This window comes from Salmo trutta, chromosome 30 (genome assembly GCF_901001165.1).
Source record: "Salmo trutta chromosome 30, fSalTru1.1, whole genome shotgun sequence".
NCBI classification, from domain to species: domain Eukaryota; kingdom Metazoa; phylum Chordata; class Actinopteri; order Salmoniformes; family Salmonidae; genus Salmo; species Salmo trutta.
Window position 1 is genome coordinate 12,109,989 of NC_042986.1, and position 60,948 is coordinate 12,170,936.

At 41.9% G+C, this 60,948-nt stretch overlaps 1 protein-coding gene and 2 pseudogenes across 2 annotated transcripts; 2 read left to right on the top strand and 1 right to left on the bottom strand.

The window, feature by feature from the left end:
* Positions 1 to 17,277: 17,277 nt before the first annotated feature.
* LOC115167969 (trypsin-3-like) lies at positions 17,278 to 24,401 on the bottom strand. 2 transcript variants are annotated; one of them, XM_029722768.1, is made up of 4 exons: positions 24,329 to 24,401; positions 23,556 to 23,697; positions 18,270 to 18,536; positions 17,278 to 17,985 (listed from the first exon to the last, which is right to left on the bottom strand). In XM_029722768.1, the coding sequence occupies exons 2-4, from the start codon at positions 23,682 to 23,684 to the stop codon at positions 17,815 to 17,817; spliced, it is 567 nt and encodes a 188-aa protein (XP_029578628.1). In that variant the 5' UTR covers positions 23,685 to 23,697; positions 24,329 to 24,401; the 3' UTR covers positions 17,278 to 17,814. The 2 variants fall into 2 exon arrangements, with proteins under 2 accessions (XP_029578628.1, XP_029578627.1); XM_029722767.1 differs by having other exon boundaries at positions 24,325 to 24,368.
* Positions 24,402 to 40,468: 16,067 nt separating this feature from the next.
* Positions 40,469 to 44,989, top strand: LOC115168861 (trypsin-2-like; annotated as a pseudogene).
* A 2,556-nt stretch (positions 44,990 to 47,545) lies between these two features.
* Positions 47,546 to 60,720, top strand: LOC115167970 (serine/threonine-protein kinase PINK1, mitochondrial-like; annotated as a pseudogene).
* The last annotated feature ends 228 nt before the right edge of the window (positions 60,721 to 60,948 follow it).

Genomic DNA, 60,948 nt, shown 5'->3' on the forward strand with positions numbered 1-60,948 from the left:
AAATCAACCGATCATTGGTCACGCTGGATGATTCAATGGTCTGCTGGTTACTTGTTGGTTCTCAGAATAGCCATATTTTCTAATTGTGAGAGACTGTAATACCTAACACTGCCTCTTTAAGGGCAGGTCCATGAGTATATGAGAGATTTCACTTTCTTGAACTGGTGTTTCACACAACATTGATTATCAGCAAAAATTAATGACGATCCAGGATCAACACAGCTAAATGACGATCCAGGATCAACACAGCTAATTAACGATCCAGGATCAACACAGCTAAATGACGATCCAGGATCAACACAGCTAAATGACAATCCAGGATCAACACAGCTAATTAACGATCCAGGATCAACACAGCTAATTAAGAATCCAGGATCAACACAGCTAAATGACAATCCAGGATCAACACAGCTAAATGACAATCCAGGATCAACACAGCTAAATGACAATTCAGGATCAACACAGCTAAATGACAATCCAGGATCAACACAGCTAAATGACAATCCAGGATCAACACAGCTAAATTACAATCTAGGATCAACACAGCTAAATGACAATTCAGGATCAACACAGCTAAATGACGATCCAGGATCAATAACTTCATCATGATCCCAGCTAGTGTGTCAACAGTCCTCTGTATCACATTCTGTATTGTGTGAGTGGAGAGACTGAGATTTAAGAGAAGGGTTATTCTGTCTTCCTAAAAGGACTCATTATTCCTAACTAGTGGCTGACAATAATGGTATCATTAGCCTGCAGTTTGAGAGGAGGCAGTTCTGGCCATGCTGCTACTGTAGTGCACTTGTTGTCAAACTTATCAGGTCCCTTTAAATTACAAGAATTGTCTATGATTGATAACATTTCAATATCAAACTATTATATATATTATTTTTAATTACTGTGTATGAGCGTTGATTGTCAACAGTTTTGACCCCTCCTGTATTGATTGACTGAATTGCACTACTGTATTGCCTTGAGAACTAACGCGCAGAAAACACATCGATGTTGTTATAGAGATGAAATTCCATCCATTGTCAGTCAAAGTTGTTTTCCAGAATGGTCTAATGGTCTCTTGTTTGAACGAGCTAAGTGAATCTGCATAGCAACATTTTGTTTGGTTGTGTGCCAGGACATAGGCTGGTAGGAACTAGAGGCAGTTGGTGACAGTTGGTCTGAGGGTTGAGTTATGTAATAATCTATGAAGCCCCAAACCACTAATGAATAAAACTGGGTATTGCTTACATGGCGATGGATAGGTCCATACCCCATGTTGTTAGACGATGAAAGGGATAAAAGTCATTCAAGAGGATATTGGCCAACCAGGCTTTAATAGGATGTGCTACTAAGCATAACATGTTAACTAACATACAACAAAAGGGGCACCAAGAAATACTTCCAAAAGGACTGGTTCTGCCTCAAATTAGTCATTTTGTTTGTTTTTCTTGATAAGCCCATTTGTTGGATTTTCATCATTCCTATTTGTGTTTGTTGCTGTAGCGCAGAGGCCTTCATGAACTCCCATATTAACTAATAGATTTTATTTGTGAATTGTATCATGACTATGTTCCTATCTTGTTGAACCATCTGGTACTAGAACAAAGACTAAATGTTCTAATGGTCATTTTGCCAGTGCAAGCCATAGGTTGGATAACTCCAAAGTAGCAGTAGACGGCTACAGTGGTAAGTGACTTGCCATCAGTGTTGACATATAAAATAAACAGTCTATATTTCAGATTCTTCCCCAGGGCCCCTTTGACAGTAGACATCCCCTGTCTAAGTGCTCGGGTCCCACAAGGTGCACATCGACACGTCTACATAGCCTCGCAATGAGATCACTCTCTTCCTGTTCCCTCTCTAACATAACATAAACTCCATTAAACAGCAGCTCTACACCACCCCAGGGCCCCCCAGGCTCGTAGCTCCCCTCCCGTCCTGCCCCACCTCCGGGCTCGTAGCTCCCCTCCCACCCCCAGCCCCTACCTCTGTGTTGAATTGGATGGGAGGTGGTTTGGATCACGATGGCTGGTGTACTCCAATATCCCATCCGGTATTCTCTTTCCTATTGATCGTCGTGATAAGTGACAGACAGAGAGCAGCATCCTGCACCGAGGTTGGCCTTGTGAATACTGATGAGATGTGATCTATCTGTCACACATCTTTAGCTGGAAGTGCTCTCTCTCTGTCTGCTGAAGGGCACTGAGGAGGAAATATCTCTGTTCTATTCGATCACTACATACAGTACCAGACCTGGGTTTTAAATACTTGAAAAATATATTCAAATACATCTGTGTGCAAGTATTTGAACCCAGTTCTGCAACCTACCTGTTCTAGAAATGTTAGTGGAACAGTTGTTGATGTCACGACTTCTGCTGAAGTCGATGCCCCTCCTTGCTCGAGTGGTGCTCGGCGGTCGACGTCACTGGTCTTCTAGCCATCATTGATCAGTTTTTCAGTTTCCATTGGTTTTGTCTTGTCTTTTTACACACCTGTTTCCAATCCCATTAGTTACATGTTGTGTATTTAACCCTCTGTTTCCCCTCATGTCCTTGTCGGTGATTGTTTGTGATGTTATGTACGTGTGTGTTTTGTATCGGTGTGCAACGGGTTATTTTTACCCATGTTATTTTTGTACTTTGGTTTTGGAGTTTGTTTTTTGTTATTAAATACTCCAATTTAACCAATTTGGTTTCTCCTGCGCCTGACTTCCCTGCCACCTACATACACGATTATGACAGTTGAGCTGTAAATCTTACTGGATTTACAAGGATTATGTCCCTTTTACATGCATCGTCTTAGTTTTAAAGTCATGGATTTTGGAGCTTACTGTGTTTGCACTGTTGCCTGACAAAGTCCCAGAAGCTTTGCAGTTTTTTTCATGTCTGGATCAAAGAACAATGTCATCATAATTCCTAACAATTCAAATGTTCCTCTAACATCCTTTGTTTTGTTGCAACAAGTTAGAATGCAAAGGTCATACTCTGAGTGTGATCCAAGCCAGGGCAAGAGGAACACACATTTGTATTATCTCACCAGGCTTTTATCCATTGGGACTTAAAGAGCGTTTAAAGTTGATTTCCTTTGGGTGCTGCCTGCATTGAACATTCAGGCTGTTTGCCCTGTCTATTTAAGATTCTGTCTGAGTTACTCAACTTCAAACAGGAAGTTCAGAGCCAATTCACCGCACACTCACCAGCCGGTGTCAAAACCTCTCACACTCCCCTATTCGTGACTGCTTTAGAGTTATTCAGTTCTTTTCTTTTTTCTTTATTCCTCCCTGGAAGTGTGATTACGGTCTATTTTGAGTGACGACATTAATGTTAAGCAGAGAAGGGAGAAAGACTAACTGAAAAAACAATTATCATGCAAGTGTCTTTCTGTCCTCACTCAATTTCAGCTCCATCAGTAACATCACATGGGTGATGTAGGAACATTTTAGGTCAGTTTGTTTACCACAACATTTTCACTGCTGAAAATCATTCATTTCAAATCATTTGCCATTTTCAAAGCCAGAATTGGTGCCCTAGAACTTGCTTGCTGCTGTTATAACAGAAGACCCATGATCTCCTCAGTACTTCAGGCAATGCCGTGACATCTACGCTGAAGTCATCATATCAAAAGCTTAATTAATAGTCTTTACACAAATTAACAGTATTTTTAGGGTCATGATGTTGCCTCAGTCCACCGTCATCATGCATCACACATAACTGGATCGCACACATTCCCCAAATCTCAATTTACGTAGACAGGAGACTGTTGAGGCGTGTTAATTGAGGTATTGAAACAACAGCTACTCACATTCAAACATGACAAGCCTGTCATCACTAGTTAACACCATCATGTGGGCTTGTTTTTAGTGTTAATCACTCTCGCTTTTCCTCTCTCTCTCTCTCTCTCACTCGCTCGCTCTCTCTCGCTCTCTTTCTCACTGTCTCTCATTGAAGATGCTGTTTTTTTCTAATCTATTTTTTAAGAGTTCTCTCTCTCCTCACTCTCTCGCCCTATCTCCCATCATCCATCTGACTGTCGCCCATCACACTGTGAGATTCAAGTGACACGCATTCATATTCATAATCAAGTTAGAAATTAGCATCAACACTCCTAATTAGTCACTGCTCTCTATTCCAGACGAGATGAAACCAACACATGACACAAAAATCAAACTTTACGCATTATAGCAGGTATGAACAAATGCAGATACGCCTGCAACATCAGATGTGTATTGGAGCATTAAAAGCCGTAGGTGGAAACAAAGTTGCTGTAAAACATTTGTGACATGAGTTTTCAGCAGGGCGTGTTGCTGTTGGTTGTGGGGGTGGGGAGTGTGTCAGTGTGTGTTAGTTTGGCTCCAATCAGATGTGCATCAAGAAGGGCTGTTATGAGCAATTTCTCAGCCGGAGAACAAAGCCGCCCATCACTTTGATGGCAGCAGCTCTAAGTTAAGTTACTATAGGAACCATGATTAAAGTGCTCCAGTTTCTCCCTAATCCACTAAAAAGGACAAGACAAGAGGCGAAAAATGAAAGGAATGGCCAATGTGCCTGAAAGCGTATTGTCCCATTGTTGCTTATAGTCTCTATAAAATAAAGATATGGGTAAAATGGGTAACATGTTCTTATACCTGTGTAGTACAATGGTGTTACAATACTAGCAGCATTGGGCACAGGTACGTGAGCAGCTTAATGTAAAGAAGTGTTATGATGCAGTCTGAAAATATGGAACTGGAGGATGAGTGATTTCCGTAGACTGATTCATCAGCTCATCTGAATCACCTCAATCATTTCCTGATCTTCACCCTGTCAGAGAGAGAGCGAGAAAGGGAGAGAGAGAGAGAGAGAGAGAGAGAGGCATAGAGAAGAGATGATACACCACGTTGTGTCTACTGTCTGTGCCTCATCTGCATGAACTATGGTAATTTTGGATACTGAAACACTGCACTCTGGCTGCTTCAGGAAAACAGACATTGTGGAGTAGGGCCTAATTACCCTTTCATCTTTCTCCCCCTCACTGTATTCATGCTCATCATTTCCCTCAACAGGGACAACTGAACATTTTACTTTACATCCAGTCTGAACCCATCTACAATCGTATAGAATTCATTTCCTTTAAGCCTCCCTTAGTTATTACTGTTGCAACCTCGGACAACATTTTCCTGAGAAGCCCAATTTGCCCTTCTAACCACTGGCGAAATCCCCTCGCAATGATCTTAACCTTTCCTCGAGCATCCCATTGGTTCTTACATTAACACCCACCCTTGAGCAACCCATTGGTTCCTGCATGAACGTCTCCCTTCGAGCAACCCCCGGGCGAACTTAAAAATGTACAAATTGAAGTATAAAGAGTGGTTCCTGCAGATGCAGCAATGCCCACATGCAAGAACGCCCCGAATTGCAGGCCGCAATTGCACCCTTCCCTGTTAATCAGGAGAGTCTCGGGTATGTTGTGGTGGACTGACTACAACGAGATGGCGCCGTACTGTACGTTTTCGAGCTCCGACACAACTTTTCTATTTTGTGATTCTTTTGGTGTTCATTTTTACTTTATTTTCACGAAATGTATCTTGTTTTTATGTCTTGTGTGTTTTTGTTCTATCTTATATTATTTTTAGTACTACATTGATATTGATTACGTCATTGTTAGGTTTAGAGCTTGCAATTAAGGCATTTCACTGTACTTGTGCACGTGACATTAAAAACTTGAAACCGTCATTACAATTGATTCACAGGAACCTGTTAAAAATGAAGGTTGTATTATGGCTAGCCACTAGATGGCTCTGAATACACTGTCAGCAGGCAGCCAAAGTCACTAACCACTTTTGGGGCAAACTAGTGCAGTTAAATCGTATCCTGATGTCGACAGCATTGAAGAGTTGTATTCATAACATGGCTAACTTAGCTAGCTAACATACATTTCGAAAAAACAAGTTAGCGTTAGCAACATTGGGTGGTCAATAAGACTGAGAGCTAGCTAACCAGATGAGCTAGCAAACAATGTAACAAAACTACCATTTCAGATTTGAAAAATACTCCATCAACAGGCTTGGCATTTCAGGAATCACAGTAGCAAGTACCCCTGGTGCACTGTAGAATTATTTAGCCATTTAAACAATTTGGTTTTGGATTAAAACTCTCAGTTTTTGTAATGCCCTCAATGGATTTCATGTGTTTCAAATGTGAGCTTGTCCGAGGTGTTGGATTTGACAACAGTTGCTATCCATTGGAGCACTACGATTGGTTGCCTACAATTCTGAGGCTTAGCAAGGGGTCAATTAGCTGTACTGTAGCTAAGCAGATGTCCTGGTTTTCCAGAAGAGGAGATTGCATAATAAATTAAGAGATTATAATTTACAACAAACATCCATACAGGTATGAAATACACCTACACTCACAGCATACAACCGGTGGAGCTCCTGAGGGGAGGCCGGCTCATAGTAATGGCTGCAAGGGAACAAATAAAATGGAATGAAATACATTTAGTTTCCACGTGTTTCATTCTATTCCATCTACTCCATTCCAGCCATTAATATGAGCCGTTCTCCCATCACCAGCCTCCACTGCGGTATACATGCATTTACAATATGCTGTTGCCATCTTAATGATGATTCGGTATCAACACAGCTAAACAACAATCCAGTATCAACATAGGACAGTTATGTTCCTTCACTCAAATTCCAAATCAATGTACAATATAAAGCAATGACAATATGAAGTTCCCTCCCTTCACAGTACTAGTCCATCTCAGATGGGAAGGTGAGGATGTGGCACATTTATTATGACTAGGCTAAATTACAGAGAGTAGGGAATGTATTTCATCATCTGACAAATGCGTGTCCCTCCCTGCCCCTGGAAAGGACACATCATTTCCCCTCTCCTTGTCTTCTAGCAGTGTTTTACAGGCCTTATAAATGTCACCGGGTTTTAATGTACATCTGTGCTCTCCAGGGTGCACACTGCCAAAACTGACAGTACTCCGCGTTTGAGCTATTCGTCTCAATTTAGCCACATTTCTGCGACTGTAGCTTTTCTCCAGTTGTCTATTATCTATCCTCTTGCCTAGTCACTTTATCCCTACCTATATGTACATACAGTTGAAGTCAGAAGTTTACAAACACTTAGGTTGGAGTCATTAAAACTTGATTTTCAACCACTCCACAAATTTCTTGTGAACAAACTATAGTTTTGGCAAGTCAGTTAGGACATCTACTTTGTGCATGACACAAGTAATTTTTCCAACAATTGTTTACAGACAGATTATTTCACTTATAATTCACTGTATCACAATTCCAGTGGGTCAGAAGTTTACTACACTAAGTTGACTGTGCCTTTAAACAGCTTGGAAAATTCCAGAAAATTATTTCATGGCTTTAGAAGCTTCTGTTAGGCTAATTGACAGCATTTGAGTCAATTGGAGATGTACCTGTGGATGTATTCCAAGGCCTACCTTCAAACTCAGTGCCTCTTTGCTTGACATCATGGGAAAATCAAAAGAAATCAGCCAGGACCTCAACAAAAAAATTGTAGACCTTCACAAGTCTGGTTCATCCTTAGGAGCAATTTCCAAATGCCTGAAGGTACCACGTTCATCTGTACAAACAATAGTACGAATGTATAAACACCATGGGACCATGCAGCCGTCATACCGCTCAGGAAGGAGACGCGTTCTGTCTCCTAGAGATGAATGTACTTTGGTGCGAAAAGTGCAAATCAATCCCAGAACAACAGCAAAGACCTTGTGAAGATGCTGGAGGAAACAAATACAAAAGTATCTATATCCACAGTAAAACCAGTCCTATATCGACATAACCTGAAAGGCCACTCAGTAAGGAAGAAGCCACTTCTCCAAAACCGCCATAAAAAAGCCAGACTACGGTTTGCAAATGCACATGAGGACATAGATCATACTTTTTGGAGAAATGTCCTCTGGTCTGATGAAAAAAAATAGAACTGTTTGTCCATAATGACCATCGTTATGTTTGGAGGAAAAAGGGGGAGGCTTGCAAGCCGAAGAACACCATCCCAACCGTGAAGCACGGGGGTGGCAGCATCCTGTTGTGGGGGTGCTTTGCTGCAGGAGGGACTGGTGCACTTCACAAAATAGATGGCATCATGAGGGAGGAAAATTATGTGGCTATATTGAAGCAACATCTCAAGACATCAGTCAGGAAGTTAAAGCTTGGTTGCAAATGGGTCTTCCAAATGGACAATGACCCCAAGCATACTTCCAAAGTTGTGGCAAAATGGCTTAATGGACAACAAAGTCAAGGTATTGGAGTGGCCATCACAAAGCTCTGAACTTAATCCTATAGAAAATATTTGGGCAGAACTGAAAAAGCATGTGCGAGCAAGGAGGCCTACAAACCTGACTCAGTTACACCAGCTCTGTCAGGAGGAATGGGACAAAATTCACCCAACTTATTGTGGGAAGCGTTTGGAAGGCTACCCAAAACGTTTGACCCAACTTAAACAATTTAAAGGCAATGCTACCAAATACTAATTGAGTGTATGTAAACTTCTGACCCACTGGGAATGTGATGAAATGTGAAACCTGAAATAAATCATTCTCTCTACTATTATTCTGACATTTCACATTCTTAAAATAAAGTGATCCTAACTGACCTAAAACAGGGAATTTTTACTTGGATTAAATGTCAGGAATTGTGAAAAACTGAGTAAATGTATTTGTGTATGTAAACCTCCAACTTCAACTGAACCTCAGTTTATTTATTTTTACCTTTATTGAACTAGGCAAGTCAGTTAAGAACAACTTCAGGGGCAGAATGACAGGTTTGTACTTTGTCGGCTCGGGGATTCGATCTTGCAATCTTTCAGTTATTAGTCCAACGCTCTAACCACTAGGCTATGCTACCTCGTACCCCTGCATATCAACTCGGTACTGGTACCCCCTGTATAGCTAAGTCATCGCTAGGCTACCCAGTGTGTATTTATTCCTCTGCTATTATTTTTCTATTGTTGATATGTTTTTTCTCTCTGCATTGTTGGGAAGGGCCCGTAAGTAAGCATTTCACTGTAAGTCTACACCTGTTGTTTACCAAGCATGTGATTTGATTTTGAGTCGATTCGATTTCTCTCTCAATCAGGGGGAAGAATACATGGGCCCCATTTGAGTGGTAATTGGTTTCAGTGCTGACTGGCTGTAAACGCTTGAGACTGTCAGACCAATTATGAGATAGGACAACTATTAACTGGAGGAATCTGTTCTGTTCTTCTCAACCATACAGGAGCTATGACTTATGTTTCTACATTAGCTAATGGATCGCTTTGTCTCTGTTTGTATCTTGGCAGGAGAATTGACTCTGAGTGGTATGTTTCTGTATTAATGACAGTCTGAACTGTAGAGGATAATTTAATCAGTTAAAACGTTTGTTATCCATTAATGGTAACGTCATAACTGATTCAATTATCCTTCGAATTTAACCTCTCTGGACACCTGTGAGTAGCAGATAAAAGTGTCCTCTGTTGTGGTTCTCAGTGGCATCTATTGCGGTCATCAATTAGGCTATGCTGCTTTAAATCAAACAACAATTTATTTATTGCATGCTTCATAGACAGCGGGTGTAGACGAACAGTAGGAATGCTTACTTATTCAAAGCAACAATGCAGAGTTAAAGATAAGATAAAACAATTGAATAACATACTGCTTTCTAAAAATGTAAGACCATGGATATGAGGAGATTATATATATATATATATATATATATATATATATATATATATATATATAAATTTTTATATATAGCGTACCAGTCAAATGTTTAGACACGTCTACTACAAGGGTTTTTCTTTATTTTGACTATTTTACACATTGTAGAATAATAGTGAAGAGATCAAAACTATGAAATAACACATATGGAATCATGTAGTAACCAAAAAAGTGTTAAACAAATCAAAATATATTTTAGATTTTAGATTCTTCAAAGTAGCCACCCTTTGCCTTGATGACAGCTTTGCACAATCTTGGCATTCTCTCAACCAGCTTCAGGAGGTAGTCATCTGGAATGCATTTCAATTAACAGGTGTGCCTTGTTAACTTCTTTGGGCTAGGGGGCAGTATTTTCACATCCTGCCCAGTAACTAGAATATGCATATAATTATTGGCTTTGGATAGAAAACACCCTAAAGTTTCTAAAACTGTTTGAATGGTGTCTGTGAGTATAACAGAACTCCTATGGCAGGCAAAAACCTGAGAAGATTTCATGCAGGAAGTGGCCTGTCTGACAAGGTGTTGTTGTTCTTGCTTCTGTTTATTGAAGAGTCAGGATCTTAGCTGTAACGTGACATTTCCTACGGCTCCAATAGGCTCACAGAGCCCGGGAAAAACCTGAACGATGACGAGGCAGCCTCAGGCTGAAACACATTATCGCCTTTTCCAAGTGGCCCATCAGAGGACAAAGGAATTAGGCGCATGCCCGATTCGACCCCGTGCAGTATTTTTCTTCGGCTGTTTACCTAATTGCAGATTCCCGGTCGGAATATTATCGCTATTTTACGAGAATAATGGCATAAAAATTGATTTTAAACAGCGGTTGACATGCTTCGAAGTACGGTAATGAAATATTTAGAAATCTTTTGTCACGTTATGCGCCATGCGCACGGCCGTTATTTACCATTGGGCTAGTGTCTAGAACGCACGAACAAAATGTCACTGATGGAACATAACTATGGATTATTTGGGACCAAACCTACATTTGTTATTGAAGTAGAATCCTGGGAGTGCATTCTGACGAAGAACAGGAAAGGTAAGACCATTTTTGTTATAGTAAATGTGATTTTGGTGAGTGCTAAACTTGGTGGGTGTCTAAATAGCTAGCCCTGTGATGCCGGGCTATCTACTCAGAATATTGCAAAATGTGCTTCATCCGAAAAGCTATTTTAAAATCGGACATATCGAGTGCATAGAGGAGTAATGTATCTATAATTCTTAAAATAATTGTTATACTTTTTGTGAACGTTTATCGTGAGTAATTTAGTAAATTGTTAGTAAATTCCCCGGAAGTTTGCGGGGGGTATGCTTTTTCTGAACGTCACATGCTAATGTAAAAAGCTGGTTTTTGATATAAATATGAACTTGATTGAACAGACATGCATGTATTGTAAAACATAATGTCCCAGGTGTGTCATCTGATGAAGATCATCAAAGGTTAGTGCTGCATTTAGCTGTCTTCTGGGAATTTGTGACATTATATGCTAGCTTGAAAAATGGGTGTCTGATTATTTCTGGCTGTGTACTCTGCTGACATAATCTAATGTTTTGCTTTCGTTGTAAAGCCTTTTTGAAATCGGACAGTGTGGTTATATTAACGAGAGTCTTGTCTTTAAATAGCTGTAAAATAGTCATATGTTTGAGAAATTGAAGTAATAGCATTACAAAGGTTTTGAAAATCGCGCCACAGGATTCAACTGGCTGTTACGTAGGTGGGACGAATTCGTCCCGCCGGTCCCATAGAGGTTAAAAGTGAATTTGCAGATTTTCTTAATGCATTTGTTGTGGTGTGACAAGGTTGGTGTCGTATACAGAAGATACCGCTATTTGGTAAAAGACCAAGTCCATATTATGGCAAGAACAGCTCAAATAAGTAAAGAGAAATGACAGTCCATCATTACTTTAAGACATGAAGGTCAGTCAATAAGGAAAATTTCAAGAACTTTGAAAGTTTCGTTAAGTGCAGTTGCAAAAACCATCAACTGCAATGATGAAACTGGCACTCATGAGGACCGCCACAGGAAAGGAATACTCAGAGTAACCTCTGCTGCAGAGTATAAGTTCATTAGAGTTACCAGCCTCAGAAATCAGCAATTAACTGCACCTCAGATTGCACCTCACAGAGTTAAAGTAACAGACACATTTCAGCATCAAATGTTCAGAGGAGACTGCGTGAATCAGGCCTTCATGGTGAATTGCTGCAAAGAAACCACTACTAAAGGACACAAATAAGAAGAATAGACTTGCTTGGGCCAAGAAACATGAGCAATGGACATTAAACCGGTGGAAATCTGTCCTTTGTACTGTATACAATAATATATATACACATTACCAAAATTATGTGGACATCTGCTCGTCTAACATCTCATTCCAAAATCATGGGCATGAATATGGAGTTTGTCTTCCCTTTGCTGCTATAACAACCTCCACTCTTCTGGGAAGGCCCTCCGATAGATTTTGGAACATTGCTGCAGAGACTTGCTTCCATTCAGCCACAAGAGTATTAGTTTGGTCAGGCAGGGATGTTTGGCGATTAGGCCTGGCTCGGGGCTTTCCAAATCATCCCAAAGATGTTCAACGGGTTGAGGTCAGGGCTCTGTGTAAATTGTTCCACACCAATCTCGCAAGATTTTTCTGAAAATAAGGAGCATGAACCATGAATAACAGCCCCAGACCATTATTCCTCCACTATACTTTTTTGTTGATGTTGTTTGTACTTTTACCCCTTTTTCTCCCCAATTGGTAGTTACAGTCTTGTCCCATCAATGCAACCCCTGTACAGACTCAGGAGAGTCAAAGGTCAATAGCCATGCGTCCTCTGAAACACGACCCTGCCAAGCCGCACTTCTTGTTGAACCCAGAAGTCAGCCACACCAATGTGTTGGAGGAAACACAGAACAGCTGCCAACTGGAATCAGCTTGCAGTCACCCAGCCTACCACAAGGAGTCACTAGAGCGCAATGGGACAAGGACATCCCAGCCGGCCAAACCCTCCCCTAACCAGGATGACAATGGGCCATTTGTGCACCGCCTCATGGGTCTCCCGGTCACAGCCAGAAGTGACAAAGCCTGGGATCGAAGCCGGGGCTGTAGTGAAGCCTCAAGCATCGCAATGCAGTGCCTTAGGCCGCTGCGCCACTCGGGAGGCTCTCCACCACACTTTACAGTTGGCACTATGCTTTCTTCTGGCATCTGTCAAACCCAGATTTGTCCGTCTGACTACCAGATGGTGAAGCGGGGTTCATCACTCAAGAGAACACGCTTCCACTGCTGAGCTTTACACCACTCTTGGCATTGCGCAAAGTGATCTTAGTATTGTGTGCGGCTGCTGGGCCATGGAAACCCATTTCATGAAGCTCCGACGAACAGTTTTTGTGCTGACGTTGCTTCCAGAGGCAGTTTGGAACTCGATAGTTAGTGTTGCAACAGATGACAGACAATTTTACGTGCTACGCACTTCAGCATTCAGTTGTCCCGTTCTGTGTCCCGTTCTGCCTACCACTTCTCGGGTTGAGCCGTTGTTGTTCCTAGACGTTTCCACTTCACAATAACAGCACTTCCAGTTGACCGGGTAAGCTCTAGCATGGCAGAAATTTGACGAACTGACTTGTTGGAAAGGTGGCAACCCATAACAATGCCACATTGAAAGTCACTGAGCTCTTCAGTAAGGCCTTTCTACTGCCAATGTTTGTCTATGGAGATTGCATGGCTGTGGGTGTGGCGTGTGGCTGAAATAGCCGAATCCACTCATTTGAAGGGGTGTCCACATTCTTTGTATATATGTGTATGTCACAAATCTCTGTCACAAAGCTCTCACATAGGATGTAATGAAAAAAAAAATATCCAACACATCAGTTATGGAAATATGGATATTACTGCCTGGCCTAGTTTATGGAAGTCCATTTTCATTCCCCAAACTATATAACAAGCTTTGTCTTCGCAGTCACAAAGCCCTTTCCCCTGGGATTCCTTGTTTGTCTGTGCCAGAATCGATAGCCTACTATACTCTTTATTCAACGAACAAACACAACAAAAACATTTCCACATTTCTTTGAGGTTAATGTTTATATGGCAAACTAAAATGGTCAAATGTCAGATGATACGTTAGATATACCCTGTAGACCCATTCTAAAGATGGCAGTGGCACAATGGTAACCACTCTTTTGTAACCACTTGCAAAGTTTTAAAAAGGCCAAGAAACATGTCAATCATATTATATGACGCCTGGCCAACAGCAGTGAAACCAGAGAGGCCCATTAAGCAGGCTATCAACTATTCATTCTGTTGTGATACGCCTAACGCTATCAGGAGTCGCTCGATTCTGTAGATATTCTCCAAGGTGTTAAGGCAGTCTCTAGGAGAGGCAGGCGGGTCCTTCCTGGAATCACAGCTGTTTTGTTGAGTGTTTACACTTCCGCCAGGCAGGGTGAGGGAATCTATTAAAGTCTTAGTCATTACATTAGAAGAAATTGCAGTGCAGAGCCAAGCCTGACTCTATGCATATTTCATTAGGGTTCCACCCCAGTCTTGAGGTAATTCATCAAGCAAAGAGCACCATCTACAACCATATTATTAAAGATGGTGACCTTAAGCAAACAGAGTGGCCGTGATATCCGGATGAAGTATAGATGAGGGTTACTGTACAAATGTTTGAGACAGAAATTAGTGCAGTCGTGCTGTTGAGCAACTGCCGACTTAATTTTGAATCACATGGTTAGCTACATAAGGACGCTGTTGTATCTCAGAAAACGAGTAATGAAGATTGATGCACATCCCTAACGAGCTGGGTAGCCATGTTTCACAGAATTTTATTTCTGTAATTAACCCACTCCCAGTGTATTACTGAATATACCACCCTGCATACCACTGCTGGCTTGCTGCTGAAGCTAAGCAGGGTTGGGCCTGGTCAGTCCCTGGGTGGGAGACCAGATACCGCTGGAATAGGAGGGCCAGTAGGAGGCATTCTTTCCTCTGGTCTAAAAAAAATATCACAATGCCCCAGGGCAGTGATTTGGGACATTGCCCTATGTAAGGTGCTGTCTTTCAGATGGGATGTTAAACGGGTGTCCTGACTCTCTGTGTTCCTTAAAGATCCCATGTCAATTATCATAAGAGTAGGGGTGTTTTCTTTTTTTGTAACAGTATTTCTATTGGAATATCACAATTTTCTCCCATATTAAGAGATATAGTAACAAAGATAAAACAAGAATAACAAAGAAAAAAGGTATATATTAAATGAACATACAGACAGAAAGTAAACACAAAAGCTCATTTTAAATAAAGGAATCAGGTCCAACACATGGAACGTAGGGTGTAATCCAGCGAAAAGTAAACAACCACCCTTCTAAGAAAATCGATGCAGCATAATAGCTGATAAATTAAGTTCTAGGTCATGTAAATAAGGTTCCCACACTTTGTAGAACTGATCTGTTTTAGAATTGAATGTACATGTCAGATATTTCAGTGGCACCCATTCAAATAGTATCTTATGCCAATCCTTAATAGAAGGGACCTTGTCATGAATCTACTGTAAAAGGATGTTTTGCGATTTGGGGTTATATGCAATCTGTGTATTATACTTAATTGGATTGCTCTAGTACGACTACAGATAGATATTGCTTTTGCATACATGTATCTCCAAATGTCCTCCCACATCTCCTCGTTGGTAGTAACAGACAATTCTTTCTCCCACACTCACTTGACCCTCTGTGTGTCAACAGTAGAAAAGGACCTCAAAGCATCATAAAATAAACTTACAGACATTTCCCTTTGTGAGAAAAAAAGCATTATTTCAATGATAGACGCATCAGGGTTGCCAATTAAGGTGGTGATCTTCAAGTTATAATGTCTTGCTTGTAGAAAGTGGAAAAAGTCCTGCTTTGGAAGCCAATATTTCTCAACCATCTGCTCAAATGAAATTAAAATCTTATCAGCGAATAAGAAATGTAGTCTGCCTATGCCCTTATTAAGCGAAATGTTAAAGTCAGCATCCAGCAATCCTGGTAGAAAATCTGGGTTGTTAAGAATTGGGATAAGAGCAGAGGTTAGTTTGGACTTTCCCAAAAAACATTGAACTGACCTTCATGCTTTGAGTGTGTTCAGTGTAATGGGATTATTGCAGTGATCTTTTACAGGCTTTAACCTTCTGAAAAATAAAATATCCTGCAAGGGGTATTTTGAAAAAGAAGTCTCAATATCTAACCAAATAGAGGAGTCATCATTTGTGATCCAGTCAGAAATAAAACATCAGTGGGCACACCACTGATAAAAACCTAATATTGGGAAGATCCAAGCCGCCCATAGAACCTGGCAGCTGCAATATTGTCAAGTCTTGGCTTGTGTTTACTCCATATGAAGGAACTTAACCAGCCACTTAAATTGTTTATTACGTCATTGGAAAGTAAGACTAGGATCATTTGGATTGGGTAAAGTAGTCCAGGTCAAATGTTTATTTTCAAGAGGGATATTCTAACCAACCATGAAATCGGAAGACAGTTCCAGCGCTCCAGATCCTGTCTTATTGTATCAAACAGGGGAACAAAATTGGCTTTGTACATTTGCTGGAATTTAGGAGTTACAAATATACCCAGATATGTAAAACCTGAGGGAGACCATTTAAAAGGAAAGGGGGGAGAGGTAATAGGTACAGAGGGAAGACTACCAAGTGGCATAGCCTCTGATTTAGTTAAATTAATCTTGTAGCCTGAGAATTCGCTGAGTAATTCAATAGTATTAACAAGAAGCCTCAGGGCTAGAGATGAATATCAAAACATCAGCATTCAAGCTGATTTGATGATGATCACCACCAATGAGCAGACAAGAGTAGGTGTGTTAACCCTGGTGTCTAGGCTACATTTCCAATCTGGCTGTCACAGCTGTCAAAAGGAGAGGACCAAGGTGCAGCGTGTGTGTAGTTCCACATTTTACTTACTCTGTGAAACTATGCAATCCATCAAATAACTGCATAGACAAAACAACAAACCAGGACGCAGAGGGGAATCAAACACTACTCAAAAAAAATCCCCCACAAAAGCCAGGAAGAAAAACCCCTACTTAAGTATGATCTCCAATTAGAGACAACGAGGACCAGCTGCCTCTAATTCGAGATCGTCCCAAACAAACCAACATAGAAATACAAAAACTAGAACCTAAGAACATAGAAACAGAACACATAGAATAAACCCCCCTGTCACGCCCTGACCTACTCTACCATAGAAAATAACAGCTTACCATGGTCAGGATGTGACACTGGCCCTCATATCATCATGGCCACCTAATCATCCCCAGCTTCTAATTGGCTCATTCCTCTCCCCTGTAACTATTACCCAGTTTGTTGCTAAATGAGAATGTGTTCTCTGTCAACTTACCTGGTAAAATAAGGGTTAAATAAATAAATACAATTATGGGTACAGCTGGGATATTTGTTCGGCAACTTTGGAAGTTGATAACAGTTCTACTCCACAATGTTTTTTGTAAATATGACTGTCCAGAATTTGATTCCTCAATTAAATCTGGATGACACCCTTGTAATACAAATTGTGAAAATAAAACCAGTCCACCTTGAATTGGTAGTTATGTATTATATAAAACAAGGAAAACATACAGTTCACTTCAGTTTTTTATAACACACTTACAATTTCACAGTTATTGAACTATTCTATGTAGTCTAAATATACATGCACTCACCTCTCAGACTTGAAGTTGCTTAATTCAAGTTTATGCTTATCTGGTTGATAACACTGGTCTTCATTTAAACTTAACCATGTTAACTTGGCATTACATCTCTGGTTAAATAAATGTTTTATTGTTGAAATTATTTATATTTTATCAGTTGTTCTTCATGTTGCTTTGTGGAATAGCATTGCTAGGGGACTAAAAGTAGCAACATACTGTACTGCAAGAACATGTTGGGAATTGTCCATTATCTGTTTCTATCAATTTTTTATCAATCTAATCAATATACACAAATAAAAGTAATGAAAAGCTACATGAAACTGGGAGACTTTTTATCCCCAAATTTGACATGTTTCACATCAAGCTCTCTGAAATGTTTCAAGTTCAAGATAAGGGTAGTGTTTGAGACAGAATCACTTGATTCTAATACTTGCTGCAGCGTCCGTTGTAGCTGAATATGGTCCGGTCTATCCACCTGCGATACTTTGACACAGCAGTGTAGACTCCTGGGTACTTGGCATCGGCACAGCCCACCCCCCAGGAAACCACACCATAGATCCGACCTTCACACACCAGTGGGCCCCCAGAATCTCCCTGAAACAACAGACAGACAAAAGCCTGGAGTTTAGAGACACAAAATCCTCGATACCGTGTGCAATGGCAATCAATATTTGGATGCCAAATTCGATTTTTCGAGATATCCTAAAGATTTAAGGCATGTTTGACGGACCAAGCTTAAACCTACTCCCTCGACTAACAGCCATGCTCAATGGAAAATATGTATTAAACATGCTTTTTAGTCTAGTATTAGGTATAATCCGACCCATCGCATTAGAAATCGTAAAACCCTATCCTAGTGACTATAACGTGGGTCCTACCTTACACGCGTCCATTCTGCCAGCGCTGTAGCCTGCACAGATCATGGTGGATGTGATGTTCCCATTGAAAGACTCACTGCTGTTGCATTTGGCTGTGGAGACGATGGGAAGTTTGACTGTGCGCAGGGAGGAGGGTATCTGTCCCCCACTAGAGCTGGTGAACCCCCAGCCTGACACCCTGCACAACTGCCCCTCTGCCACCGAGGCACTCTGGCGGGGCAGTGGAGCGATGGACACATAGCTATTCAGGTACACTGGAGCTTTCAGCTGAAAAGAGATGGAGACAGACACAGGAAATGTGGGTCAGGTTAGGTTTGAAGAAAAAACTTTATGTCCTTTACCAAGGCCTTCAAAGAGTAATAAAACACCTAATGATGACATTTAACTAAGCCTTGAGTGAAAAAGTACAGTACCAGTCAAATGTTTGGACACACCTACTCATTCAAGGGTTTTTCTTTGTTTTTACTATTTTCTACATTGTAGAATAATAGTGAAGACATCAAAACTAGGAAATAACACATGGAATCATATAGTAACCAAAAAAGTGTTAAACAAATCAAAATATATTTTTGATTTTAGATTCTTCAAAATAGCCACCCTTTGCCTTGATGGAAGCTTGGCACACTCTCAACCAGTTTCATGAGGTAGTAACCTGGAATACATTTCAATTAACAAAGTGTGCCCTGTTCAAAGTTCATTTGTGGAATTTCTTTCCTTCTTAATGCATTTGAGCAAATCAGTTGTGTTGTGACAAGGTAGGGGGGGTATACAGAAGATAGCCCTATTTGGTAAAAGACCAACTCTATAATATGCGACGCCATTTTTCCTAACCCAGCCAACTAGTAACACTGTAGAAACTAAAATACATTACAAAGGAACGTCTTGATTAGTGTTATGTTAGCTAGCTACAAAGTTGCTTTTGTATCATGACAAGGTGTAGTACTGAAACTATCGAGGTCACCTAGCCAGCTACACCTAGCCAGCTACACGGTCAAACAAAGTCAACAACGCAGCCACTGCTAGCTAGCCTACTCCACCAGCCAGCAGTACTGTATCATTTTCGTCATTTTAGTCAATAGATTTTCTGCAACGTAAGCTTAACTTTCTGAACATTCGAGACGTGTAGTCCACTTGTCATTCCAATCTCCTTTGCATTAGCGTAGCCTCTTCTGTAGCTTGTCAACTATGTGTCTGTCGATCCCGGTTCTCTCCACTCTGCACAGGCCATACAAACGCTTCACACCGCGTGGCCGCTGCCACTCTAACCTGGTGGTCCCAGCGCGCACGACCCACGTGGAGTTCCAGGTCTCCGGCAGCCTCTGGAACTGCCGGTCTGCGGCCAACAAGGCTGAGTTCATCTCAGCCTATGCTACCCTCCAGTCCCTAGACTTCCTGGCGCTGACGGAAACATGGATCACCACAGATAACACTGCTACTCCTACTGCTCTCTCCTCGTCTGGCCACGTGTTCTCGCATACCCCTAGAGCATCGAGCCAGCGGGGTGGTGGCACTGGAATCCTCATCTCTCCCAAGTGGACATTCTCTCTTTCTCCCCTGACCCATCTGTCTATCTCCTCATTTGAATTCCATGCTGTCACAGTTACCAGCCCTTTCAAGCTTAACATCCTCATCATTTATCGCCCTCCAGGTTCCCTTGGAGAGTTCATCAATGAGCTTGACGCCTTGATAAGTTCCTTCCCTGAGGATGGCTCACCTCTCACAGTTCTGGGTGACTTTAACCTCCCCACGTCTACCTTCGACTCATTCCTCTCTGCCTCCTTCTTTCCACTCCTCTCCTCTTTTGACCTCACCCTCTCACCTTCCCCCCCTACTCACAAGGCAGGCAATACGCTTGACCTCATCTTTACTAGATGCTGTTCTTCCACTAATCTCATTGCAACTCCTCTCCAAGTCTCCGACCACTACCTTGTATCCTTTTCCCTCTCGCTCTCATCAAAAACTTCTCACTCTGCCCCTACTCGGATGGTATTGCGCCGTCCCAACCTTCGCTCTCTCTCTCCTGCTACTCTCTCCTCTTCCATCCTATCATCTCTTCCCTCTGCTCAAACCTTCTCCAACCTATCTCCTGATTTTGCCTCCTCAACCCTCCTCTCCTCCCTCTCTGCATCCTTTGATTTTCTCTGTCCCCTATCCTCCAGGCCGGCTCGGTCCTCCCCTCCTGCTCCGTGGCTCGACGACTCACTGCGAGCTCACAGAACAGGGCTCCGGGCAGCCGAGCGGAAATGGAGGAAAACTCGCCTCCCTGCGGACCTCGCATCCTTTCACTCCCTCCTCTCTACATTTTCCTCTTCTGTCTCTGCTGCTAAAGCCACTTTCTACCACTCTAAATTCCAAGCATCTGCCTCTAACCCTAGGAAGCTTTTTGCTACCTTCTCCTCCCTCCTGAATCCTCCTCCCCCTCCCCCCCCCTCCTCCCTCACTGCGGATGACTTCGTCAACCATTTTGAAAAGAAGGTTGACGACATCCGATCCTCGTTTGCTAAGTCAAGCGACACCGCTGGTCCTGCTCACACTGCCCTACCCTGTGCTTTGACCTCTTTCTCCCCTCTCTCTCCAGATGAAATCTCGCGTCTTGTGACGGCCGGCCGCCCAACAACCTGCCCACTTGACCCTATCCCCTCCTCTCTTCTCCAGACCATTTCCGGAGACCTTCTCCCCTACCTCACCTCGCTCATCAACTCATCCTTGACCGCTGGCTACGTCCCTTCCGTCTTCAAGAGAGCGAGAGTTGCACCCCTTCTGAAAAAACCTACACTCGATCCCTCCGATGTCAACAACTACAGACCAGTATCCCTTCTTTCTTTTCTCTCCAAAACTCTTGAACGTGCCGTCCTTGGCCAGCTCTCCTGCTATCTCTCTCAGAACGACCTTCTTGATCCTAATCAGTCAGGTTTCAAGACTGGGCATTCAACTGAGACTGCTCTTCTCTGTGTCACGGAGGCTCTCCGCACTGCTAAAGCTAACTCTCTCTCCTCTGCTCTCATCCTTCTAGACCTATCTGCTGCCTTTGATACTGTGAACCATCAGATCCTCCTCTCCACCCTCTCCGAGCTGGGCATCTCCGGCGCGGCCCACGCTTGGATTGTGTCCTACCTGACAGGTCGCTCCTACCAGGTGGCATGGCGAGAAGCTGTCTCCGCACCACGTGCTCTCACCACTGGTGTCCCCCAGGGCTCTGTTCTAGGCCCTCTCCTATTCTCGCTATACACCAAGTCACTTGGCTCTGTCATATCCTCACACGGTCTCTCCTATCATTGCTATGCAGACGACACACAATTAATCTTCTCCTTTCCCCCTTCTGACAACCAGGTGGCGAATCGCATCTCTGCATGTCTGGCAGACATATCAGTGTGGATGACGGATCACCACCTCAAGCTGAACCTCGGCAAGACGGAGCTGCTCTTCCTCCCGGGGAAGGACTGCCCGTTCCATGATCTCGCCATCACGGTTGACAACTCCCTTGTGTCCTCCTCCCAGAGTGCTAAGAACCTTGGCGTGATCCTGGACAACACCCTGTCGTTCTCCACTAACATCAAGGCGGTGACCCGATCCTGTAGGTTCATGCTCTACAACATTCGCAGAGTACGACCCTGCCTCACACAGGAAGCGGCGCAGGTCCTAATCCAGGCACTTGTCATCTCCCGTCTGGATTACTGCAACTCGCTGTTGGCTGGGCTCCCTGCCTGTGCCATCAAACCCCTACAACTCATCCAGAACGCCGCAGCCCGTCTGGTGTTCAACCTTCCCAAGTTCTCTCACGTCACCCCGCTCCTCCGCTCTCTCCACTGGCTTCCAGTTGAAGCTCGCATCCGCTACAAGACCATGGTGCTTGCCTACGGAGCTGTGAGGGGAACGGCACCTCCGTACCTTCAGGCTCTGATCAGGCCCTACACCCAAACAAGGGCACTGCGTTCATCCACCTCTGGCCTGCTCGCCTCCCTACCTCTGAGGAAGCACAGTTCCCGCTCAGCCCAGTCAAAACTGTTCGCCGCTCTGGCACCCCAATGGTGGAACAATCTCCCTCACGATGCCAGGACAGCGGAGTCAATCACCACCTTCCGGAGACACCTGAAACCCCACCTCTTTAAGGAATACCTGGGATAGGATAAAGTAATCCTTCTAACCCCCCCCCCCTTTAAAGGATTTAGATGCACTATTGTAAAGTGTTTGTTCTACTGGATATTATAGGTGAATGCACCAATTTGTAAGTCGCTCTGGATAAGAGCGTCTGCTAAATGACTTAAATGTAAATGTAAATGCCAAGAACAGCTCAAATAAGCAAAGAGAAATGACAGTCCATCATTACCTTAATTAAAAGACATGAAGGTCAGTCAATCCAGAACGTTTATAGAACTTTGAAAGTTTCTTCAAGTGCAGTCGCAAAAACCATCAAGCTCTATGATGAAACTGGCTCTCAGGAGGACCGCCACAGGAAAGGAAGACCCAGAGTTACCTCTGCATGAGGATAAGTTCATTAGAGTTACCAGTCCAAATAAATGCTTCACAGAGTTCAATAACAGACACATCTCAACATCAACTGTTCAGAGGATACTGCGTAAATTAGGCCTTCATGGTCGAATTGCTGCAAAGAAACCACTACTAAAGGATACAAATAAGAAGAAGATACTTTTTTGGGCCAAGAAACATGAGCAATGGACATTAAACCGGTGGAAATCTGTCCTTTGGTCTGATGAGTCCACATTTTGAGAGACGCGGAGTAGGTGAACAGATGATCTCCGCATGTGTGGTTCCCACCGTGAAGCATGGAGGAGGAGGTGTGATGGTGTGGGGGTGCTTTGCTGGTGACACTGTCAGTGATTTATTTAGAATTCAAGTCACACTTAACCAGCAAGGCTACCACAGCATTCTGCAGCGATACGCCATCTCATCTGGTTTGTGCTTCGTGGAACTATCATTTGTTTTTCAACAGGACAATGACCCAACACACCTCCAGGCTGTGTTAAGGCAATTTGCCCAAGAAGGAGAGTGATGGAGTGCTGCATCAGATGACCTGGCCTCTACAATCAGTCGACCAATTGAGATGGTTTGGGATGAGTTGGACCGCAGAGTGAAGGAAAAGCAGCCAACAAGTGCTCAGCATAAGTGGGAACTCCTTCAAGACTGTTGGAAAAGCATTCCATTCCTGGTTGAGAGAATGCCAAGTGTGTGCAAAGCTGTCATCAAGGCAAAGGGTGGTACAATTGGTATAGTATACTACCTACCTAGATTCTACAGATATTACTAGTATTTCTTCCTCTCTTTTACCTTGATAAGCATAATGTCTGCGTTGTTTGTAATCTTGTTGTACTGGGGGTGGGGTATTAAGAGCTGGGGTATGAAGAACTGTTCTGTCCCTTCATACATGCTTACTGAATAGTCTCCTGCTACTATCATAATTTGTTCCACCCTGTAAAGGAAAGAGACATATTTGTATTTACTTCCAAGTTAATGCAGAGCCAACCATGGATATACACAGTAGGCCTTATCATATGTATTGACAAACTGGAGGAAATTACTGTTCAGCAGTCTAATTATTTTTCATTCCACTCAGTGTCATCACCGGAGCATAACTGTAGCTCAACCAACATAGTTTAACTAATTAGGGTAACACTTTGCCAATGACTATATATATATGAATGGACAAAGCCATAAATCACGTGACACCATTTTATCCCATGTGAAGACTCAATAGCGCATTGAAGCCAAATGGATTGTGTCTCAGGGAGATGTAATATGCACAGTTTGAGCTACTCCAGGAAGTAACGTTGCAGTCTAGCTCAGTGCTGTCCCCTCTCATTTGGTAACTCAAATTTAAGGCCAACCTGGGAACTTCAGGCTACCATTAGCAACTAAATTATCCTTAGAAATTCTTCTGGGTGCAATTTAAGAGTCACAGTATGAGATGTTTAAAACCGGTTATAATGGGTGTTAAAAATGACTGTTCATGTCCATTCAGGCTGCAAAGGCATTGATTTCCTCCTTAACTCAATTTAATGGCAAGAAGGCGGAAAGAAAATGAAGAAAATATGCATACTTTCCTTTTGAAACACCATTTTCCATCACCATGCTGGAGTAGCTAATGTTGCGCTCCGCATTCAGCCAGGGGTAAACAACAGACTGCTGCAGCGTGATTGGCTGAATGTGATACGCAACATTTAGCATTCCTAGGCATTAGCCATTCTAGCATGGTGGCTAACTCATTAAATTCAAATAAGGAGGAACCCTTCTTTTGACCCTTCTTCCGATTTCATCGATATGATTATCTGACAGAAGGGCTCTTAATAACTGTTCATTGGATCTGCTTTGTGTCAGCGAATCACATAGCTGAAATTTCATGGACAGTTTGGAGATCCAATGAAATGTTATTGAGAGCTCTCGTGCCAGCGAATCATATTGCTGAAATCAGAAGAAAGGTGGGAAATAAGATAGGAGAAGAGATATTGGCTCATGTGGCACTAGCTACAGAAAATAACATGGATAACAATAATGTTACTTTGCTTGAGTTAAATAATGTGTATTAACATGAAAAGGTAATTGTGTTTAAAAATGTTAATGTGTAATGTGCTACAGAGTTTTTTAACTCCACCTGTAGCTAGTAAAGTTAGCTAGCTAGCGCTAGCAGATTGCTAGATAGCTAGCCGTCGGTGGGTCAGCGAAATGCTGCAATAAAGCTCACCAGCTTGTAGTCCTAAAAAAACTAAATGAGTTAGCATTTTCTACCTCTGGTTCATTAGCCATTCCTGTGGGGGAAATTAATGGAGAAAATAATGGGGTTTTGGGATATACGTCAAAAATAATTTGATTTAGTTTTAGCTAGTTGTAGTTCCATTTCTCTTACAGTTAGTTTACCACAGACCTTATGTCCAGCATTTATCCAAAAAAACTATTAATTTCCCCATAATCATTTCCCAACGAGCCATAGCGGAGTTAGCCTCCATTAGTGCCTACAAAAAGACACCCTTATTATTTATCTCTATTGCAACATAAACTAACTACTCAATTACCTGATTAACAAGCCATTTTTTCATAATATAGCAGTCATTGTTACTGTAGCTTGCACATATTCCTTTTTCACAGCTGTCACAAATCCTGTTGTGTCCCATGCAACGTTGGTTTTGTTATCCATTTAGTTTCAACATTTTTATGTTTTTTTGGCAAGCTGGTTAGTGTTTATTGGCTTATTTGACTGTAGAGCCTCTAGCCCTGCTCATTACACCTTATCCAACCTCTCAGTTCCTCTACCCACACATGCTATGACATCTTCTGGTTTCAATGATGTTTCTAGAGACAATATCTCTCTCATAATCACTAAATGCCTAGGTTTACCTCCTCTGTACTCACATCCCACCATACCTTTGTCTGTACATTATACCTTGAAGCTATTTTATCGCCCCCAGAAACCTGCTCCTTTTTCTCTCTATTCTGGACGTCACAGACGACCAATTCTTATAGCTTTCAGCCGTACCCTCATACTTATTCTTCTCTGCTCCTCTGGGGATGTAGAGGTGAATCCAGGCCCTGCAGTGCCTGGCTCCACTCCTACTCCCCAGGCGCTCTCTTTTGATGACTTCTGTAACCGTAATAACCTTGGTTTCATGCATGTTAACATTAGAAGCCTCCTCCCTAAGTTTGTTTTATTCACTGCTTTAGCACACTCTGCCAACCCGGATGTCCTAGCTGTGTCTGAATCTTGGCTTAGGAAGTCCACCAAAAACTGTGAAATCTTCATCCCTAACTACAACGTTTTCAGACAAGATAGAACGACCAAAGGGGGCGGTGTTGCAATCTACTGCAGAGATAGCCTGCAGAGTTCTGTCCTGCTATCCAGGTCTGTACCCAAACAATTTGAACTTCTACTTTTAAAAATCCACCTCTCCAAAAACAAGTCTCTCACCGTTGCCGCCTGCTATAGACCCCCCTCGGCCCCTAGCTGTGCTCTGGACACCATATGTGAACTGATTGCCCCCCATCTATCTTCAGAGCTCGTGCTACTAGGTGACCTAAACTGGGACATGCTTAACACCCCAGCCATTCTACAATCCAAGCTTGATGCCCTCAATCTCACACAAATTATTAATGAACCCACCAGGTACAACCCCAAAGCCGCAAACACTGGCACCCTCATAGATATCATCCTAACCAACGTGCCCTCTAAATACACCTCTGCTGTTTTCAACCAAGATCTCAGCGATCACTGCCTCATTGCCTGCACCCGTAATGGGTCAGTGGTCAAACGACCTCCACTCATCACTGTCAAACGCTCCCTGAAACATTTCAACGAGCAAGCCTTTCTAATCGACCTGGCCCTGGTATCCTGGAAGGATATTGACCTCATCCCGTCAGTAGAGGATGCCTGGTTATTTTTTTTAAATGCCTTCCTCTCCATCTTAAATAAGCATGCCCCTTTCAAGAAATTTAGAACCAGGAACAGATATAGCCCTTGGTTCTCCCCAGACCTGACTGCCCTTAACCAACACAAAAATATCCTGTGGCGTTCTGCATTAGCATCGAACTGCCCCCGCGATATGCAACTTTTTAGGGAAGTTAGAAACCAATACACACAGGCAGTTAGAAACGCCAAGGCTAGCTTTTTCAAACAGAAATTTGCTTCGTGCAACTCCAACTCTAAAAAGTTCTGGGACATTGTAAAGTCCATGGAGAATAAGAACACCTCCTCCCAACTGCCCACTGCACTGAGGATAGGAAACTCTGTCACCACCGATAAGCCCACTATAATTGAGAATTTCAATAAGCATTTTTCTACGGCTGGCCATGCTTTCCACCTAACTACCCCTACTGCATTCAACAGCACTGCACCCCCCACAGCTACTCGCCCAAGCCTCCCCCATTTCTCCTTCTCCCAAATCCATTCAGCTGATGTTCTGAAAGAGCTGCAAAATCTGGACCCCTACAAATCAGCTGGGCTTGACAATCTGGACCCTTTCTTTCTAAAATTATCTGCCGAAATTATTGCAACCCCTATTACTAGCCTGTTCAACCTCTCTTTCGTGTCGTCTGAGATTCCCATAGATTGGAAAGCAGCTGCTGTCATCCCCCTCTTCAAAGGAGGTGACACTCTTGACCCAAATTGTTACAGACCTATATCCATCCTACCCTGCCTTTCTAAGGTCTTCGAAAGCCAAGTCAACAAACAGATTACCGACTATTTTGAATCCCACCGCACCCTCTCCGCTATGCAATCTGGTTTCAGAGCTGGTCATGGGTGCACCTCAGCCACGCTCAAGGTCCTAAACGACATCGTAACCGCCATCGATAAGAAATAATACTGTGCTGCCGTATTCATTGACCTGGCCAAAGCTTTTGACTCTGTTAATCACCACATCCTCATCGGCAGACTCAGTAGCCTTGGTTTCTCAAACAATTGCGTCGCCTGGTTCACCAACTACTTCTCTGACAGAGTTCAGTGTGTCAAATCGGAGGGCCTACTGTCTGGACCTCTGGCAGTCTCTATGGGGGTACCACAGGGTTCAATTCTTGGGCCAACTCTTTTCTCTGTATACATAAATGATGTCGCTCTTGCTGCTGGTGAATCTCTGATCCACCTCTACGCAGACGACACCATTCTGTATACTTCTGGCCCTTCTTTGGACACTGTGTTAACAACCCTCCAGACGAGCTTCAATGCCATTCAACTCTCCTTCCGTGGTCTCCAACTGCTCCTAAACACAAGTAAAACTAAATGCATGTTCTTCAACCGATCGCTGCCTGCACCTGCCCGCCCGTCCAGCATAACTTCTCTGGACGGTTCTAACTTAGAATTTGTGGACAACTACAAATACCTAGGTGTCTGGTTAGACTGTACACTCTCCTTCCAGACTCACATCAATCATCTCCAATCCAAAGTGAAATCTAGAATTGGCTTCCTATTTCGCAAAAAAAAGCATCCTTCACTCATGCTGCCAAACATACCCTCGTAAAACTGACCATCCTACCAATCCTCGACTTCGGCGATGTCATTTACAAAATAGCCTCCAATACCCTACTCAACAAGCTGGATGCAGTCTATCACAGTGCCATCCGTTTTGTCACCAAAGCCCCATATACTACCCACCACTGCGACCTGTACGCTCTCGTTGGCTGGCCTTCGCTTCATAATCGTCGCCAAACACATTGGCTCCAGGTCATCTACAAGACCCTGCTAGGTAAAGTCCCCCCTTATCTCCGCTCACTGGTCACCATAGCAGCACCCACCTGTAGCACGCGCTCCAGCAGGTATATCTCTCTGGTCACCCCTAAAGCCAACTCCTCCTTTGGTCGTCTCTCCTTCCAGTTCTCTGCTGCCAATGACTGGAACGAACTACAAAAATCTCTGAAACTGGAAACACTTATCTCCCTCACTAGCTTTAAGCACCAGCTGTCAGAGCAGCTCACAGATCACTGCACCTGTACATAGCCCATCTATAATTTAGCCCAAACTACTACCTCTTCCCCTGCTGTATTTATTTATTTTATTTATTTTGCTCCTTTGCACCATATTATTTATATTTGAACTTTGAACTTTCTTCAAACTACAAATCTACCATTCCAGTGTTTTTCTTGCTATACTTTATTTACTTTGCCACCATGGCATTTTTTGCCTTTACCTCCCTTATCTCACATCATTTGCTCACATTGTATATAGTCTTATTTTTTTCTACTGCATCTTTGATTGTATGTTGTTTTACTCCATGTGTAACTCTGTGTTGTTGTATGTTGTCGAACTGCTTTGCTTTATCTTGGCCAGGTCGCAATTGTAAATGAGAACTTGTTCTCAACTTGCCTACCTGGTTAAATAAAGGTGAAATAAAAAATAAATAAAATAAAAAATAAAAATTAAGTACATCTGTGCTCCCATTTGCACGTTTCTCTTGGAGATCCTTTGAATCGTCAAGATTTGTGATATTCTCAACTCATCCTGTGTGTATTAGCACACTCATAACTGTTTTATAACATCTAAAAGTTAATGAAAATGTACTTGTTCGTGCAAACCATATGACATGGTTATGACGCCCATCATTACGTTCAATGTAATACTGGTTGGTAAATTACATAACACCCTGTTACAAAATCTGGTATCTTGACTCTTATGTAGCATGAGTTGTCATGCAGACGATGTAATAGCAGTTTTTATTAGCAGTTGACAGAGCATATGACAACAGGACGAACGGTCATTTTTAACACCCATTATAACCGGTTTTATAACATCTCATACTGTGACTCATAACTATTTAAAAGTACTTATGACAGCTTATGACAAATATTAAATTGTGTTATATAGTTGTTATAAAGGCTTAATGAATGCATGCATAACGACACCCACAGTAACGTGTTACCCCAAAAAAGTGTCACAAAGGTCGCTCAGCCGTAATAGCTTGCATCACAATATCTGTCCTAGATTCTATTCTTAAAAAAATGTAATATGCATAAAAATGTACAGACATAAATCTTGCCTTTTGGGTTAATGTGTAAATTCACTTTCCCGAACAAAAGCTTCTGTGTTTTGGTGTCAGTACAATACAGTATGTAAGTACGTCGATTAGCCTCTGGGCCCTGGGATGCTTGAGTCAGATTGCTGTGCCACAGAATCACGGCACAAAACCCCTCATTGTGAGCTTGGTGCCTGTATCGCTTTCAGGCACTTGCTCTCAGCCTTGATACGTTTCAGCTGGGACAATCTGATACCTCTCCATGGACCTGCTAATGGACTTGACTTACACACACCCACACACTATTATGGATGTCAAGTCGAGCTGCCCTGTGTCAATGAGTCTATTATATTGTTTCCCAGTTCCTGTATACTGTACTTTTGAGGCCACCGTAGCTACATAATTTCCCATCAATACTAAGTTACAGAATGAGTAATGCTGTATACTATATCTATATCATATCTGACCTGGTTAATTTTGTCCGGTTAGATCAGGTTTGCACTTGTGACATACATACTGTACGCATATGTAAAGCTTACTATTACAGAAAGTGTGTGTGTGTGTGGGGGGGTCAAATAATGACAAAACAAGGATATGAAAATGAACTTACCCTAGAGTACAATGTGCTGCTGTGAGCACCCAGTATTTATTTATCAAGGATCCTCCACAAAAGTGTTGTCCTCTAACTGACTGTATTGATACAAGGTATTTGATGGAATGGGGTGCAGGGGTATATCCTCCCACTATACGCCCTTGTATCAGCTCCTGGCCTGTGATATAAAAAAATATAAAACATAAGCATATAGTACACAACACAATCACATACGGTTGTAACAGTTACTGTGGCAGCACACACCTCATAAAGACAACATCATAGGGTTTTATGGCACAGATTCTGTACAGATCAATAAAATGCAATCTCAGGCGTGCACAGAATCAGAGTCAATATCAATCACGTTTCACTGTGGCCTTTTATTGAGTGTCGACTCTCATGTTGGTAACATGTTTTTGGGGGAGAATATTGAATTTGACCTGGATTGGATCTTATTTTCCATGACATGCTTTGTTTTGCTTGTGCTGTTTCTGTGAATATCTATACATATAAAGCATCTTGCGAAGACCGTTTCAGAGTAACATCCCTCATATTACTGTTGTCTGTTTACTCATCATGTATAGGAGAGGATAAGATAGAATAGGATACAATAAACTTTATTTTTCCAGAGGGAACTAAGGTCCATGTACTACATTAACTAAAGTTTATCTGCATCATACTTGCCACCTTTTTGTCTTTTTGTATTGTCCTAGAAGGGGAAATTGTCTAGGACACAGTCTAGGTACAGTATGTATTTAATAAAGTTAACACACAGAAAACCCAGGTTTGAGCACCACCCACTGGGCAAAAAACTGGTTGAAACAACATTGTTTCCACGTCATTTCAACTAAAGAAATCAATGTGATGACGTTGAATCAACGTCGAAAACTGATTGGATTTGCAAAACTCTTCAACGTAATGGAGTTTCAACCTAAATCCAATGACATGGTGACATTTTTTGTTGATTTCACATTGAATTCACATTAGTTGACAACTCAACCAAATGTAAATCAAAACTAGACGTTGAAATGACGTCTGTGCCCAGTGGGTAGAGACCAGACAGGAACTGAGATCTCTCTATGGGATGAAAGCCAATGCTCCATTAGGTTCCTGGATATTGATCCTGTCCCGTGCTATAATTAGACAGTTCCATGTAAGAAGCAGCAGGAAAGGTAACCCTATACAATATGACCCAGCACAGAATAGACTGCACTGGTTAACATTCATTGTCATGAGTCTTGCCCTGGAGGCAGAACTGAGTGGTTTCCGCCACATGGTATGTGGTTGTCCCATCTAGCTATCTTAAGATGAATGCTCTGGGGAAGAGCGTCTAATAAATTATTAAAACGTCAAATATAAGTGTAATGGGGGAGCTGCAAAGTCAGAATTAGCTATATTGTCAAAATTCATGGAAACAAAAATGTGCTTTTTGGTCATCATTTAAGGTTAGGGTTAGGCATTAGGGATAGCAGTGTGGTTAAGGTTAGTGTTAAGGTTAGGTTTAAAATCCGATTTTATGACTTTGTGACTGCCAGCTAGTGAACACTCCGCAGAGCTGCCTCCAGTACAGGAGTCATCTCAGTAAATGCCAAGCTGCATAGACTGCACCATTATTCAGGTATAGTAGGTGCTTGAAATGGATGATTACTGATGAACATAGTATGAGAACTAGTGATATATGTAAGTCTATGGAACTAAGACCTAGGGAACCAACACATAATGAACAAGAACTATAAGGCACAGAGAGCATGTGTTTGAAGACACTAATCTGAAACTACCTTGAAGTTCCATGGTTTAATAAACATGCGTTGCTTCCATAGTTTTTCAATCCAAAGGTATAACTGAAATGCACTTTTGAACTTGTGCCTCTTTCCTGTAATTGATATGTGAAAAAAATTGCTAGAGTAAAAATACATTATTGAGCATCTGTTAAAGAAGCTAAAAATAGTATTAGAAGAAAATCACCTCGGGAGTGTTTGGGTGAAAACGTAGCTTGTCAATAATTGTTTGGTCAGACAAATAAGTCCGACATCCTAACTTGCCTTTTCAGATGAGAGTGAGCCTGACATTTGCGATAAATGACTCTTCCCACTTTGGACCTCAGCCATAACTGTCAAAGTGATTTCATTTCTAAATTAGGATTCCTAATTTCAAACAAATCAACTGTAGCAATAATCATCTCTAGATAAAAATGACAGTGACAAATAATTGGCAAAAAGATAGTCCCAAGGGGTATATGACATCAGAAAAAATAAATACAGAACATAGAAAAACTGTTCAAGCTTATGATATTAAGACTAACAATGAGCAAATTATACTATAATCCTTTCTACTTTTTTTTACCTTCGTCTTTTCACATTCAATCATAAAATCAGCATTCAACAGACTAGTCATCCAAGCGCAGCCACGTACTACAACAGTAAATTAACCAGAAAATAGAAAATGAAACATTTGCTTACAGCGCACAGCAAGGACTTCCAGAAGTATAGATAATAAAACTGAAGGCAGGTCCATGTTGAAACAAAGGAGAGGCCGGACAGAGACGTTCACCTTGACCTGTGCTACACTAATCCAATCTTAAGGTGAATGGATCTAGGAACTCAACAGTATTCTCAGGTTTCTTAGTTCCGATGTCCGTTTCCATGGCCACCCTGTCGTCCTGAAACAATATATACAGTGCATTCGGAAAGTATTCAGACCCTTTGACTTTTTCCACATTTTGTTTACATTACAGCCTTATTCTAAAATGAATTAAATTGTTGTTGTTGTTGTTTTTTTATCAAGCTACACACAATATCCCATAATGAAAGCAAAAACAGGTTTATAGAAATGTTTGCACATTTATTAAAAAAAATTACATAAGTACTCAGACCCTTTACTCAGTACTTTGTTGAAGTACCTTTGACAGCCTCAAGACTTCTTGGGTATGACGGTACAAGCTTGGCACACCTGTATTTGGGGAGATTCTTCTCTGCAGATCCTCTCAAGCTCTGTAAGGTTGGATGTGGAGCGTCACTACACAGTTATTTTCAGGTCTCTCCAGAGATGTTCGATCAGGTTCAAGACTGGACTCTAGCTGGGCGACTTAAGGACCTTCAGAGACTGAAGCCACTCCTGTGTTGTCTTGGCTGTGTGCTTAGGGTCGATGTCCTGTTGGAAGGTGAACCTTCGCTCCAGTCTGAGGTCCTGAGCACTCTGGAGCAGGTTTTCATCAAGGATCTTTTTGTACTTTGCTCTGTTCATCTTTCCCTCGATCCTGACTAGTCTCCCAGTCCCTGCCGCTGAAAAACATCCCCACAGCATGATGCTGCCACCACCATGCTTCACCATAGGGATGGTGCCTGGTTTCCTCCAGACGTGACACTTGGCATTCAGGCCAAAGAGTACAAACTTGGTTTTATCAGGCCAGAGAATCTTACTTTTGGCAAACTCCAAGCGGGCTGTCATGTGCCTTTTACTGAGGAGTGTCTTCAATCTGGCCACTCTACCATAAAAGCCTGATTGGTGGAGTGCTGAAGACATGGTTGTCCTTCTGGAAGGTTCTCCCATCTCCACAGAGGAGCTCTGGAGCTCTGTCAGAGTGACCATCAGATTCTTGGTCACCTCCCTAACCAAGGCCCTTCTCCCCCGATTGCTCAGTTTGGACAGGTGACCAGCTCTAGGAATGATGGATGCCACTGTGTTCTTAGGGACCTTCAATGCTGCCATAATGTTTTGGTACCCTTTCCTAGATCTGTTCCTCCACACAATCCTGTCTCGGAGCGCTACGGATAATTCCTTCAACCTCATGGCTTGGTTTTTTTTCTGACATGCACTGTCAACTGTGGGACCTTATATAGACAGGTATGTGCCTTTCCAAATCATGTCCAATCAATTGAATTTACCACAGGTGGACTCCAATCAAGTTGGAGAAACATCTCAAGGATGATCAATGGAAATTGGGGCACAATTTTGAGTCTCATACAAAGGGTCTGAATACTTATATGGTATTTCTGTTTTTTATTTGTAATACATTTGCAAACGTTTAAAAAAAATCTGTTTTCACTTTGTCATTATGGGGTATTGTGTGTAGATTGATGAGGAACACATTGAATTGAATCAATTTTAGAATAAGGCTGTAATGTAACAAAATGTAGAAAAAGTCAAGGGGTCTGAATACTTTCCGAATGCACTGTAACTGAAGCAGCAGCAGCAATGTAAAGCCTACACCCCCTGGCATAACCTGTACTGTGACCTTTTCAGTCTTTTCTAATGATTAGAAAGGAAGAAATGTTAGGCTGCTGATTGCTGCTGGGCTGGGGAGATGTTTTTCTCTAGTTTCCCAGGGACAAAGGGGCAATTTCCACGGAAACAGAGTGACGCTGAGACTCAGATTTTTCACTTTAAAATATATGCCAAACATAAAATCAATGATTGCAAAGTTAAACAAATCATACAATTCTATGCACAAAGACTAATTTGAACAATTTCCACTGAACATTTTACAAAAATCAATTTACTTGAAGAACAGCGCAGCTGCAAAGTTGTGTAACAAAATGACGGTTTGTGCTGTCTGTGCCGTCATTCTGATATCAAACTTTGCATCTGCATTGTTCTTCAAGTAAATGTGTTTTTGTAAAATGTTCAACACACTGGTGTAGGTGTAAACATTCTGAATGAGTGCAGCAACCTGCTATGCGTTTTGTCTAAGGCCTAAATGCAATACACTGTCTTACCATAAGATCGCCCCTGGTGAGCATTTTACAGCCAAAGCACTACCAATGTGTATGAGAAATGGGCTGTACCACCAATGTGTATGAGAAATGGGCTGTACCACCAATGTGTATGAGAAATGGGTCGACTTCATGTCTTAATGAAAAAGAGAGTGAAGAGTGAGGTTTCTCAGCTCTTCATCATTATTGTGCCTTTTCTTATTGATCTCTACTGTCTGGAGTGATTGACTACCGTTTGACTGAGCCGCAGCAGTGTACTGCCTCAGGCTTGGCCCAGTACATCTTCCCAACAGGCCTGGCTAGGGTATCATTAAAAATGGAGCACAGAGCATTGACAGGGCTCATCAGTGCCATTTTACGCACCCTCTCTCTCTGTATTTCTCTCTCTCTCTTTGTCTCCCTCTCTCTTTCTCTCTCACCAGTGCCACCTTCTCCTGGTGGACCTCCTGACCTCAGCCAGCTAATGGCCCTCAGCCAGCTAATTTGCATCTGACACTGTCTGACACAGCAAGCAACCTCCCTCCCTCCTTCTCTCTGCTGCTCATCCTCTGGGTGCTGACCAAAGCTGTTTTTCCACGGTGCAAGGGCATTACCCCATCTTCATATCCCTGGGGTCATGGATAATTGGGGTCAATACCATATTAATTCTGTCAATTCAAGAAGTAAAAGTGAAATTCCAATTTTCCTTTTTGTAAAGAAAATGAACTGGAATTTCAGTGGAATTTACCCTAATCCTGCCTGTCTGTATGACGGTGACCTCACTGTTTTGACCCCTGACCTGTAACAATATTTGATATCGAGATGAATTTACCTTACAGTCCAGCTCAGGTGTCTGTTATTTAAGTTTATGTACCAGATAGATATCAGTGGACCATGTGCTCACTAAATTCCAGTTCCGGAATCTAAAAAGGTCAAACATAAATACTCTGTTAATTCCTTCTTACATATACTGTAATCCAGAAATGTTTTGTGTTTATCTTGATCTACATTAGGACAAATTATATGAAATCTTAGAAAGTTGATTACACCCTAACATGTGCATACAGTATCCTATATATCCTTTATACTGTAACATATCCTTCTGGAAAAATACAATAATTTTATATACACAGTCATGACTGTATATAATTTCACACAATGTATCTATATAATAACGTGATCTCACTAACACATTGGCAACCAGGAAAGAACATGCTTTTGCATAATGTACTGCATAATGCTTTCTTCAAAATGTCTATTATTTCATTTCTGAATATGTGGAAAATATTGCAAACGTATACTGTTGAATTGCAAATAGTGGGATATACACAGTAATGTGACACGCTCTACTTTCCCTTTCAGGAAAAGATGAACATGACCTTAATAAACCCAATTTACCGTAAGAGCATAATTGGAACAGGGTGCTACAAAGGCCCGTATATAAAGCAGAGTCATGAGCCACTGTCTGCCCTTGGACCACCTCAACAGCCATTAGTAAATCACAGTCCTTGGTAGTGGTGTAAAGTACTTAAGTAAAAATACTTTAAAGTACTAAGTCGTTTTTTGGGGTATGTACTTTACCTTACTATTTACATTTTGACAACTTTTACTTTTACTCCACTATATTCCTTAAGCAAATATCCATATCCATATATTTTCCCTGACACCAAAAGTAATCGTTACATTTCGAATGCTCAGGCAAGACAGAATTATGATCCAATTCACGCACCTATCAATTTAACGCGTTGTCATCATCACTACTGAATCCGATCTGATGAACTCCCTAAACACAAATACCATGTTAAATGATGTCCGAGTGTGCCCCTGTGTCACGATTGTCGTCGGTGAAAGAGGACCAAAACGCAGCAGGTACGTGTATGCTCATTTTGACTTTTATTAAACTATCAAAAGAACCCTCCAAAACAACAAAACACGAAAACGAACGAACAACCAAAACAGTCTGGCAAAGCCTAGGGCTGAACACAGAACAATCACCCACCAATCACAAACACAAACACACCCTTATATATGGGACTCTCAATCAAAGGCAGATAGACAACACCTGCCTTCAACTGAGAGTCCCAACCCCAATTAACCAACATAGAAACACACTCACCAGACTAGACATAGAAATACATAAACATAGACTATAAACCAAAACCCCGGAAATACTAAATCAAACACCCTTAAATCAAACACACCACCCTGAACCACATAAAACAAATACCCTCTGTCACGCCCTGACCAAACTACAAAACAATTAACCTTATATACTGGCCAGGACGTGACACCCTGGCTGTCCGAAAATTTTTAATAATTGTGCCGTCTTGTGTGCTTAATATAAGGAATTGGATGTATAGCATTTACTTTTACTTTTTACTTTTACTCAAGTATGACAATTGAGTACTTTTTCCACCACCATACTTAAAAACAAGATAATTGTAGACTTTTACTCAAGTAGTACTTTACTGGGCGACTTTTACTTTTACTTGAGACATTTTCTATTAAGATATATTTACTTTTACTCAAGTATGACAATTTAAATACTTTTTCCACCACTGGTCCTTGGTCACAACCATCAAGCAGAACAGTGACTGATAGCAAGTAGCGAGTGGCTTAATAACATACTGTATAGGGATGGAGAGGTTAATCTGCGTTACTGCGTTACTGTCACAGCAGTGATGAGCGCTATAGGGAACTGTCAGATGTTGTTTTGTCAATTTGTGTCAATAGGCTTGTTCATTCAGGAACTCAGGCCTGGTTTGCAACAAGTATATTCATAGTACAACTCCTCAGTCCTCCGTGTATTTGTGAGTAACAAAAGAGTTGGCTTAGAATTGACCTACAAAACTGTTTCTGTCTCTTGGTAATTTTCCTATCAAGGTGTGGAATATAGAATCAGAGACGGGATCAGACAACAATGTAAACGGTTATCACAATGACACTCTAACTATAGTGGAGAAATATATAAATTCAATAATTCCCCATTTCTTCAAAAATCAGTTGACATTGAAATAATATTTTGGTCTCCCATACCATTTTATAGGATTTTCAACATTGCACAAACAATTTTCCTTTTTGAAACTTAGGTTTACAATTCTTTGAATGTTTTATTTGGTTCCAAATGAAACGTTCAAAGAAAAGAACACCCTTGGATCAAACATGTGGGAGGTTCAATGATGCTGTGGGGTTGCTGCCTCTGGTACTGGGGCCCTTAAACGTGTGCAAGACATCATGAAATCAAGGTGTTTTGGACTCCAATGTTCAACCTAGTATCCAACAACTGGGTCTCCGAAGAGTATGCGTCTTTCAGCAGGACAATTACCCCAAACACGTTAAAACACCCAGGAATGGTTCAAGAGGAAATGGCGATACTGTATGTTCTGTGGTGGCCAACGTTGAGTGCAGGTCTGAATCACATTGAAAGCAGCAGTTGGTTGAAGTCACCCCTCAAACTTTGCAGAATTGGAGCAGTTTGCAGCTCAACAGAGGGCCAAGCTTGCAGTAGAAAAGTGCAGCAAGCTCATTGATGGCTACAATAAGCATTTGTGGGCAGTTATCTTGGCCCTGCGATAGACTAGCATCCTGTCCAGGTGGTGTACTTGTACATCCAGCTGCCCCACGCTTCAGAAATAGGATATACTGTAGGCTCCTGCTGCTATGAGCCATTCCATCTGTCAAGGGTGCCAATATAAACTGAACAAAAATATAACATGTAAAGTGTTGGTCCAATGTTTCATGAGCTGAAATAAAAGAGCCCTGAAATTTTCCATACAAACAAAAAGCTTATTTCTCTCAAATGTTGTGCACAAATTTGTTTACATCTCTGTGAGTGAGCATTTCTCATTTGCCAAGATAACCATCCGCTTGTCAGGTCTATTAGAAAAGGTTATTTTGACCTTTGAAGTCCCTGTAGTCCATTTCCACTGAACAGTGTACAACACAACAACTTACATGATCAGACTAACATTTTTAGTTTCAACGTTTTGTTGTCACATGCACGACATTCAGCAGGTGTAAAGCAGTACAGTGAAATCAAATCAAATCAAATTGTATTTGTCACATGCGCCAAATACAACAGGTGTAGACCTTACCGTGAAATATTACTTACAAGCCCTTATTAACCAACAATGCAGTTCAAGAAATATAGTTAATAAAATATTTACTAAATAAACTAAAGTAAAAAAAAATCGAATCAATCAATAGGTAACACAAGAATTGTACATAACAATAACCAGGCTATATACAGGCGATTGGTACCGAGTCAATATGCGGGGTACAGCTTAATTAAGGTAATTTGTGACTATGCATAGATAATAAACAGCAAGTAGCAGCAGTGTAAAAATGTAAATACTCCGGGGGGCCATTTGATCAGTTTAGTAGTTCAGCAGTCTTATGGCTTGGGTTAGAAGGTGTTAAGGAGCCTTTTGGTCCTAGAGTTTGCGCTCTGGTACCGCTTGCCGTGCGATAGCAGAGAGAACAGTCTATGAATTGGGTGACTGGAGTCTTTGACAAATGTTTGGGCCTTCCTCTGACACCGCCTAGTATATAGGTCCAGGATGTCAAGAAGCTTGGCCTCTGCAGCGCCTTCCGATCAGATGCCGAGCAGTTGCCATTCCAGGTGGTAATGCAACCGGTCAGGATGCTCTCAATGGTGCAAATTAATGTAGGTGCAAATTAATGTAGGAGAATATAACACATTAGATCTGGTAAAAGATAATACAAAGAAAAAAATATGAATATTTATTTTTGTACTATCTACCATCTTTGATTCGAAAGAGAAAGGCCATAATGTATTATCTAGCCCAAGCGCAATTTAGTTTTTGGCCACTAGATGGCAGCAGTGCAACGTTTTAGACTGATCCAGTGACCCATTGCATATCTGTTCATCTCAGCAGTCTTGATGTTGTATCAAGACTGCCCAAACGTGCCTACGTTTAGATTTTAGTCATTTAGCAGACGCTCTTATGCAGAGCGACTTACAGTAGTGAATGCATACATTTCATACATTTTTTTCTGTGCTGGCCCCCTGTGGGAATTGAACCCACAACCCTGGTGTTCCAAACACCATGCTCTACCAACTGAGCTACAGGGAAGGCTATAATTGGTTTATTAATACATTTTCAAGTTCATAATTGTGCACTCTTCTATAACAATAGCATGGTATTATTTCACTGTAACAGCTACTGTAAATTGGACAGTGCAGTTAGATTAACAAGAATTTAAGCTTTCTGCCCATATCAAATATGTCTATGTCCTGGGATTTTTTTATTTTATTACTTACAACCTCATGCTAATCACATTATCCTATGTTAGCTCAACAGTCCCTTGGGGGGCACACTGATCCTGTAGAGGTTAAATAAGTATTTTTAAAGGGATACTTCAGGATTTTTGCAATGAGGCTCTTTATCTACTTCTCCGGCGTCAGATTAACTATTGGATAGCATTGTTATGTCTCGGGGGTCCAGTATGAAGTAGGTTTGAGGTAGTTTCGTGAGCCAATGCTAACTAGCATTAGCGCAAAGCAGATAGCCATAGACCTCCAGTCATTGCGCTAACGCTAGTTAGCAACTTCCTTCAAACTGCAGCCAGAGATATAAAAATGGTATTCACGAGTTCATCTGACTCTGGGGAAGTAGATAGATAAAGGGCTTCATTGTCAAAATCCCAAAGTATCCCTTTAAGCCTTGAGACAATTGAGACGTGGATCGTGTTTGTGTGCCATTCAGAGGGTGAATGGGCAAGACAAAATATTTAAGAACAGAGTATGGTAGTGGGTGCCAGGCGCACCATTTTGAGTGATTCAAGAACTGCAACGCTGCTAGGTTTCATACTCAACATTTCTAGTGTGTATCAAGAATGTTCCACCACCCAAAGGACATCCAGCCAATTTGCATTGGAGTCAACATGAGCCAACATCCCTGTGGAACACTTTCGACACATGCCCCGATGAATTGAGGCTGTTCTGAGGGCAAAAGGGGGTGCAACTCAATAAAGCTGATCCTAATGTTTTGTATACACAGCCTAAGGTACATTGTAGGTGAAAAACATGATGTTTGTACATTAAAATAGTATGACAATTTAAAGTACAGTTGCTGCCAATATCCAGCAGGTTAGTGATTTTGTGTAATTAATGCATACAGTTTACACCGGTTTCATAATTTACATCGTTTTTCTAATGAGACCCACAGAGCCTTGAACAGAATCATCAATCAGGCCTCGTGTATTCCTTTTTCAGCCTTCTGTTCAATTAGTGTATCCATATCGGTTTTTAATGTACGCCCGTGTACGAATCTGTGTAAACCAGTTTACCAATTTAGATGAATAACTGTCCTCTCATTCTAATCCACAGAGACACTTACAAAGAGAATCATCAGAGGCCAGGAGGTCCAGCCATATTCTATCAAGTACCAGGCGTAACTACCGTGGAGCCACTCATCTGACCCAAGTAGGTGGGTGTCTGCTGCCCACTGCTGGAAACCGTGAGTACTGACTACAATTATGGGAGAGTGATGGATAACAGTGTGCAATGTACACAATAGCATATTTGGGTGGATTCATCTTAGCTCGAATGGGTTTTGGACAATTCTATTGGTCCTAAAGTGAAATGAAAGTGTTTTGTTTTTCTATCACTACAGCCGCAGTACTTCAACAACAACATCCTGCTCATCAAGGTAAGAGACTTTATTTTAACGTTTCACCACCATGAGCTAGAGATGTTTCAATACCAACACAGGCATAACACTTACAATAAAGCTTATTACTGTTGTTTGTACTTTATATTTCAGTTAGTCTGCTCACTGCGCAACTTAAGATACTACTGCAGCCTAGACACTAAAATCCATAACTTCACTTCGCTCCTGTTGATCCCTGCTTTCTGATTGGTCAGCATCTGATTGTGTGCCTTTGCTATGGTTGTGTGTGTTCTAGCTTAGTGAGCGAGCCCAGCTCTATGCCTGCGTTCAGCCTGCCGCACTGCCAGAAGACAACACCCCTGGTCTCCATGGGTCCACCTGTACGGTGAGTGGCTGGGGCGTCACCCGTATCTACAGCTACTACCTGTCCCCTGTGCTGCGGATGTGTAGACCTTACTGCCACTACTACTACTAATACTACTGCTGCTACTGCTACTACTGCTACTACTGCTACTGCTGCTGCTACTGCTACTACTGCTACTACTGCTGCTGCTGCTACTGGAGGACCATAGACAACATGATGTGCGGTAGGACCCACTTTGGTGGCAAGGACTCCTGTCAGGTAAAGCCTAATCTCGGCACTCAGAACCAAATCTTTAACATCTGTCACAAGATGTGACTGGTGTGAATAATAGGGTGTGGCCCTTAAAAACTGGGCCAGAGCCAATGGGGATATTTACCGTTTGGATTAGGGAAATGTATGTGTTCAGATAAGGGAAATCAGATACTGGTCTCCAGGTCATAGGATATGCTATGATCTCTTAATAATAAAATAATCATATGAATGTATTAAACTTCTATAGCGCTTTTCATAATAGACATCTCAATGCGCTTTATAAGCAAAAAAGAAACAAACAAACATTCAATATACCGTATCATGACATGTCAGGTCAACTAATTGAGGCCAAGTCTTTGAGTGCTGCATCCTTTGCGGATGGAGAGGGTCAGTTCTTGGCTCGAGTTTGAGCGGAGGGAGTTGGTCAGAAGTAACTAAGAGTTCATTTGTAGCACTAACAAAAGGACCAGAGCTTTTGTTCACTACTGTGTCTTTTGTGTTATTGTTCTACAGGGTATGATAGAAATTATTTAGGAAGAGAGACTGCAGATTCTTTTAAACAATAACTTTATTATAAGATTTGCAAAAAATTTTGTAGTTCAACAATCCACTCACAGTGCACAATTAAAATGCTCAACGAACAGAGTTGTCTCTCTCCTTTTATAGAAAGTAGATCCTCTTATCTGTCTACGTGACAGTTTAGCAGATGTGTGGAAACAGGGACAGAACAGTGTAAAATGTGATTTAGCTTGTCTGTGCAGATTAAGATAGCTAATGTTGCCACCATTGTATGTTCCTTCCTGCATGTTTCCACACAGCTAAGTTCCTGTAGATTGTGACAACAGGATGTCACATACTGCGGTTGCACCCAAACGGCTCTTATCTGTACACCCAGACTTATGACTAAGTCACAGAAGACATGCCTGCGTCAGCAAAAAATATTAACATACAGTACCAGTCAAAAGTTTGGACACACCTACTAATTCAAGGGTTTTTCTTTATTTTTACTATTTTCTACATTGTATAATAATAGTGAAGACATCAAAATGATGAAATAACACATATGGAAACATGTAGTAAATAAAAAAGTGTTAAACAAATCAAAATATATTTTAGATTTTAGATTCTTCAAAGTAGCCACCCTTTGCTTTGATGACAGCTTTGCACACTCTTGGCATTCTCTCAACCAGCTTCATGAGGTTATGCTTTTCCACCGTCTTGAAGGAGTTCCCACATATGCTGAGCACTTGTTGGCTGCTTTTCCTTCACTCATCGGTCCAACTCATCCCAAACCATTTCAATTGGGTTGAGGTCTGGTGATTGTGGAGGTCTGGTCATCTGATGCAGCACTCCATCACGCTCCTTCTTGGTCAAATAAACCTTACACAGCCTGGAGGTATGTTTTGGGTCAATGTCCTGTTAAAAAACAACTGATAGTCCCACTAAGCACAAACCAGATGGGATGGTGTATTGCCGCAGAATGCTGTGGTAGCCATGCTGGTTAAGTGTGCCTTGGATTCTAAATAAATCACTGACGGTGTCACCAGCAAAGCACCCCCACACCATCAAGCCTCTTCCTCCATGCTTCACGGTGGGAACCACACATGTGGAGATCATCTATTCACCTACTCTGCGTCTCACAAAGACATGGTGGTTGGAAGCAATAATCTCAAATTTGGACTCATCAGACGAAAGGACAGATTTCCACCGGTCTAATGTCCATTGCTCGTGTTTCTTGGCCCAAGCAAGTCTTTTCTTCTTATTGGTTTTCTTTAATAGTGGTGTCTTTGCAGCAATTCGACAATGAAGGCCTGATTCTCCTCTGAACAGTTGATGTTGAGATGTGTCTGTTATTGAACTCTGTGAAGCATTTATTTGGGCTGCAATCTGAGGTGCAGTTAACTCTAATGAACTTATCCTCCGCAGCAGAGGTAACTCTGGGTCTTCCTTTCCTGTGGCGGTCCTCGTGAGAGCCAGTTTCATCATAGCGCTTGACGGTTTTTGCGACTGCACATGAAGAAACTTGACATTTTCTATATTGACTGACCTTCATGTCTTAATGTAATGGCAGACTGTTATTTCTCTTTGCTTATTTGAGCTGTTCTTGCCATAATATGGACTTGGTATTTGACCAAATAGGGCTATTTTCTGTATACCAGCCCTAACCTGTCACAACACAACTGATTGGCTCAAATGCATTAAGAAGGAAATAAATTCCACAAATGAACTTTTAACAAGGTACACCTTTTAAATTAAATTCATTCCAAGGTGTCTACCTCATGAAGCTGGTTGAGAGAATGCCAAGAGTATGCAAAGCTGTCATCAAGGCAAAGGGTGGCTACTTTGAAAAATCTAAAATATTAAATATATTTGTTTAACACTTTTTTGATTACTACATGATTCCATATGTGTTATTTCATAGTTTTGATGTCTTCACTACTATTCTACAATGTAGAAAATAGTAAAATAAATAAAAACTCTTGAATGAGTAGGTTTGTCCAAAATGTTGACAGGTAATGTTTAGCAATGGACAATTCTCTAAGTAAAAACAGCATAGTATGTCTAATTAAAATGCATAGCATGTAATTAATTAATTTCCTCCACAAGGGCGACTCGGGCGGACTCCTTATCTGCAATGGAAACTTAGAAGGCATTGTCTCATGGGGAATCAGTCGTGCCAACCCTTACTTCCCAGGAGTCTACACTAAAGTGAGAAACAATGACAACCCCACCAACTGAATCAAGACAAACGTCCCAGAAAAATGGCTCACACAGGGATGAGAGTGATTCCTAAATTAATCCTATTCCACCCCTGCTTGCCACAGTTTGAAACCATATGAACAAGAGCAGTGGCTGTGACTCTGAGCAGAGTCATGTACTTATAGAGAGCGGGGCCATTGAGGTTTCTGCATTATGTTAATTTACATGATGCTACAAACATTCTATGGCAATCATGTTAGCACCCCATTAACATTACATGGGAAATATTTCTATATTGCTATGTAACTGAATGTTTAAAAGTTGGTCCAACACTCTAAATATATGGTCCTGGCTCTGAGTAGAGGGCAAACACAGTAGCAATTGTATGGGGTAGCACAAAGATCCCATGTAATTCTGTGTGGAACAGCCCCATGCCAAACCACAACTTCATTTTATTATTAATTTCTGATGAACTGCTTTGGACACCGATTCCTGCTTACAAGCAAAAACTAAAGCAGGAAGTACCAATGACTTGCTCAATACAGAACTGGTCATGACGCGGATGCTACACTACAGGACTGTTTTGCTAGCACAGACTGGAATATGTTCCTGGAATTCATCCAATGGCATTGAGGAATACACCACCTCAGTCAATGGCTTCATCAATAAGTGCATCAATGACGTCATCCCCACAGTGACTGTATGTACATATCCCAACCAGAAGCCATGGATTACAGGGAACATCCGCATCGAGCTTTAGCTAGAGCTGCCGCTTTCAAGGAGTGGGAGACTAATCCGGACGCTTATAAGAAATCCTGCTATGCCCTCAGACGAACCATCAAACAAACAAAGCGTCAATACAGGATTAAGATTGAATCCTACTACATCGGCTCTGACGCTCGTCGGATGTGGCAGGGCTTGAAAACTATAACGGACTAAAAAGGGAAACCCAGACGCGAGCTGCCCAGTGACGCGAGCCTACCAGACGAGCTAAATGCCTTTTTTATGCTCGCTTCGAGGCAAGCAACACTGAAGCATGCACGAGAGCACCAGCTGTTCTGGATGACTGTGTGATAACGCTCTCGGTAGCTGTTGTGAACAAAACCTTTAAACAGGTCAACATTCACAAAGCCGCTGGGCCAGACGGATTACCAGGACGTGTACTCAAAGCATGCACAGACCAACTGTCAAGTGTCTTCACTGACATTTTCAACCTCTCCCTGACCGAGTCTGTAATACCTACATGTTTCAAGCAGACCACCACAGTCCCTTTGCCCAAAGAAGCAAAGGTAACCTGCCTAAATGATTACCGCCCTGTGGCACTCACGTCGGTAGTCATGAAGTGCTTTGAAAGGCTGGTCATGGCTCACATCAACAGCATCCTCCCAGACACCCTAAACCCACTCCAATTCACATACCGCCCCAACAGATCCACAGATGGCGCAATCTCAATCGCACTCCACACCGCCCTTTCTCACCTGGACAAAAGGAACACCTACTGTATGTGAGAATTCCGTTCATCGACTACAGCTCAGCGTTCAACACCATAGTGCCCACGAAGCTCATCACTCAGCTAAGGACTCTGGGACTAAACACCTCCCTCTGCAACTGGATCCTGGACTTCCTGAAATGCCGCCCCCAGGTGGTAAGAGTAGGCAACAATACGTATGCCACGCTGATCCTTAACACTTGGGCCCCTCAGGGGTGTGTACTTAGTACCCTCCTGTATTCCCTGTTCACCCACGACTGCGTGGCCAAACACGACTCCAACACCATCATTAAGTTTGCTGACTACACAACAGTGGTAGGCCTGATCACTGACAACGATGAGACGGCCTATAGGGAGGAGGTCAGAGAACTGGCAGTGTGGTGCCATGGACATCAACCTCTCCCTCAATGTGAGCAAAACAAAGGAGCTGATCGTGGACTACAGGAAAAGGCAGGCCGGACAGGCCCCCATTAACATCGACGGGGCTTTAGTGGAGCAGGTCGAGAGTTTCAAGTTCCTTGGTGTCCACATCACCAACAAACTATCATGGTCCAAACATACCAAGACAATCGTGAAGAGGGCACAAAAAAACTTTTCCCCCTCAGGAGACTGAAAAGATTTGGCATGGGCCCCCAGATCCTCAAAAGGTTTTACAGCTGCACCATCGAGAGCATCCTGACCAGTTGCATCACTGCCTGTTATGGCAACTGCTCGGCATCTGACCGTAAGGCGCTACAGAGGGTAGTGCGAACGGCCCAATACATCACTGGGGCCAAGCTTCCTGCCATCCAGGACCTATATAATAGGCGGTGTCAGAGGAAATCCCATAAAATTGTCAGACTCCAGTCACCCACGTTATAGACTGTTTTCTCTGCTACCGCATGGCAAGCGGTACCCGAGTGCCAAGTCTAGGACCAGAAGGCTCCTCAACAGCTTCTACCTTCAAGCCATTAGACTGTACCCCTGCACACTAACTCGGTACCGGTGCCCCCTGTATATAGCCTTGATATTGTTATTTTTATTGTGTTACTTTTTATTATTACTTGTTATTTTAGCCTACTTGGTAAATATTTTCTTCTTCTTGAACTGCACTGTTGGTTAAGGGCTTGTAAGTAAGCATTTCATGATAAAGTCTACACTTGTTGTACTCGGCGTATGTGGCAAATAAGGTTTGATTTGATTTGAAAGGATGTCTTTACAGATATCGTAGGCACCAAACACACAGCACCACTTCAAGTGGCTCTTAAAAACCTGCTTTTTTTTATCTACAACTGTCAATCAATCCACTCTCTATGTCTACCTCTTAACTCTCTCTCAACACACTCTCACACGGACACAGATACAACACAGACACTGACAAAGAAAGTGTTGTTATGACAGACCTGAGGATCAATGAGCTCAGGGTCGACGAAGCAGACACAGAAGCCAGCAATCACTCGAGTGAAGAAGAGGGTGAGGATTGGATTAAACCTCTTATTTACCAGTCCCAGGGGGCCAAATAGTTTGCCTACTGTCCCTACAGCAAGTTCCGGGTGGGGGCAGCCCTGTTGGCACATGATGGAACCGTTTTCACAGGTGAGGGGCTTACAAATAATATAATAATAATACATGGTTTGGGGGCTGATAAAATGGTTCCTTTGATTTATTTGGTACAGTATGTTGCATATTGTTTTAACTCTTCAGATTGCTTGAATAAAGCCCTACAGCGCAGTCATGACTGCTCATATCATTGTTATGAACAATGAATTAAAATATGTGCCTTCTGTATAGGAATGGAATTACTAAAAGGAGAATAATAAGTTCTAAAGTTTATTGTTGTCAGAGTGGCTGGTCTGGCCACCATCAGTGGATACAAACAGCATTTTCCTGATTCAATATTGGTAAAACATGCTTGCTATCAAAAACTCCTGTGTCTGTTGAACTACTGCACAGACAGAATACTTCATTTTTTAGTGTTTTTAATATGCTCCTACTTTTTGACCAATAAAAAGTATTAGGTGTTAGATTCATTTCTCACAATGTTGACTATTGTGCAGGTTGGTCAGTGGTGCCAATGTTTTGATTTCACTGTGCACTTAGTAATTATTAGTATTGATATTATGACATTGGTTGTTAAGACCAAGGCAATGTTACATTTGTTGCATTCATTGGCACTGCAATGTTAAGTGATTGCAATGCAAGTCCTCAGTAGAGTAAAGGCTTGGTAAATCAAACTCATTGTCCACTGTGGACACAGCCTTTATTTTCTTTACTTGAAAGTAAGTATCCCTCCTCATGTATATTTTGCACTGAAGGCATTCTACAGAACTAACTCTTCTGTTCTATTCCAAAAAATGTTTTAAGTAGGTCTAAACCTTGTTTTAATACTGTTTTTATCCTGTTTTGCTTTGAATTATATAACAATGGCCTGGTCGAGACTAACTTGTTTTATAGTTTTCTGTTTCATTTTTTTTTTTTTTTTTTTTTGACACATTAGCGTTTAGATTGTTTACGGTTAATCCTGTCAGAGAGGGGTGGAGGGTGGGTCAGGTGAGGCAGGTAGCCTAGCGGTTAACAGCAACGGGCCAGTAACTGAAAGGTCGAAAGGTGAAAATCTATGAAAGTCTATGTGCCCTTGAGCAAAGCACTTAACCCTAACTGCTCCTGTAAGTCGCTTATTGCTGGACAAGAGCATCTGCTAAATGACTAAAATGTCAACGTAAAAAAAAAATCTGCCTGTATGACTAGTCCAGAGATATACAAATATACAGATGATCTACATTCCTGATTATTTACATTCCTGTTTAGTGCAGGTCATACAATATGAAAAGTTAATAACAATATATGTGTCATGGGCGTCGTAAGGATTGGACCAAGGCGCAGCGGGTAAAGTGCTCATCTTAATTTATTTGATGAAAACACTTAAACAAAATAAACGTATGACAAAAAACAGTTCCATAAGGCACACAGGCTATACAGAAAATAACCACCCACAAAACACAAGTGAAACAAACCTCAACTAAATATGGCCTCCAATTAGAGGCTACGACAACCAGCTGGCTCTAATTGGAGGTCCTACCAAAAACCCAACATAGAAATAGAAAACTAGATTTAAACATAGAAATAGAAAACATAGAACCTACACCAAAAACACCGAAACACACAAAACAAACACCCCCTGCCACGCCCTGACCAAACTACAATGACAAATAACCCCTTTTACTGGTCAGGACGTGACAATATGACAGTCAGACTGCCCTTAGCAGCATCACATTTAACCCTCTAAGTGTTATCTGAATCAAGAATGATCATTGAGATTCATTAAAATTATTTTATAGTGTTAAGGATGAAGACATGTGTTCTGTATTTGATTTGATACCATTCCAGAGATTCCAGGAGCTCTTACGAACACAGAAAACATTAACTAAACTATCCTCCTTTTTTCTTAACAGGATGCAATGTAGAAAATGCATGCTACAACCTTGGCCTCTGTGCAGAGAGAACAACTATTGCAAAAGCTGTTTCTGAGGGATACAGACGTTTTAAGGCTATTGCCATTGCCAGGTGCAGTATTCCTGAACTTTGCTTTGTTTCCGAGTAAACAACAGTTGATCCAAAATAATTATTGATTCAGTTATATTTTGTCCTGTTGAGTTCATCAGACTATATAACACTTTTATATGAAATTGTTTGAGTTCACTGGGTTCTGCTGCCCCTCAGAGTGTGTAGATGGTTAAAACATTCTACTCCTATCAAGTCATCTCCCTGAAGTGTTTAAATACTACTACACTGTATTATTGTCAACATAAAATATTGGTTAAAACACAGTACTGAAAATCACCATTGCGGGTAATGTTGCTAATGATATGATTGATTTTGTAGTGACCTGGAAGACCAGTTCATCTCACCATGTGGAGGTTGCAGACAGTTCATGCAAGAGGTAAGTAAATTATTTATACAACTTGGATCTGTCAATGATCTGTGAATGATCGCATGGTAAAACCACTTTTATTCAATCACTTTTTGACAGCACCCCCTTTTGATTTGATTTGAACAAAACATTCCATAGATATTTGCTCATTGTAGAAGTGCTCAGAAAGTGACTTTCTGGAGCTGAATGCCAAAACATTCAAGAGAGGAAGATACTAGAAGTTCACCTATTTTGCATACCCCACCATACCATGAGTCATCTATGTTTTCATCATCACTGGAAAAGATAAACGTTTGAGATTGATCTAATTTAAAAGCTTACAAACAGTTTTGTAAAACTATTTTATAATTTTGTTAAAAAAATTAAATGTATTTCAAAAAATGTCAAGAAATTACAAAATAGTTTGACAACGCTGTTTGTAAGCTTTTAAATTATTTCAAACTCAACCATTGATCTTTTCCAGTGATGAAGACATGGATGACTCATGGTATGGTGGGGTATGCAAAATGGGTCAACTTTGAGCCCATTTATTTTCTGAATGTTTTGGCATTCAGGACCAAAAAGTAACTTTCTGACCACTTCTTCCACGAGGAAACATGTATGAAAAGTTTTGTTAAAATCAAAAGGGGTGCAGTCAAAAAGTTATTGAATTCAAATGGAAAGGGAAAGGGAAAGACTGCATTGAGAATGGAACCAAGGTCTAATCCAGGAAACCTACATCTAAGGTGGATTTAAAATGAATGGAACATCACAAAGCCATTCAACTATAATGGAACAACCTCAAGTAATCCAACTAACTTTTCCCTTGTAGTTTGGTGATCAGTGGTCTGTGTACCTATCCAAGCCTGGTGGGTCTTATGTGGAAATGACAACATTCACTACACAGAATGCGTCATAGTAGTATTCACAAGACAAGAGGAAAAACAAGAATCATTCATAACAGCATTACAAGTCCATGAAATGTCAATAACCCCTAACCACATACATGAAGAATGTTAGACTTCCAATAGGATTACTACACAATTTATTAGTTGAATAATGCAAGTGGATATTGACTTGTGTCTCAGAAATTAGGAAAATGCCTCAATGTGTTTTCTAACAAGTGTTTGAAACACAGTAGAATACATCAAATTATATTTTACTACACAGCTCACATTCACATTATTATTTGTATGTGCATGATTGGAAGTGTTTGAAGTATCAATGTTAAAAATACTTTATGTACACGGGGGCACCTCAGGGATGTGTCCTCAGTCCCCTCCTGTAGTCCCTGTTCACTCATGACTGCATAGCCAGGCATGACTCCAACACCATCATCAAGTTTGCCGATGAGACAATAGTGGTAGGCCTGATCAACAACGATGAGACAGCCTATAGGGAGGAGGTCAGAGACCTGGCTGTGTGGTGCCAGGACAACAACCTCTCCCTCAACGTGATCAAGACAAAGGAGATGATTGTGAACTACAGGAAAAGGAGGACCGAGCACGCCCCCATTCTCATCGACGAGGCTGCAGTGGCGCAGGTTGGGAGCTTCAAGTTCCTTGGTGTCCACATCACCAACAAACTATCATGGTCCAAACACACTAAGACAGTCGTGAAGAGGGCACGACAAAGACTAATCCCCCTTATCTATTTTTACTTAACACCTGTTTTTCTTAAAACTTTTTAAAGCATTGTTGGTTAAGGGCTGGTAAGTAAGCATTTCACTGTAAGGTCTACATCTGTTGTATTTAGCGCATGTGACAAATAACATGCATGTCTAGTTGCAGGGGGTTTGTTTAAATTTAGAAAATACACACCAATCTCAATCAATGAGAGAAGATTTAAATAGACAAGATGGTGATGTACACATTGCTGGAGAAAAACATTGATTTAATTTAATAACGGAGCATTTTGTAAATACAAACAAAACCCATGCAACTAGACATGGACGTTTAGAAGACATTGGTTGTCTTCCAAGTCGGGAATTGAGGAAGTATCGACAAGTTAATAATGTTGGCCAAAAATTCTCTAATAACGCCTATCAGATAGCTGGACAGAGTAATGGTCTGACTAGGCAATATTTTTAATAGCTACAAGTTGATCTACAAGCAGTGGAGACCCGTCATTTAGGCTGTCTCACCTGTTATGAAACCCACATTTATTTGGGCTTGCCTGTTTTGCATGTTATTTTGGCATTAATATGTGTCACATATCAGTTTGCAAACAATGTAAAAAAAATATCTAACATTGAGTTAATAAAGCCACATACAAACATGGTCTTTTTTTGTTTTCTTGAGTAAGGCAGCTCCAAAATGCAGGTGTTTCAGCCTAGCTCAGTGATTTCTGTGGTGGTGGGGAAAGCCAGCATAAAATACGGAGTGTTGCGCCGTGATTGGCTCAGTCTTCTGACACTCATGGGGACACTACGTCACCGCCAAGTCTAAGGGTAGAGTTCTAAAATTCTAGCCCCTTGGGTGCTGCCATAAAGTTACATTAGTAATGCCCATCCAAGAAGGCTCAAGGTCATTGGCGACAGAAAAAATGATGTCTCCTATGTTGAACATAATAAACGGCTCTCTGTCCACCAGATGTGTACCAAACTCACTAAAAGTGGCAGTAATAAAGCCTCTCTTGAAAAAGCCAAACCTTGACCCAGAAAATATAAAAAACTATCGGCCTATATTGAATCCCTTTCCTTTAAATTTCTTTTTAAAAAGCTGTTGCACAGCAACTCACTGCATTCCTGAAGACAAACAATGTATATGAAACGCTTCAGTCTGGTTTTAGACCCCACCATAGCACTGAGACTGCACTTGTGAAGATGGTAAATGACCTTTTAATGGTGTCAGACCAAGGCTCTGCATCTGTCCTCGTGCTCCTAGACCTTACTGCTGCTTTTGATACCATCGATCACCACATTCTTTTGGAGAGATTGGAAACCCAAATTGGTTATTAATTGACCCTGATGATCATCTATGAACATTTTAACATCTTGGCCATGTTCTGTTATAATTTCCACCCGGCACAGCCAGAAGAGGACTGGCCACCCCTCATAGCCTGGTTCCTCTCTAGGTTTCTTCCTAGATTCTGGCCTTTCTAGGGAGTTTTTCCTAGCCACTGTGTTTCTACACCTGCATTGCTTGCTGTTTGGGGTTTTAGGCTGGGTTTCTGTACAGCACTTTGTGACATCAGCTGATGTAAGAAGGGCTTTATAAATAAATTTGATTGATTGATTGATGTCAAATCACGTTATATCTATAGTAGCTTTGATTGGACTGTCAACATCATACTTTCAAAATCTTAGCTAGCAGTCATCATCATGAATCAAGTCGACAATCTACTGGCAAATCCTTTTTAATCCTTGTCATATGAAGAGAAATAATGAGGAGAAATTATAGATAAAATGTATCGGTGCTCATCGAGTTGGAAATCGCAAATTCAGCAATGAGGGGTTTGGAAGGAATCAGTGGCTAACTGCAAGCATTTCAAAGCAATCATTAGCCTGCTATTCAGTGGAGTGGCTGTGGCAATTTTCCCAAGTCTAAGATTAAGGGTCTCTTTTCCTAGTTTAAAATTATAACCATTCAACGTTGGACATGTTGTCAATGAAGCGTGATTTGTGCAGCGCTCAAAACAACTGCTAACTCGGAACTGCAAAATCTGACTAGTGAGTTCAAGACAACTGGGAACTCGGGAAAAACGAGCTACGACTGGGAAAATATGTTTTGAACTTCCATCCAACTCGGAAATGTAAGTCGTGAACTCGGGCCTCTTTCTAGAGCTACAACCTGAAGATCACTGACGTCATCATGATTCAACCTTTTTTTCACGAGTTCCCAGTTGTCTTGAAGCACCATAAATCCATAAAATGCCAGACTTTGATGAGAAAATTTGCCCACGAAGGACCACCGCACCACCCTCCTGTTCAAGTGAGCACAGCACAACAAGGTGAGTCCAAAAAGGTATTGTATGCTGCTGCATAAATGACGTTATATGCCAGGGAGATATGTATACTGTAGCTAAGAAAGTAATACAAAGTGTATGTTGTGTAGTAAGCTGTTAGTAGCCCATGTGCCTCACCCTAATAATTTGGTCTATTTTCACCTCTTAATTTCACCTACTGATCTGACTTGGTGGTGCACATGTAGCCTATAGTCTGTTTTTGAGAAATATATCCTACGGTTCTGACTTAGTGTACAAGGAGAATACTATAAGAACCACCCATGTTCTGAATTCTGTTGCCGTACATTTCAAAAGTGCTGAACAAATAGTTGCATTGACTAAATCCGTCCTAGTTCGCTCATTAATGTCTTAATCGAAATTACGGATTGGCTCTATGCGCTTGTCGTCCCCTTTTGCCATAGTTTGTACATCTCAATTGTCAGTAGAAACCACATTTCTTTAAGCAAGTCAGCCATATCAGCTCTGTTTTTTTAAAAGGCAGTAAATGAGGCTGAATTAACTGTTTCGCTGTCAGACAAGGCTCCGCTGAAAGCAAGGTGTGCAGTGGTATAGTGCAATTAATGTATTGTTCAGTGGTGTGTTGTGTAGTGGCTTTGATGGCATGCATCCCACCTTTTTTTTTTTGCCCCACCAAAATGTACATGCTAAAATTGTCACTGTCTACAAGTTCTATCTACAATTTCTGAACTACCAAAAGGAAGTACGACATGTAGTACAATAAAATAATTATACAATTGTCAAAATAATTTTTGTTTATTTAATTGCACAGCCATATTCAGATATCATGAACGTCATGGATAAAAAAAAGGAGTGGTAGAAGAAATATGGGGGAAACTCTGTATAGCCTGTTCTTACAACAAGTAAGGACAGATTATTGGGGCACATGGAGTGTGTGTTACTTTTGGTTTTCAAATATTACTATAGAATACTAGCTATGTTCAGCATGCAATTGGCATAGTAATAAGATTGTATTCCCTGTTCCCCTGCAGGCTGGTTCATCAAGCAAGGCTATTCTGAGACCCATGTCTCAGGAGCTGGTCCCTGCAGGCCCTCTCACCATGAAACAGGAAAAAGAGGAACAGATTGCATTAAACGGGTTAGTAACAGCAATCAGTCACAGCATCAACTTACTTTCAATAGACACAGAAGAGCCCAACATATTTTGAGATTGTCTCTCGAAGATTGACTGAACATAAAACTGAGTTTTGGCACGCAATCAAGAGTGCCTTTCAAGTTGATTTCTATTGACTGAACAGCTGTTGGTTAGTTTTGCAGGTATTTTGGGGACGTGTCTGCCCAACCCAACGTGATCAGGGTATTCCGGCCGTTCACAGCGGACGTACCCCCTCTACCCGGTGCCCAGGAAAGTACCCTGATGTCCTGCCAGACTCAAACCTGAGGGCCTGGGCAACAACCGTATTCTGCTCCTGGTCATGAAGAAGTAAGGATCATTCTCCTCCATCCATCCTCCAGCTTCATCTCAATGTCTTGGGGTCTGTTTCCCAGCCCCAGATGAAGCCAACTTTTGGACTAAAAAGCATTTGTTTTTTTAGTCCAGGATTAGGCTTAATCTGTGTCTGGGAAACCGGCCCATTATGTATTATGTCCAGATTCGTCCAACTCTATGTTCACCCACCCCAGAGTATACTGATCTAACCTCTCCTCCCCGTTTCCATAGTTACCCTTACACCCTGCGTCATTACCTGGAGGTGAACGTGCCCAGCAGGAGAGAGGGCTCTCTGATGGTGCTGCAGCTGCTGGACCTCTTCTTCATTTCAACCAACATTGAGTAATCATATTTTTATTTAATATCTTTATTGTGCAGATGGCTGCCCCCAGCTGGTTATCACTGACTTTGGCTGCTGCTTGGATCAGAAAGACTCCAGTCTACAGCTGCCCTTCAACTCTATATGGGTGAACAAATATGGCAACTCCTGCCTGATGGCACCTAAGGTAATCATCCTCAGAGAAATACAATAACACAACCTGAACATTCAAAACAACAAGCCCTTCTATTAGGGCTGTCCCCGACTAAAAAAAATCTTGGTCGTCCGAGATACATCTGCTGTTTCGACCAATCGATTGGTTGACATTTTAAAAGGTGCATGTTTCCTTATATAGACACACCCTATGTGTTTTATTAAAATCAACTATATGTAGGCTATTGAGCTTGTCTTCTGCTTTAAGCACACTGTGATCAAATAATGAAGACAAACTAATGACTCAAAAGGGAGCCAGAGGGACCTCCCTAGTGGTGCAGCGGTCTAAGGCACTGCATCGTAGTGCTTAAGGCATCACTACAGAACTGGGTTTGATCCCAGGCTGTGTTACAGCCGGCCGTGACCGAGAGACCGGTGAGGCGGCGCACAATTGGCCCAGCGTCGTCTGGGTTAGGGGAGGGTTTGGCCTGCCAGGATGTCCTTGTTCGATCACGTTCTAGCAAATCCTTGTGGCAGGCTGTGCGCCTAAAAGCTGACTTCGGTTGCCCATTGTACGGTGTTTCCTCCAACACATCGGTGCGGGTGGCTTCTGTGTTAAGAGGACGGGTGTTAAGAGGACGGGTGTTAAGAGGACGGGTGTTAAGAGGCGTGGTTTGGCAGGTCATGTTTCGGAGGATGCTGTCACGTCCTGACCAGTAGAGGGTGTAGTTGGGTCAGGACGTGGCAGAAGAGTCTGTGTGGTTTTTATTGTTTCATTAATTTTGGCCGTGTGACTTCCAATCAGGCACAGCTGTAGAGGGTTGTGGCTGATTGGGAGTCACACATAAGTTGCCTACTTTGCCTTGTGGGTTTGTGGGTAATTGTTCTTGTCATTTTGCTTGTACCTGACAGGACTGTGTTGGCTGTCAGTTTTTGTTGTTTTGTAAATTGCATAGTGTTCGTTTAATTAAATATGACGAACCCTAACTCCGCCGCGTTTTGGTCCACTTCTTCCTCAGACGGCCGTGACAGATGCATGACTCGACCTTTGCCTCCCGAGCGTGTTGGGGAGTTGCACTGATGAGACAAGATTGAAATTGTGGAGAAAAAAGGGGGTAAAATACAAAAATTATATAATATTAATATCGTATAAATCACAATGGCTACGCATGGCATGTCTGCAAGGACCGTGAAACATTGTATCAACTATCAACTTGGTCCGGCCTGAAGCTGGCACTAGCAAACTTGCAACATTGTATAAAATATTCTTGGCCCTCCAAGTTTCCTGTGCCAGTGAGCTCCAGGCAGACACAGCTGTAAACTATTTGTGCAAATGATAAGTAATCAGGTAGGCCTATTTTATGACTTTCCACCGGAACAGAGCATGACATCCCCCCCCCCCTCCTCCCCTTTCACGCGAGGAGTTATCGAAAGAGAAACGTTGAGGAACTGTTGTCATTCTCAATATATGTAAAACCAGACTTTGTTTACCTGCTGTTTGAGGTGAAGAAAAAATGACTTCATATTTCTCAATCAGATCCCCAAATGGGCACATTTATAGGCCTACATTTGCGTGCAGGCCAGTTAGCCTAGGCCTAATTCTATGCACAATCAGGTGCACTTCCTTACTCAACATTGACAGGAGCGCTATAAACAAGTCAAGATATCAGACAGGGGAGGTGATATTAATAATAGTGTAACGACCCTGGGTTTATAAGCGCGGAAATCGACTCTGCCGGATGAGCATGCTTTTGCGGCACAGTCGATAGCGCGCCGGACTTCGGGCTTCAAGGTCGAGGGTTCGAGACCTGCTCCCTGCCTGTTCATTACATTGGTGTCGGAAGTGATCGGACCTTGCATCCACGACAGTGCGTGTGCTTGGCCGGTGAGCGCGTTCCTGTAAGGCGTTGAGTCGCAAGCTAGCGCGAGGACGCGCTCTTTGAAAGGCGGGAGTAGTGTAACGACCCTGGGTTTATAAGCGCGGAAATCGACTCTGCCGGATGAGCATGCTTTTGCGGCACAGTCGATAGCGCGCCGGACTTCGGGCTTCAAGGTCGAGGGTTCGAGACCTGCTCCCTGCCTGTTCATTACAATACTTTGAGCAAAAGAGAATGTTTTGGGATTTTCACCCTCCAGACATTATTTCCTAAAGGACTTAATAATGAAATGCCTATGTATGTTGTGTTGTGAATTTAAAATATGTTACTATTTAAGATTACTTAGTTTTTTCGTATGATGTACCCAATGATTAATGAAAACTTGCTATGTCCTCGTTGTGATTTTATGGACGTGTTCGGTGCGTCTTGTCTATACACTTTTGTAATATTTGTGAAATGCATATTGTTATGTTTGGTAGCACTTATTTATTTTTCCTTTGCCTCCAACTCCTTTCCATACGTGGAACGGATGTGGGTGGGGCTAGGTCTACATAGAGGTGCTGTTTTCGGAAAATTCACAAAAGCTCTGATGAAGGCCGTTAGGCCGATACGTAAGCTTATTAATACCAGTGATACTATCAAGAACAGTGTGCGGTTTCCTTTTTTCCTTCATCCTGTTTCAATTGTTGCCATGCACCTGCAACAAGATTGCTCAGATGTGCGAGTGCCTTTTGAATCTCATTGTCAATATATGTAAAACCAGACTTTGTTTACCTGCTGTTTGAGGTGAAGAAAAAATGACTTCATATTTCTCAATCAGATCCCCAAATGGGCACATTTATAGGCCTACATTTGCGTGCAGGCCAGTTAGCCTAGGCCTAGTTCTATGCACAATCAGGTGCACTTCCTTACTCAACATTGACAGGAGCGCTATAAACAAAACTCGTAAATGGAATGAAATAAACCAAAACGTATTCCTCACAAGCGCAGCCTAGGTTGTACGGTCCGCAAACACCGTGTCCACTCTGACAATGAGAATGGTAAAATACTGTAATAATAATATATTGAATGCATTAACAGAAACTCTAGTACCTAAACAGACATTGTAGATAAGAACGGTAAATGTACTACTGGTGATACTGGTGTGCCATCCCCGTGGCCTCCGCAATGGATTAGTCCACTGAGACAGGCGTGAATAAGACAGGTGTCCGTGTGCCATAAAAAAACAAAAACATACTGTATATTTGCGACTGCTCGACTAAAAACATCTCAGTCAACCAACAGCCTATCGACCAAACAGTCGACCAGTCGACTAAATGGGGTCAGCCATACCTTCTATAAACCCTTTCTATCTATCAATTTTTGAAGCAAACTTCGATTGTTCTACCAGGAGTTGCTGAACATCTTTTCATCTTTGGTCTCTCCAAAGGTGGCCACTGCAGTTCCAAGCCAGGGAGTGGTAATCAATTACAGCAAGGCAGATGCCAGGGCTGTCAGTGCCATTTCCTATGAGATATTTGGCCAGGCCAACCTGTTCTATGGAGCAGGGGGCCTGGCTAGCAAGAGTTTCCAGGAGAAGCAGCTCCCTGCCCTACCTGCCAGTGTGTGTGCTGACATGCAGCTCGGGGCGGCAGGTAGCCTAGTGGTTAGAGCATTGGGTCAGTAACTGAAAGGTTGCTAGATCAAATCCCCGAGCTGACAAGGTAAAAATCTGTCGTTCTGCCTCCAAACAAGTCAGCTCCCCGGTAGGCTGTCATTGTAAATAAGATTTTTTTCTTAACTGACTTGCCTAGATAAATAAAGGTAATTTTTTTTAAATAGTGGTCAGGCTGCTCATGCGAAGGATCCCCAATAAGGTAGGAGTCTAACTAGGATTTTCAAACCTTTACTTCACTGAAGGGTATGCAAGGTATTAAAGATGAATTCAGTATTCCGTTCAGTAAATAAGGGTTTGGTGCTTAGTGTGCAAATCCATTACATTATCAGAGGTATCAGAGATATGCCCTGAATCCAAGACTCATATTATGCTCATATTGTTGTTTCTCTGCAGTGCCCCAGTGCCAGAGTGGCTGCCAACATGCTGCATCTCAGCCTCTGGGGAAGGCGGGCCCTGGCCAATCCGGACAGCGCTGGTATGAAGATGTTAGCTGATTGGCTGCTGTGCCAGTCTGCCATGGTGCTCCTGAGAGGCTGCAGGCCCAGTGGGAGCTTGGAAGAGGCAGAGGTACAGTACAGAGGTGCTTCATGTCGAACGTGGACCTGGAAGACCTCCGATTGTGGTGGAAATGGAATAGAAAAGTCACTCTGTGAAGTTGTGGGAACCCACCAATATAAAACCATTGAATTCACCTTAAAAAGGAAAATAATAATGTCAAAACAGTTTCTCTCCCCATTTCCACCCATGTGTGTAGAGCTTTCAGGAAACAAATACAGTGCGCTCCAAAAGTATTGGGACAGTGACACTTTTGTTGTTTTAGCTCTGTACTCCAGCACTTTGGTTTTGAAATGATACAATGACTGTAAGGTTAAAGACTGTCAGCTTTAATTTGAGGGTATTTTCATGCATATCGGGTAAACTGTTCCGAAATTACAGCACTTTTTGTACATAGTCCCCCCATTTTAGGGGAGCAAAAGTATTGAGACAAATTCACTTGTCACGATCGTCAAAAGGAGTGGACCAAAGCGCAGCATGGCAAGTGTTGATCGTATATTTTATTTTACCTCAGAACACTACAAACAAAAAGAATAAACAATGATAACGACCGTCACGTCTTGAAGGCTTAACAAGCAGTACAAAAATAAGATCCCACAACTACAGGTGGGGAAAGGCGGCCTAAGTATGATTCCTAATCAGAGAC

Excerpts from the sequence above, each read along its gene's own strand:
- LOC115167969 (XM_029722767.1), bottom strand. The coding sequence starts at position 24,356 with ATGGTGATGGAAAATGGTGTTTCAAAAGGAAA. Across the intron at positions 18,537-23,555 it reads CAGACATTATGCTTATCAAG|CTGAAAGCTCCAGTGTACCT; the intron begins GTAAAAGAGAGG and ends ATCTCTTTTCAG. Across the intron at positions 17,986-18,269 it reads GCAGAATGGACGCGTGTAAG|GGAGATTCTGGGGGCCCACT; the intron begins GTAGGACCCACG and ends CTGTTGTTTCAG.